General features: G+C 38.1%; 1 long non-coding RNA gene and 1 pseudogene across 1 annotated transcript; both read right to left on the minus strand.

The window, feature by feature from the left end:
- Positions 1–20,463: 20,463 nt before the first annotated feature.
- On the minus strand, positions 20,464–57,728 carry LOC140520593 (uncharacterized). Its single transcript, XR_011972587.1, has 3 exons — positions 57,561–57,728; positions 43,121–43,175; positions 20,464–20,811 (listed from the first exon to the last, which is right to left on the minus strand). It is a non-coding gene; the product is annotated as an uncharacterized lncRNA (long non-coding RNA).
- On the minus strand, positions 29,260–40,095 carry LOC140520591 (profilin-1 pseudogene; annotated as a pseudogene).
- Positions 57,729–72,089: the final 14,361 nt, after the last annotated feature.

Raw genomic sequence — 72,089 nt, forward strand, 5'->3', positions numbered from 1 at the left:
GTATGTCAAGCATTTTGCAAACGTTAAATTACCATATACATGCTAGCTCTTGTTACTGAAAAGAATTTGAAACAGCATAGTGGCTAGAGCCCTGGCCTTTGAATCAAGAAGACCTGAATTCAAACCCTGCCTCATTAGGTGTGTGGCCCCGGGCAATTCACCCCTCAGCCTTAGTTACCTCATCTCTAAAATGGGGATAATAATAACACCCACCTCCCAGGGTTGTTGTGAGTATCAAATGAGATCCTAGGTGTAACGAACTTTGCAAACCTTTAAGGTCTTTATAAATATTAGCCATGAGCTAGTGTCACTTGTGGAAGCAGCAAGTGTAGCCTAATGGACTTTATCTGTCCAGTTATAGACCAGAAGTTATTCCCTGGAAGTTGCTCTTCAACAACCACAGTTAGCATTTGTATAGTGCCTTAAGATTTACAATTCACTATGAAAATATTTTCTCACTTGATCTTCACAATAACTCTGAGAGTTAGGTGTTATTATTTTCCCCATTTTATAGATGAGAAAACTGAAGCAGAGGTTAAGTGACTTGCTCAGGGTTACTTATCTAGTAAAGGTATGAGGCAAGATTGAACTCAGGACTTGCTGAGTACAGGTCCAGCACTCCTCTATGTATCAAACTATAGCAATGATCAGAGCAGCAGCAGTAGCAAGAGCAAACAACAGGTGAATGCTGGCTTGTTTTCTTGTGTGTTCTTTCTCTGTAAGAAAGAGAAATTCATAAAAAAATCTGAGTTAATTGAAAATTCTGATTATTTGGGTACCAGACAATTTACGTTTTGCTGCTGTGTCCATTTCCACTTAGGCTTCATACAGATTTATTTAGTATCACACCAAGTTCAGAAAGTACGGCTGGTCTATATAACCTCTATTTCAGATTCAGTTCTTTTTGTTCAGTATCATGTTGGTTATAATTTCCTACTTTTTCCTTGCACAGAGAAGTCATACCACAAATTTTTGATTTGAATTCAACATTTTTGTGTCATCAGATTCCTAAGAGATGAGTGAGAGTGTCTGAATGGTGTGAAACAAGCTGTTATCCCATTATTGAGCTCCCACAAGATTTTTCTGGTCAATTCAATTCCATGAATATTCATTATGTGCCTATTATGTGAAAGGTACCATAGTAGGGGTAGAAGATGCACGGATGAAATCAGAAAAAAAAAAAAAACATGCCTTCAAGAGCCACCAAATTTAATATTTGGGGAAAGTTTGGCATAAGAAATAAACTCCTGGGGAAATTCATCTTCAATAGAAAAGAACAAAACCAGTACTTTTATAGAGCCAGTTAAAGTTATTAGCATGTGGAAGGGCAACTGGACTGTCATTTAATAGACATAGGCCCTATCCTCCTAGTCCAAGCTTTTCAACTGACTATGTGACCTTGAGCAAGAAGTTGAGATCTCTGAATCTCAGGAAACGTGACTGATGAACTAAATAATCTCTAAGAACCGTTTCTGTTCTAAAATTCTGTGAGCTATGATGCCTGCCCCCCATCGTAGCCCCATAGAGGCCTAAAGAGTGAGTTAGCTTTGTGCTATCAGCACACAAGTCAGAAGAAAGCAAATCTCAATTCAGGTCTTTGCTGTAATCATAAGGGGCAATTTGAGATCAATAGCAGGAGGTTTTGCAAGTCTGTCAGTACTCACAGCTGAGACATGTTCTTGGAACCAGTATGGACTAATCTAACTTCCTGAGGGAGTTTGCAGAAAATCTATGCACAACATCATGTGGATTGCAAATGTCATTTTTTAATCCCTAAGGAGAATTCATAAAGAGAACAGGCCAAATGAATGTCAAAATGCCACATGTCACAATGGTATGAGCTTAAAGTTGAACAATGCCAGTAGAATGTAAGGCAAAGGCTTAGCGCCTTCCTAACAAAACGGAATAAAGAATGAAAACACTTGGAAACTGGAAGGGAAAGGTGCAGAGTAGTGTAGAAAAGGAAGACAAATCATATATATGGATATGCATACACACATACACACACACGCACACACATATATATATATATATATACATACACCCGCACACACACAGAGCAAAAATAGAATGCAGATAGGTGGTACTATGAAACAGACATAAACTCTGGAAATTATCAAAAAAAACCATTTATTAAGGACTTTACTATGGCCATGTACTTTGCTAAGCATTTGACAAGTATTATCTCATTTTATCCCACTTTATCTCATTTTATCATCCTGACAAATCTGTTGCTGTGGTGGATAGTGTCCTGGGCCTGGAGTCAGGAAGATTCATGTTCGTGACTTCAAATCTGGTCTCAGATACTTACTAGCTGTGTGACCCTGGGCAAGTCACTTAATCCTGTTTGCCTCATTTTCCTCATCTGTCAAATAAGCTGGAGAAGGAAACGGCAAACCACCCCAAATGGGCTTGTGAAGAGCCAGAAATGACTAAACAACAATAACTCTGTGAGGTAGGAATTATTATCCACATTTTACACTGGAGGAAATTGAGGCAGACAGAAGTTAAATAACTTGCTCAGGATCAAACAGCAAGGCAGTGTCTGAGGCCATATTTGAACTCAGGTCTGTATGATTCCAGGTCGAGCACTCCATCCACTGTACTACCTCGCTAGAATTTAGAATTTAGAAATCAAAATCTGGAATCTGCGCAGATTGGGGATATGAAATTTACCCAAGCAATAAACTGATTCCATTCCATTAGTGAATGGCAACATTAAATCTTTCTGAAAAGGATTTGATTTCTTTCTATAGAGCTAGTTACCCCTTTCTTTAGCTACTATATTCACAGAACAGCATTATGCACAGTGTATACAGATACAGTCAGGAAGACCTATATTCAAATTCTATCTCTGATACATTATCTCTGGGGTCACAGGCAAATCATTTAACCTCTTTTTCTCCCCCAGGAAACATTCTAAAAACAAGCTAATTGCAGAGCTGCCCAACTTTACTAGTGAAGGGAATATTCACACCAGGAATTCCCCACATGGACATCAACTCTATACATACAAGTGAGTACTCAGGGTAATGCTATGAATAAGTCAACACAATTACCACCAATCCCTAGACCCACTAACCTAATTAGTAGATGTCATTCAAGTGAATCCTTGATTTCATTGATTTGGAGGTTCACTCCAGGAATATAGATCACAACCTATCTGTGCCTATCTATCTTGTGTGTCTCTTTTCTATGACCTCCCATAAGGGGTCCATCCAATGTGTCCTTAGCTTCTCCTAACATAAGGATAATATAATGGAATATTAAGCCTATCCAACTAGCCTACCTTGCCCTCATGGTATGAGCAATCCATCTTCCCTTCCCATCAAACATTTCTTTCATGATTTCTTTATTCACTTTCTTCTTCAAAGACAATACTAAGAAATAATGGAAGTTCATTTTCTGAAAAAAAAAAAAAACTCAGTCAAATTCCTATTTTTCCAAGATAGTGTTTCAAAGGTTTGCAAAATATGTCATATATATTCTCATTTAAGCTTAACAATAGCCGTATGAGATACGTTCTATAGTACTGTTCTCCTTATTTTAAAGACACTCAAAGTAGAGAAGCAACAAGCTATGGGAGGCAGGCTTTGAACTCAGGTGTTCCTGATTCAACCCTATATACTATCCACTAGGCTTTTTTGGAAATAGACTGGTTTCCAGTTGATCACTACAGTCTGACCACCAGCTTGTGGTGACAGGCTTATAGCTTACTCCGCTTCTAATCATCATACCAGTGAAATAGTTTATCTTCAGTGTTATGAGTTACTAATTTAAAAGACAAGAAGATGAAATTATAAAAAAAGTTGCTCATGTATAAAAAGCTATTTTTTCTGTGATCTTTTAGACATGTGAAAACATTCTCCAATCTTCCAAAATTGACAATTAAACTATTAAATCAGCATTGGCTCAATTTCTATCTCTCAATTCTCTCTCTCCTGCTTTTATCCAGATCTACAACCTACTGTTTACTATGATTGCTGTCCTTTTTCTCAAAGAAGACCAAAATGACATTACTATGTTGGGGTCAAGGTATGAGCCCAACAGTAACTGATCAGATCAATATGAGCTTGGAAGGTTCTACCACAGGTTGGGTACAAAGAGTCCATATGAAAATTTGGAGTGGAGATGTCTCTAAATATGTGCATCACATTTCCTTTTATCTACTACAATTCTCTTCTGCTGATAGAGCACAAGCCCTTCTTTGATGCAAGCAGGTCATGCTGGGCAGTCCTGTACTAGTGTCTCTCACATCCCACAAATGATTCCAAAGTTCTTCAGAGAGACTTTGAGAATGTCCCTGTATCACTTTTTATGATCTCCATGTAAGCACTTGCCTTCTGTGAGTTTTTAAGCAAATGTGTGTTTAACATTCAAACAACATGGTCAATCCATCACAGTGGTAGTTCCACTCAAAAGAGAACCTCAGTGTCCCATAGCTTATATTGCCAGGTGATGTTCAGAATCCTCCCAAGACATTTCAAATGGAATCAGTTCAGTTTCCTGGCATGCTGCTAGTATACTGTCCAGGTTTCATAGGCATACAGAAATGAGGTCATCACAGTAGTTCTACAGATCTTCAGTTTGGTAGACAGTCTAATACCTCTTGTCTCCCACGCTTTCCTTTGGAGTCTACCAAACCCTAAGCTAGCTCTGGCAATTCATGGATCAACCTCATCATCTATGTGTATATCCCTGGAAAATATACTGCCAAGATAAGTGAACTTATCCACAGCATTCAAAATTTCTCCATTTGCTGTAACCAATGGTTCCATACATGGATGGTGCTGGGTTGATATATTGATATATATTGATAACTTAGAATATAAATTATGAGACACCTAGGTGGAAAACCAAGTGGTGTGATGGATTGGCACCAATGCTATGTAGGAAACAGGGCAGCCCTTCTGCACCCTGCTTTCAGGGAAGCAACTCAAAGCAGTCCTCCCACTGAAAACTCATAAGGCATAGAGAAATAAGAATGGATCATCCCTTTTCTATGCTCACTGTTTCCTGGTTCAGCAACCCCTGAGTCATCAGTTATTTTGCTTTCAGAAGTTAATTGGACAATTCTTTGTTATCACATAGTACAAATACCTTCCGGAATCATCACGGCCTAAGTGGATTCACCCAAGGCTTCCACATGGGTGCTTAGACTCAAACTAGGTTTGAAATAATTGAATGTGCTCCAAGGACTGGCCCTCATAGGACAGTCTACCTCCATTACTCATGCCTTAGATAAGACATAGTTTCTATCTTCAATAAGGAGAAGAATCTTAAAATCTTAGGAAGACAAAGAATCAGTATTGAGGCAATGTGTTTTAATGAAAAAATAACACTGTATTTGGATTGAGAAGGCTTAGATTTGGAGTCTAACTCTGATATCTAATGTGTGACATTGGGTTAGTCACTTACTTTCTCAGAACTTCAGTCTCTTCAAGTGGAAAATAAGAGTTTGAATAGGTGATCCCTAATTCTCGTTTTAGTTATAAGTCTAAGAAACTAAATGATTCACCTAACTCTATGGTAAGTACATTACAGACTACAAATCAAAGTATTAGGTGAGGTCCAAAGAGAAAATTCACTACCAATTAGAAAGGAAGATGAATCAAAGGAGGTTTCCTTAAGTAGATGGCAAATGACTTGGATTTTTAAAGATGGCTAGAGATTCAATGCTTCCTCCTCCCCTGCCTCCCACCCCAAGATGAAGAAGATAAGATATTTGAAGCATGGAGAGCTGCTTGGGCAAAGATATAGAGTTAGAAAACAGGGTGACAGAGAATTATCAAGTCTGGCTATAGCATAGAGCATACTACAAACTATTTTGAAAAGGGGGAAAACACATTGTGCGGAGTCTTGAGCCGCAGGCAAAGACAAACTGCTAAACTACCGTTCAGATCATTACCTTCCACTATGAGGGAATGAATTCTGTTTAAAACAAACAAAACAAAACAAAAGAGAAATTTCACACCTACCAAAAATTAAAGGAAAAAAAAAGAAAGTGAATTAAATGGCAAAAGTAATTTAAGGTAATAAAAACTATTTTTTGGTAGATTTACTCATCTACTTCTGGTAAAATTGCAAATTTAAAGGTTTTTGTTTTGTTGTGTTTCATTTTTTCAGAGCCCTCTGGCAATATATTTTAAAAGATACAAATATACAAACTCAATAATTCTATGATACTTACATACACATATGTGTCTGTGTATATTTATACCTAAGAACCCTTTATCATATGTATGTATATGTGAATATATGCATGTATACATACACACGTTTCTATGAATGCAAACATACATGTATAAAGAGATACGTCTTCAAAGATGGTCATAATAATTATGTTTAAATGTAAAAAAATAAGTAAACTAAATGTCTGACAGATCAATGATTAAATGAATTATAGTGCATTAATGTAATGAAATATTTCAATGCAAATATGAGGACTATGAAGAAATCTTAAAAAAAATTTCTAATAAAATAATGCAAAATGAAAAATGAACAAAAATGGAATATACACCAGGAAAACAGAAGAGGAAAAGTGAATGAGAAAAAAATAAAAATCCTAATAGGAATTTAGAGGGATTGACTAAAAGTTATGACATTTTATCCACTGAAGTCAATTTGCCTAAATGTGAATAACTATAATGAAAGTTTAATTAGTTGTGTTGATGTTTAAAACTGAATTTCTAATAATTTTTTAATGATGGCAAGCCAAGTTTGATTGAGTTGAATTAGCTAACAATGAGCAGCTTCTGCTCCATCGCCTCCCTGGGACTGGCTGGTTTAAGGTGTTATTCCTAGCCTCCAGCTTTCCAGAGGATGAAACTGACACCCTTGTTTCTAAGGAAAGGGAGGGCATGTACAAAGGTCTCGACCATCACTTGGAATGTTTTTTCTTCTAAAATTTTTTAAAGTTGAATCATATTAATGAAATTATTTCTAAGTTATTTCAGTATTCCTTGTTGAGGATCTGGCCTTTTCGTAGCAGTTGCACATTCTTCTCTGATTACACCAAACAACAAGTAACACTCAGCTAAGCTCTTAGGCATACCATACTATAGAGATGTGCTTCTCCCAAGCAAAAAGAAAAGATATGAAAAGCAACAAAGCCCCTTCATTGTCTGTATCAACAGCCTGTTTTGCTAAATTTTACAATGGAGTTTATTACTACCCAGGGGCAAGATGAAGAGAAAAAAATGAAAGAAAGGAGCTGCTATTAAAGTATGTTTTCATCCAGACTGAGTGGTCTTGGAGAAAGCTCTGAAAAGAACCGAAGGAAAGTGAAATGCAAACAAAGATGCAGAAAGCTGCCAGCGCCTTGGAATGGTACCATATGTCTGAACCTGGATAGTTTCAGAAACATATTCTCCTGTGAGTTCCTATTTTTCTGTGTTCCCACTACGCAAAAGAGAATGTTTTCTTGGGAGAGAATATATAAAATTATACAGAGTTGAATATTGGCTGACCCAGGAAATTTTTCCCCTAAATGTGGATGTAGCCATTGGGATTCCCTAATATCTCTTTCAAACCAGAGCCCTATACCATGAGACGATGGAGTCGGTAGAGTTATTTCTCTATATTAAATAAATGAAATACCCTCTTCCGTCTTACCAAATGGAAAATATTTATAAAGAGCGCACAGTGTCTCCCTGGCACATAGTAGGAACTTCTGCTGTTGTTTAAATGTTTTCAGTCATGTCTGACTCTTGTGACCCTTTCTGGGGGTTTTCTTGGCAGAGATACTGGGTGTCATTCCTTCTTCAGCTCATTTTACAGATGAAGAAACTGAGGCAAACAGGGTTAAGTGACTTGCCCAGGGTCACACAGCTATGTCTAAGCCTGGATTTGTACTCAGGTCTTCCTGGCTCTGTGCTTGGCACTCTGTCCTCTGTGCCACCTAGGTGCCTAGTAAGCACTATGTAAATGCTTATTCCTTTTCCTTATCTCCCCACCTCTACCAGGAATAAGAAATACAAGTGAGGAGAAAATAAACAAACTTAAAAATGAAATCTCATTCTCTTTGACAAGTAGAAAAATGGAATAGTGTTGTATATTAAAGATATACGTGACCATATTTCACAACTAGAGTCATTTAAAAAAGTCCTGGATGACATCAACTTATCATATAAAATGACAATTTATTCAGATTATTTGAAAAGTTGCCTACAACTCCTCTTCACCACGTTAGTAAGACAAGGCTTTGAGTTAGTCATAGAAAACAAAGTAATGACAAAGCCAATCCATGTGGAGAAACTGAAAGCAACTTTGTGTGAAATACTGATCTTTCAACTGAGATTCCTTCACCCAAGAAGCATCACTAATGGGAAGATGACCTTCAACCTCCCAAAGAGAACTATAAAAACTAATGGAAGTAGTTGCGTGGTGGTAGAAAAGTGGCATGAAAGTGAAACATCAAATGATTTATCTCAACTTCAACTATGAAGTTACCCAGAGGCTCAGATCATAAGCTCATTCACTCAATTAGGGGGAGAAAATATATACACATATTCATTTAAATATTAATTTGAACTTTATTTCTTCTCCATGAGATTTTTAACCTTCCAGCTTTTGATTAAGAAACCAGATATCATTTTTCACATCTAGGCTCTAAAAAGAGCCCTAGTAGGTACTTTGAGACTCTGTCTCAGAAGATAAGTTCTTAGAAATTATTTCCCAGTTCAGAAATTATTATTGATCTTTGCCACTTATAATCATTAGGATGAGTTGATTTCTTATTTATGCAAAAATATAAGAAAAATCAATTAGTCCTTATAAATGGATTTATATCTCTTAACCATTACTGGTTAAAACTGAATGGTTTTATGTAGTATGTAATTACAGTGATTTTATTTTAATAACCTTAGATATGACAGCAAAATCCCAGTTAAATAATCTGAGTTTTAAAAGGCAGCTTTTTTCTTCTCTCCTAGAGGATCCATCTATTCCTCAGTTTTTTAATGAGTACTATACCTGTAATTATCAAAGTGTAAGCCAGGAGTTTCAAATGCAGTGCAAAACCTATGTAATTGACACTTTCAATCACATATGCATGTATGTCTCCTAATTTTCCCTAGTTTTTGGTGTTCTATGTTCCCTCACGAAGGAGTAATACCTAAATAGCCTACAGTCACTTCAAACTTAATATACCTAAGTATAAATTTCTTTTTTATTCCCAAGATGGATCTTCTTTGTGAATTGATTATTTTTTCTAAAGGCAACAACACATGCCCCATCATTCAGGCTTTTTGTTATCTTTGCCTTGACTCTTATGAACTTGAGCTAATTAGAAATCAAACCTCATTGATTCTTCTTTTGCAATATTTCCCATATTGATCCTTTCTTTGATACTATCCTCATCCCTGCCTCTACCACTTCTAACATGAGTTATTCCAATGGTTTCCTAACTAATCTTCCCACCTCTAAATTTCCCTGCTCCTCTCTATCCTACAAAAACTGCCATATTAACCTTCCTAATTTATGTTTACACTATAATGAGCTGTAATTTCATTAGTTTAGGCATTCCATTCACCTGTACAGATTGCATTCTTTCAACACTTTAGGTAACAGCTGTCATAACTTGATATGATGACCACAAAAAAATAAAATCACTTGTGACCAACATCTGGTTATGAGCCTCTCTCCAAACTTAACTACCCTAACTTTCAGAACATAAACAGATGGTCTGTCTCACTTTTGCATTTTATCCTTAGCTTTTAGCTCTTTTTTTTGGTGGCAAAGAATAAGTAATTGATGGGGTGTCCATCAACTGGGGAATGGCTGAACACATTATGATCTATGGTTGTGATGGAATACTATTATGCAGGGAATAGTTTCAAAAAAACCTAGGAAAATGTAGATAAACTGATACAAAGTGAAGTGAGAAGAACCAAGAGAATATTATACACAGTAATGACATTTTCATGAAGATCAGCTATGAAAATCTTAGCTACTTGAAGTAATACAGTAATCCAAGGCAATTCCAAAGGACTCATACTGAAAAATGCTATCCACCTCCAGAGGAAGAACTGATGAACTCTGTGTGTAGATTGAAGTATAACCTATTTCACTTTCATTATTTTTCTTGACTTTTTCCAACATGGATTATACAGAAATGTTTTGCATGACTTTACATGTACAGTGAGTATCCTACTACTTGCCTTTTCAATGCGTATGGGAGGGGCTGGAGGGAAGGAGAGAATTGGGAACTAAGAAGGAAAAAAAAATGAATGCTAAAAATAAACAAATAAATAAATGATTGTTTAGAAAAGTTTTTTAAAAAAGAGTTTTAGTTTGATGGTATAGAGACATTATCTTTTTCAATATCGTTGGTTGTATAGATTTAATTACTATTCCCAGAGCAAGAAGAGCAAGTGGCAGGGAAGATGGGGCACCCGAAGGGTGCAGAATGGCCTACTAGGTTATGAACAACTTTGCTCCAAGGGCCTAATCAACTCCAGCTTTGATTGCTAAAAGCCTCACATCCAGGAAATTGCAAGGAGTATCAATATCACAAGTGCTAGCCTTGATGAAGCTCTGTAATCTCTCCTTCCTCTATTTCTCTCTTCTCCAGCTCCCTAGCACCCTAGAGTACAGAAAAGCATTCATTGGGTGTCTTTGCCTTCATCTCCATAAAGAAGATTACTCTGCTTATATTTAGGACAGAGATAATTAATAATAATCAATAATCTTAGCTATGGCAGAAATAAAGCCAAGTCATACACCAATGTAGTCGCTGTTTAGTTCCCTTTATGCTTCACAAGAGTTGAGATTTTCAACATTCTTTCCCATGAAACTACTCATAGATGTTTACACGTCAATTATGAGCCCTACGTTAAAACTTTGTGAATACAGTTTTTGAATGAATTGCCAATCCTATTCAGATTTCTGTCTCAGTAATAATTCCATAACAATACCTACTTCCCATTTAGACTTGTACCAGTCTCTTGTCAGTTTTAGCAATTTATCCCTCCCACCAATCTACTCTATCAATTTCCATAGCCTCACATTTTTCCACTTTTATTTTCAATTTTTTTAACTTTGCTTTGCCACTATATATTTTTCTTGAGTCTTCCTCTTAAGTTTCTATTTCTAATCTTCCTTAGTCCTTTTATATCCTCCTTAATTATCGTTGATTCTTTTTTCTCTCAAAATCCAGAAGTAGAATCTGGACTAGTATTTTTGCTTGGGGATTATCCTTCAGATTATCATCAATTTATCCTAAATTTTGTCAGATTTCTTCTGCCCAAATTCAAGGTCTGATATGCTTTAGTAGTCCAAACCCTCAAGATCAACTGCATGATTTTTTCCCTCGTAATTTAACTCAAATCTTTTTTCTCTTTTCCTGCTCATCATCCCACAACCTGTGCCTATGGGAGCTGGAAGGAGAACCAACAACTAAGACTAATTATGAGGAATTCAAAGAAATACAGAATTATTTATGAAATTAAGCAGGAGGAATAGAGTCGTAAGAACACAATCCATGGTAATTCTAAGCATATGAGAAGAAAAGTGAACGAGACTGGACAAAGAAAGAATGGACATAGATTCAATCATTTGTGCAAGGACATTTTTAATCCTAGGTGTGGGGGGAATGACTAAAAAGTTATTTTGTGTTGAAATTATTTTAATCACATATAGTTATTAAGCAAGCTTAATTAGATACATTTATGTTCAATATTTAGTTTTTAATCAATCAATTTAATCATTAAATTATCTGGATTTTGATCTGTTTCCTTTTTCTCTTACTTCTCAAATTATCTTTTATTTTTCTGTATTTGGGATGCATTGCCCAAGGAGAATGTAATGCTCTCAAGAACAAAGACTATTATTACTATTTTCAATTTGTATCCTCAGTGCAGTGCCTTGCATTGCAATAGGCTTTAAAAAAATTCTTGCTTAATGGGGAACAAAATATCTGCAACAGGAAACATAATAATCAAAACAATGAAATAATTTAATGGGACTTGTGGAAGACATTGAGCTTTTGAAAACTAAGCTTTGATGAGTTAGAAAAGTATATACAGGCAATAGAATTGGTTTTCACTCAGAAGCAAGCTTGTTTGAGCTATTTACCTGAATTTGTAACTATACATCATGATGGTTTTTAAGGACCGTATATGTCATCTCTCAGTTTGCACAAGGTCCATTGGCTATTTTCAACCAGAAGCACTAATAACCACCATACCATGTTATCATTTTTCTTTATTTTTTAGTTCATTCATTCATTTATTTTTAGCATTCTTTTTAAAATTCTGAATTCCAAATTCTCTCTTTCCCTCCAGTCCCTCTCCCATGCATTGAGAAGGCAAGAAATATGATGCCCATTATACACGTGAAGTCATGCAAAACACATTTCTTCATTAGCCATGTTGGCAGAAAAACAAGAAATAAAAAAAACAGATAGTGAAAAATAATATGCTTCAATTTGCCCTCAAAATTCATCAGTTTTTTCTCCAGAGGCGAATAGCATTTTTCATCATGAGTCCTTTGGGATTGTTGCAGATCACTGTACTGATCACTGCAGCTAAGTGTTTCTCAGTTGCTGTTAATATGTGCAATGTTCTCCTGGTTTGTTCACTTCACTTTGTATCAGTTCATATAAGTGTGTCTTCCTAAGTTTCTTTTGAAAACATTTTCCTTGTCATTTCTTATAGCACAATAGTATTCCATCATGCTCATGTACTATATACAACTTGTTTAACCATTCCCTAATTGATTGGCAACCCCACAGTTTCTTATTCTTTGCTACCACAAAGAAAGCTGTTATGAATATTTTTGAACATATAGGTCCATTTTAATTTTCTTTAATTTCTTTGGGATATAGACTCAGTAATGGCATTTCTGGGTCAAAGAGTATGTGCCTTTTTATAGCCCTTTGGGCATACTTCAAAATTGTTGTCTAGAAGGGTTGGATCAGTTCCCAACTGTCCAATAAGGTAGTACACCTATTTCCCATATCTCTTCCACCATTTATCATTTTATTTTTCTGTCATATTGAACAATATAATAGATGTGAGTGGCACCTCATATTGGTTTTAATTTGCATTTTTCTAACTGTTAGTAATTCAGGGTATTATTATGTGACTATTGATAGCTTTGCTTTCTTCTTCTGAAAACTACCTGGTCACATCCTTTAATAATTTATCAGTTGGGGAATGACTCTTATTTTTAGAAATTTTACTGAGTTTCCTTTGGCCTTTTAAAGAGAAACTTGCTGAAATCCCCACCCTCCAATTTCCTGTTTTCCTTCTAATTTTATCTATACTGGTTTTGTTTGTGCAAAACCTTTTAACTCCATTTAATGAAAATTATCCATTTTACTTTCTGTGATCCTTTCTATCTCTTGTTTGGTCATAAAATCTTCCTTCATCTACAGATCTGACAGGTAAATTTTTCCATGCTCCCCTAATATGCCTATAAGATCAACCTTTGTATCTAAATCGTATGCTCATTTTGATCTCATCTTGACATTTGGTGTGAAAAATGGTCGATGTCTAATTTCTGCCAGACTGCTTTTCAGTTTTCTCAGCAGTTTTTGTCGAATAGTGAATTCTCATCCTCAAAGCTTGAATCTTTGGGCTGATCATGCCGTGATATTATTTCAGTTGCAATTACTAAAAATTTGCAGTGACCTGTGTGAAGCAATGACCATATGTTTCTCTGTCTAAATTCTATTTTGCTATGATTATTTCATAGGAGATTTAAAAGCATACTTCCTTGGGCTGAAATGAGAAACTGATCTCATTAGACAGAAAGCTCTTAGTGTACCTTAGAAATTGTTCAACTGTGATATCATAAATTGGCCATGAAAAAATAGAATTTCTGCAAATGTTTTGGAGAACTCTAAGACAGGACTGGTTTACTTTAAAGAGACGAGAGAGCAGATGAGTATTCCTAAAAAAAAGTTAAAGTTAAAAACAAAGTTAAAGTGAACTGAAGTAAAGGTTACTAATATATCACAGAGCAGAGAGTGTCGGACCTAGAGTTGAGAAAGATCTGGATTTAAATCTAGACAATGATGCTTACTAGTTATGTGAGCATGAGTCAGGTCATTTAATTTTTCCAAGCTCATTTTCCTCATTTATCTAAAAAAAAAAGTGAGGTAAGGAAAAAGGAGAGTTCACAGGGTTATTGTGAAGCTCAAATGAAAATGCAATCAAAGCAATTTTTAAACCTTACAGAACTATGTAAATGTCAACTTTTGTTAATTATTGGATCTTGGGTACCTGAAGGGACCTTATAGGTTATCTAGCCCAACTCCCTCATTTTATAGATGAGGAAATTTAGCCTCCCTCCCTTATTACCTTATATTTATTTATACTTATTCTGAATATGCTTACATAGGTACTTGTTTCTCCTGTTAGAATATGAGCACCTTGAGAGTAGGAATTATTTTATTTATTTTTGTTGCTGTTTTTGTGTCCCCGGCTCCTAGTCCAGTACCTGGCGCATGGTAAGCACTTAATAAATGCTTGTCAATTGATTGATTGGTTGAGTGAATTGCTTATCTTTTGGAAAAAGAATATAGGCAGCAAGAGCCAGGATTTGAACTCAGTTCCTTCTACTCTACTACCCTATTAATTTGGTCTAGTTTGAGGAGAGATAATGAAAGATAAAGGGCATGCTTTCATCAAGTGGAGCAAATTGTACCATTTTTTCTGTAGCCTCAGCAAAATAAACACTGCTTATCAATAAGCATGCTCCAAATCAACCTCATAGAGCCAGAGTTGGACAGTTCTGTCCATTGGTCATACCTCCTTTTCCCTATCTTTCCCACACTTAGCCCTCACCTTTGCATGACTTTTCATCTGATGGCAGAAATACTTGTTGCTGCCTTAGTGGAGTTAGCCCCCTACTATTGATATTATTTCTAGCTTTGTTTTTTTTAATCCCTAAACATTCTTACTGGTGGCCTTGGAACTTTAAATCCCACTTAAATTTGTGTCGATTAAGGCTACTTTTAAAGCTTCTCGGCACTCTACCAATTAAATATTTCAGAGAAGTTTATAGAAAGGCCTCAGAAGTTGGGAAATGTTTTCAGGATTTGTTTAGGCATGAGAACCATTGAAAATGAGCAAGAATAATAATGATAATAACATATATGTAATAGCAACTGGCAATTAGATAGCCCTGTAAAGACAAGTCGATCTATATACATTGTCTTACTTGACTCATGCAACAATCGTGTAGATAATTAAGAAAGTTATTATTACAGCCATTTTGTAGATGAGGAAATTGAGGTTCAAAGAAGTTAGATGACTTTGTCCATGGTCATGCAACTAGGGAACCATCAGAGTATTCAAGCACTTCTCAAGGTCCAGCATGCTATTCTCTAGACTGGGCTGCCTCTTTCCTACACCTTAAGGTAATGCATTAGTTATACATCTGTTATCTCAGGTGATTTTCACAACTAGCATGGGAGGAAGATAGTTTCAAGCATTAACCTTTCCACCCCACCCACAAAGTCCTAAGCCTGGCTGCCATAACTCTAAGGGAAAGAAATGTGGGTATTGGTTCCATTTCAACATATTTTTGAATCATTGCCATGGTGTTTTTGGCTAGAGCACCCCTGTGGCAGGAAGACTTTGGTGCAGCTGTAATAAGATCCCAGTCAATTTTGACCAGTGTCTACTTGGAGAAGAATGACTTGCCCCCTCTGTTCACTGGAGACTAAGCTGCCTCTGAAGGTCTTTGTAGGAAGAACCCACAGAGAGTTTCTGTCATTCCTGATCAATCTTTCACTTCCTCTCTGGAACAGTCCTGACTGAAGTTTACCCTTTCTTCCTCCTAGCTTTGAATTGGATTATCTTTTAGCTCACAGCACTTAGGCCAAAAAAATCTTTTAGCTTTTGGTCTCATATTAATTTCTTAGCAATCTTAAACTGCATAAACAATAAGAAAATGGTCAGTCTTGGAGAGGCAGTTCACAAGAAGTGAAATAATGTAAGGTAGCCTGGGTCCAGATTGTGAAAGGCTTTAAATGCCTAACAAAGGAATTTTTATTTGACCCTATAAACAATAGGGAGCTACTGAAGTTTATTGAGTAGGGGAGTCACGTGTTCTGAGCTTTAGGAAAATCACTTTGGTAGCAGTGTGGAGGATAGAGTGCTAGGCTGGGAGACTTAAAGCAGGAAGACCAAGTCAATGCAATGGTAACTAGAGATGAAAGAGCATTAAATCACAGCCCACTAAGCCATGGTTATTTTCTAAATTAAAATATTTTCTCTCGGACAAAACAATTTTTATGTAAGGGTAAATTCAATGGTTGGGAAGGTATGTTATTGTTTTTGGTGTCATTTGTTGAAATGTAAAAGGATTTTGGAATGCAACAGAATATAATGATCTTTCCCCTTGGGTTTATTTTTATTCTGATACCATTCTCTTTCCTACCCATTTTCATAGGAGGAAAAAGGAATTTTAGAATTGAGAACCTGGGGGGAGGGCTTAATCCCCAGATTTCTTGGGAGTTTGTCAGAAAAATAGAATCTGCCTGAATGTTGCCTAGATGTTACTTAGCTAACACAAATTAAACAGGGAACTTAAAAGACTTTTTAAGTCTTTTGCTAGAGAAAGGTCTCTGACTCAAGTGCAAACCTTAATTACCAATAAATAGCATTTAAAAAAACCATGTAACTTTGAGAATGCCATCTAACTTAAAGTCACTTTCTTAGTGTTTAAAAGAAGTTTGGTGCTTGGGATAAAGAATCTCCTTTTAAAGAGAAAAATATTTTCTAGCAAAGGATCTGGAAAAGTAGAAAGGCCAAAAAATTCACCTTATAAACACCAATAAAGACCTCCAGGATGGCATCTCCCTTTACCTCACCCCCAGTCCAATGGATGGGAATATTAAGGACTTATGTTTCCTAAAGAAGTTGTCTCAGGGAAAACTTCAGTGTTTTTCACTAGAAGAGCATGGCAGAGTTCAATCACCCCATGATCAGGAAGAGATGTCCCTTGCTTAAAGGCTGCAACTGTAGCCAAAGTCTGGAAACAGAGAGAAGCTTCACAACTTTATGTCCAACAGAGTGAGCATGGAACAATCCCTGATAGAGATTAGATGTCTTTTGGAGATTCAGTATCCATTGGACACTACATATTTGGCAGAAGCCACACTTAACATAAAACTATCAGGGAAGAGGCCCAGCAGGAAAATATGACCAGAAGATGTTGACAGATATTCAACAGCTGGAAAGTGTGAGTTGCTTCTCCATCCGTGTACCCTGCTTCTTCATACATTCATTCCCTATCTGTAACTCTTCTCCCTGTGTGTTTGTGGGAGAGACGTATTGCTACTTTTCTCTGTTTTTTTTTCTATTTTATTAATGCCTTATATTTTTATATCACATTCATTTCTGAACATAGGTTTCATTCTCATTGTGCTATTTCACTAAATGTATTTGCATCAAACTGCCACTTAAAAGTCGCTTAATCTCCCTAGATTTCAGGTGGTTCACCTTTAAAATAAGAGTTGAATTAAGTGACCTCTAAGACCCCTTCTTCTGATGGCCTTGGTGTTGGAAAAGATTGGAGGTAAAAGGAAAAGGGGATGACAGTAGATGAAATGGATAGATATTTTAATGGAAATAAACACATGGCTTGGGTGGACTTCAAGAAATAGTGGAGATCAGAAGGGTCTGCCTTGCTGTGGTTCAGGGGGTCACAAAGAGTTGAACATGACTGAATGACTAAACAATAATAACAAGATCTGTTCTCGCTCTAATTCTACTTTGAAATAACTTTCCTAAATTATGTACCTTAAGATACAATAATACCTGTGTAATAGCACTTTAAACTTTGTTTCACATTTAGTATCTCTAGACTCTTATAACCTCCCCCTTGCCCCGGAGCTCTGAGGATCAATTGAGAGAGCATGTGTAAGCACTTTGCAAATCTTAAAATGCTACATGAATGTGATTGTAGTGTAACGCCAAAGGAAAATACTACAGTATCTCTCTTATTTTACAGATGAAACAGCTGAGACTCAGTGATGTTAAAAAGCCTTTATAAAGTCACATAAGCTAGTATCAGAGATGAAATTGGAATGTACATCTCTGAACTTCAAGCCCCTAAGGTTATATAGCTACAGTACACGGACTACAAACTATGTGTCAGAACGCAATGTCTCAAAGTCACATGGCTAGTATTACATATCTCTCCCAACTCCAATGCCAAAACTCTCTCCACCTCAGGGGTTCTATCATATTTAATGTTGAATTTTCCTATGAATGATGAGTGATTTGCTAGATTTCCTACACAGAGGGCCTGCTAAAGTTTTGATGAAATTTCACTTTTGCTAGTACTTTTTGTCTGTTAACCTCAAACCTCATAAAACAAAAGACAGTGTGTCATCCCAGAAATACGTTTTCTCCTGGTCAGGAAAATAAAAGAAGAAAATATGGCAATGTATTCATTGCTCTTTTAATATTTCAAAGTGATCTTTTAATGAATGGAAGAAAATGTCATCACACTTAAGAAATCAGAGCTATAAAAGATTTCAGAGTTCTGCTTGCGGGTGCCCCTGTGCTTGGGAGATGATAAACTCATCCACAAAAACCCAACCTTTGAATTTCCTGTCTTAATGTTGGACAGTTATCACGCACATCTATTTTTCTTTAAAACAGTGATTATGATTTCTCCCTGGTGTCAACATTTTAAGTACCCTTTCTGAGTTACAGTTAGGTATTTTATTCATTTTTTTACCCATTGACATAGTTCCCTGACTGATTATTAAAGGTAAGTTCACCATGAAGATTTATGAACCATAATTCTAGAAATGTGGATCCATAGAATACTCTTAATCTGGAGTAGCTGTTATTCTGGGGACCCAAACCATTTATGTGAGTTTGGAGAAGAGTGGTATTTGAGTGTCTTACATTTTTTTAAAATTTGTTCATTTTTCACTTTGAATTTTTTCATCTCGTGTAGTTTTTATATTGTGGAAATAGAAGTTGCTTTATATCCTAATTGTACATTATGAGTGTCTTTGTGGAGGATACTCTTTTACATACAATTTTAGTGACCCTGGACTTGAACCCTATCCAGACTTCGTCCTTGAAATGGCCTTCAAAATTCTACTTTGGGGAATAGATGGGGTCACAGAAAGAACCTGGACCTCTTTTGAACTGGTTCCTTCCCCACTACCCCAGGATTGTACCTACCTCCAAATAAGCCCAAAACTAAGATAAGCCTCTTTCTTTCCTTACTTTCTCCATTCCTGATCTTGAAGGTGAACTTATTTTCTAAAGCTAGGAGATGGAATGATGTGTGATTAAATTAATTTAAAAAGGTTTTGTTTCTCTAGACAGTAGAGGAAAAAAACATAGAGTCGTACAGTGAGAGTTGAGAACTGAGGAACAGACTTTGGCTGAGGGAAGATGAAATATTTGCACAAGCAATCTGCATTCATTAATTACAAATTTATCCAGGACTATAAAAATAATTTCAAGTAGTTTTCTGATGCCAATGGTCCTTATTTGATGTCTCACTTTGAGATTTGGAGGAAGAATGAGAAGAAGGATACGTGTCACAATACACACTCCTACAGGCAATTGTCAGGTATGAAAAAGTGAGTGTTCAAGTTTAGACACAAAGAGCTAATTCTTAGTTAACAGTGGCTGATTCTTGAGTTATTGCTTGCAAGGGGAAAGTGGCTTTTAGGGTGGGGCATAAACAGATGTGTCCTGTCTATGAAAGTGACTAGAGAAGTTGTGTCTGATCAAGGACCATTCCCCTGCTAAAGCAATTATATCAGTGAGGAATAACGATGGCAGAAAACCTTCATATTTGTTAATATGCAGGAATTCCATAATTCTGAGCTCCTAGTAGTGTCTCCAATAGTTAAAAAAAGCATTCAGGAGAAGTCAGTAAACCATGAGATTGGGTATGAGCTTAAACAGTGTCAAGTAGTGGAATGGTTATGATTTTGTTACAGTATCCATAGTGCATAGAATTAAAGTTGGAAAGAATTTTCATAGTCATTTAGCCCAAGTCCCCATCTTATCCATGAATCGCCTGTACAACATCTCTGAGTCTGATGTCCTATAAAATTATATCACGATGTTTTCTGATGCTGGTGATCCTTGTTTATTGTCTTACTTTGAGATTCAGAGGAAAAATGTGAGGACGGATGAATTCCAACACAAACTCTCAGAGGTAATTGTCAGATGTGACAAAGTAAGAGCATCCAAATTTATATGTTTGTGTCTAATTCGGTGTTCAGATTTTATTCCTTTATTTTTATTTCTTCAGAGAGAGTTTGGATATTTGTAAGTGACAAGGAAATCACTGATCACCTCATCTTCTTTTGTCATAAGAAGGGAGAAAATTATTTTCAGTGAAAATATTCAAAACATTTCCTCCTGCCACACACATAGAACTAATTCTCCCATACTAGATCGAAAATTCTCTGCTGTCGGAGAATGTGTAAATGAGTTCTTGGACGCTCAATGAGGCCACAGCATATTTAATTCATTATTGTTTATTCATTTCTCTAAATATCAATGTGAAACCTTAATCATCTCTTTAGGAATGTAATATTTCCCTATATAACGCCCCACATTTACAAGTTCAGTAACATCAGCTTTGGGAAGCTGATCCAATTCATAATCACATATGTGATGGATTGGAAAAATCACTGGTTTGGAAAGGGAGGACCGGGGGTTCAAATGTCTATTCTACTGCTTTGTGATCTAGAGCATCTTCTTTCAAGATTAGCAATCTCAATTCTTCTCTTAGTCGTTCATGGCCTCTTCAAAAAGCTGCCTATTGAATGCAGTGTAAAGAATAATTTGAATCTCTTTCAGTCCAGTCCTTAAAGAGAAAAGAAAAAAAAAAACAAAGCGAAACAAAATATTACACACAGTAGTTTACTCTGATCTTTTGATGCATGGTCCAGATGGAAGAGGGTGTCATTATAGATCATGATGTTCCTATTTGCCACTATGCTGAAAGTATCAAGTCTCAGAATGTTGTAGGGCTTCCTAGATGGAGTAGCAGATTCCTAACTAGATTATATCATCCAGAATTAATCAAAAGCATTTAGTCTCATTATCAACACTGGGAAAAAAATAAGATGAGAATGCTAATTGTCTAGAATGTGAAACACAGGTGACTGAACAACCTGTAGAATGTTTCTATCAATGTGTGTGTGTATGTATGCATATATACATACATGTATATATGTGTATATACACACATATGTAGATGTGTGTGTATATACACATGTGTATGTGTGCATATATACATATGTGTATGTGTGTGCATATATATATTATATATATACATATATATAATTTGTAACCTAATTGGCTCAGAATTGAACAGAAGGAGAGTACAGTTGACTGGATTGTCTTTGGAAATATTAACAGTGATTTTTAATTACATCAAGGTTCTCCTAGTAACCAATGTCTATTTTTTAAGAATTGATGCATTTTGATTTTATATTAATTTTATTTCAAAATATACCATTTAGAGTTATATATAATTTAAATTATCTTCCATGTCCAGGGAACTCTTCCTTGTAACAAAATAAAATAGAAAAAAGACAGGAGAAAAATAAAAGAAAACCAAAGAACAGTTCAAGAAAACCAAATATTGCCAACCCAGACTGATAGTTTCTGCAATGTTTCTCACTCATAGTACTCCACTCTGAAAAGTAGAGGAGATACACTTTTTCACCTTTCTTAAATCATAATAGTGTTCATATAACATAATGTGTTTACTCATCCTTCAGTTGTGAGAAATCTATTTCCACTTCTTGGTTACCATAAAAAGTATCATGAGTTCCTTGAGAACAGGGAATTTCTTTTGACTTTCTTTTTATCTTCAGTGCTTAGCACAGTTTCTGGCAATTCAGATGCTTCATAAATGTGTGTTGGCTGACTTCTGGTCATATTTTGGTGTGTATAGGACCTTTTTACTTTGACTTCAACAAAGTTAGCCTGGGACACATGTCTGGCCATCACATCTCTGGGCAAATGTCTATGATCATTTTAGTTACTTTCTTATCCAACATTTAAATTTCTTTCCAAAAAATTTTAGACCAATATATAGATCCATAAATCATGTATTAGAATATCTGTGTTTCTATAAACACCTTAACAGTAACTTCCCATTTTATGTAATATTTGCCAGCTTTCTGAGTGTGTAGTGAAACTTTGGAGTGAAACAAATCGGATTTAAATCTCTGAAAATTATTTATTTTGAACAACAGCTCATATTTTTATTAGACCTATGTTCTCATTGATAATATATTTTTTGTTAAGGAAATTCCCTCTATCAATGCAGATCATAACTTATTCTACAAAGAACAGAGCCTTTAGAAATGTGCTATATAGTTGTTGATAGTTTGCAATTCTTCTTTTGAGAACTATTTGTTCATATCCTTCTAACACTCTTACATTAGGAAAGAGTTGTCTGTCTTATATTTTGTGTTTGTTTCCAACATAAGCATGAATGGAGTATTGCCAGGGAATGTTCCACTGAGAGAAAGTACAAAAGTCAATGGGAATGCTCCCACAGAATGTATCATTTCACCTGGCTAATGCGCTATGCATGCTCATGGGTTAACTATAAATCTTGGATATCAGGCCTTTATGAGGGGCTTTTGATGCAAATATTTTTTCTCCAAATGATGGTTTATGCTTTCTTATGAAGATTCATCTTTTAAAAAGAATTCTTTAGGTGAAGATATATGATTAAGAGTCATGGAAAATAACAGATATCAACAGATTTACATTGAGGATTACCTATAGTTTGGTGGAGAGGCATGTGGTCAGCATGAGAAGGTTACAAAACATTACCAACCAATAATTGGGGGTGGGTGGGGAATGTGTTAAAGAATAGCAGTAGAGAGATAGGTGTATGACCAGAAAAGGGGAGCCAGTCATTTGGCGACTGAGAGAGGTAACTAAGGCATAGTAATTCACTGTTAGTTATATAATGTTAAGAAATCTATAGGAAGGTTATCAACATATCCAGTGAATACCCTGTGGAATATTTATGGGAAGGCATGGGCACAAATTGCACAGGATGAAAAAGCATGGATGGGGTGTGCTCTGATTTACTGGAATAAGTATCTGCATTGGTGAGAACATCAACTCATAAAAACCATGAAGTAATGATCTGAAACTTAAAGTATAAGAGTTTCCAAGATTTTGGCCAAATGGTTAAAAAAAAGAAATGGAATAAGAAGGTTTGGTCATTGAAATTAAAATCTAAAAATGCTTTCAATATATTATTTTTTGAGAGTAAGGATGATGGAATTCCTTGTGTTTACCATTTGACAATGAATAAAGATTTGATAGACCCTTTTGGCAACATTTGTTTCACAGAATTTAATTGTTTTTTTTTAATATTAATTCCTCAGTTCAGGATCCTAAAGATTCTCTTCACTTCACAGCATAGACTCATACTCAGAGCCCTTTTGATAAAGAATCTCAGATTATAAACAAGGTTCTTCACCCTCTTTGAGAAATGCAGGGGGCTGAGTCAAGATGGTGGAGTAGAAAGACATATATTCTAGTACTTCCCCCGCAGCCCGCAAAATACCTGTAAAAAATGACTCTCAATAAATTCTAAAGCAGCAGAAGCCACAGAATTAGAGTGAAAGAGATTTTCAGCCAGAGGTAACCTGGAAGGCTGACAGGAAAGGTCTATCCCACAGAATGCTGAGTGGCCCAGCCCTGGACACACAGCACAGGGAGGAACAGGACCAGAACAGGCCTCCAGGGCAGAATCCCCAGTAGGGAGGGTCCCAGATCCCTCAACCCATAAAGGACAAAGAAAATTTCAAAGGTCAGTGTGGGAGGGCTTTCCCAGTTGGGTAAGAGGGGAGCAGGGTTCCCCCAGCACTGGCCCCAGGTGGAAGCAGTGGAGGTGGCAGAAGCAGGCAGCAGGTGGCTACAGTGGCCATGGAAGCAGCCTGGGTCCATTGTCCAGAGGCTCTGGGGGAATTGAACAGGGGATCTGAACCTTAGCTCTCAGTGGCAGACCTGCCCCTGCCTAAAGCCACTGGGGGAATTGAGCAGTTGATCTAAATCTCAGCCCTGAGCACAGTCCTGGGGGGAGGAAGAGCACTAGGACCCTCCTCTTGACAAAAGATTCAGAAGTCAAGTAACTGGCTAGGAAAATGTCCAAAAAAGCGGGAAAAATAAGAGCATAGAAGGTTACTTTCTTGGTGAACTTTCTGATGAGGAAGAACAATACTTACTGTCAGAGGAAGTCAAGGCTTCTGCCTCTGGTACCTCCAAAATGAATATGAAATGAGCTCAGGCCATAGAAGATCTTGAAAACTGAGTTAGCAGTTTGCTAAAGGACAACCAAAAAAAATGCTGAGGAAAATAACACCTTTAAAAAGAGGCTAACTCAATTGGAAACAGAAGTCCAAAAAGCCAATGAGGAGAAGAAGGCTTTATAAAGCAGAATTAACCAAATGGAAAAGAAGGTTCAAAAGCTCACTGAACAAAATAGTTCTTTCAAAATGAGAGTGGAGTTCAGGGAAGCCAATGGCTACATGATAAATCGAAAAGTTACAAAACAAAACCAAAAAATTGAAAAAATAGAAGATAAAGTGAAACATCTCACTGGAAAAACAACTGACCTGGAAAATAGATCCAGGAGAGACAATTTAAAAATTATGGGACTACCTAAAAGCCATGATAAAAAAAAGAGCCTAGACATTATCTTTCATGAAATTATCAAGGAAAACTGCCCTGATATTCTAGAACCAGAAGGCAAAATAAATATTGAAAGAATCCACTGATCACCTCCTGAAAGAAACCTGAAAAGAGAAACTTCTAGGAATATTGTGGCCAAATTTGAGAGTTACCAGGTCAAGGAGAAAATATTGCAAGCAGTTAGAAAGAAACAATTCAAGTATTGTGAAAATACAGTCAAGATAACACAGGATCTGGCAGCTTCTACATTAAGCGATCGAAGGGTTTGGAATAGGATATTCCAGAAGTCAAAGGAACTGGAATTAAAACCAAGAATCACCTACCCAGCAAAACTGAGTATAATACTTCAAGGAAATAAATGACCATTCAATGATATAGAGGACTTTCAAGCATTCATGATGAAAAGACCAGAACTGAATTGAAAATTTGACTTTCAAACACAAGAATCAAGAGAAGCATGAAAAGGTAAACAGGAAACAGAAATCATAAAGGACTTTCTAAAGCTGAACTATTTACATTCCTACATGTAAAGATGTTTGTAATTCTTGAGACTTTCCTCAGTATTTAGGTAGGTGGAGGGATTACACCCCCCCACAGAGAGAGAGAGAGAGAGAGAGAGAGAGAGAGAGAGAGAGAGAGAGAGACAGATAGATAGAGAATATAGGATGAGTTGAATCAGAAGAGATAATATCCATAAAAAAATAAAATTAAATTAAGGGGTGAGAGAAGAAAATATTGGGAGGAGAAAGGGAGAAATGGAATGGGGCAGACTATCACTCAAAAAAGAGACAGAAAAATCTTTTTCAATGGAGGAAGAAAAGGAGGAGGTGAGAAGGGAAAAGTGAAGCTTACTCTCTTCACATATGGCTTAAGGAGGGAATAACATGGTCACTAAATTTGGTATGAAAGTCTGTCTTACAATACAGGAAAGTAGGGGAGGAGGGGACAAGTTGGGTGAGGGGGATGATAGAAGGGAGGGCAAATGGGAGAAGGGAGTAACTAGAGGTAAATATTTTTGGGGAGGGTCAAGATCAAATGAGAGAATAGAAAAAAGGGGTGACAGGGTAGGATGGAGGGCAATATAGTTAGTCTTACAGAACATGACTATTATGGAAGTCTTTTGCAAAATGACACATATTTAGCCTGTATTGAATCACTTGCCTTCTCAGTGGGGATGGGTGGGGAGGGAGGGAGAAAAGTTGGAATTCAAAATATTAGAAACAAATGTTGAGAATTGTTATTGCGTATAGCTGGGAAATAAGAAATACAAGTATGGGGTATAGAAATTTATCTTGCCCTACAAGAAAAGAGAGAAGATGGGGATAAGGGAAGGGTGGGGTGTGATAGAATGGAGGGCACATTGAGGGAAGGGGTAATGCAAGGTGCTATGGGGTGGGGGAGGGGAGAGATGGGGAGAAAAATTGGAACTCAAAATTTTGTGGAACTGAATGTTGAAATCTAAAAATAAATAAATAAATAAAACTATTAATAAAAAAAATAAAGTGTTTACCTACTGTCTAAAGGGGAGAGTCAATGAGAAAGAAAGATTTTTAAATGTTGATAGGCAGACAATATGTTCTGTGTTAAAGATCATTTGGACACTGTCAAAACATTTGCTCATTACAAAGTCTGAAATAGGAAACCCTTTGTTACTCAATTTATGTAATTTCTGAGTGTGTTTATTTCTGTAGTTCATTTGTACTCAAAGATTTTGGACAAAAATACAAGAAAGAAGAAAGGAAAGAAAGAAAGACAAAAACCAAAAATCTCTTTTCTGGATTCTCCTCCATAGGAACAGAACTTTTTACTACAGCATGTGTGGGAGGCAAATAAGAACATTCAGGGTCTGGGACCAGTTGAAGATGTGGTTGATAAGCATTGTGTCTGCTAAAACATTTAGTCTGTAACTAGTATTTCTATAGCTCTTAAAAACCTATCACATTTATCTTTATAATTGTGTGATTAGGCTTTGTAAATGCTAAGATTACCAGATCACTTGTGATGGAGGCACTCATGGGAGATGGCAGAGATCAGCTTCTGGGAGAAAACATCTTGCATTCCCTTACCATGTAGGCAGAAGTAGCCTCTTTCTTTTGGCTCCATCTTTAGACATTCCAGACAGTCTTTTTGTTCTTCTTTCTGAAAGTGTTCAGGGGTGAAGGGGTTGTTTACCTGAAGCTTAGGCACTATTGACTGAGGTGGGCATGGGGGAAGAGTTACCTTTCCCTCTCTCCCTTTTAGGCCTTGTGGCCCTGAGAATTGGGTCTGAAGTTTTGGTCTATTTTGTTTGTCCTTTCCAGATCTAGGTGCAAGTGGTAGAATCTATGGACCTGGGAGCTTGAACCATGGTGATTTTGGAGGCAGGATTCAAAACTGGATATTGCTGCCAGCCCAGCAGGGATGCCTTAAGATACCAATGTGCTTGTACAAACACTCAGGAGTTCTTTTGATTTGGAATTTGTTGTGACCATATTACATAGAAACTGACCTAAACTGTTAATTTAATCCCTCTTCCTTCCCTAGAGGTTGAGAAAATATAAGGAGGGATTATACTTCCCAGGTGTTGGGGGGATGTTTATATGCTAGTTCTAGCTATATTATTGAAGCAAATATTCCTTTGTAAATATTAATCTGACTGTTAAATGGTCAAATGGAACTGGGGTGTTTGGACTTTCTAAAGTTGAAATTAAAAGAACACAGTTTGGTGGAGGAGGACTTGAGTCAGTGGCAGAGACTAGCCAATCCTTGTAAGGGTAGCAGAATACCCAGGGGTTGGGGATAAAAAGTATCATAGCTGGCAATTAGGAAATTGAGGCCAGGGTAATCATTATTATACTAAATGCCATTCTTTTTACTCCTTCCTTTACAGCTTAGGAACCTGAGAATCAAAGAATTAAAGGGCCAGCGGAGATGATTAAGGTCAACCTACACATTTCACAAGTGAGGAAATTGAGACAGTGAGAGGAGATATGACTTGCCTGTCATAACACAAAGGCAGAGATTGACTTTGAGCCCAGGACTTCTGATTTCTCATTTAATGCTCTCTGCTATCCATCAGAAACAATACTTACAAGGGGAATATTGCAAGCCCTATCAAAAAGAACCAAAAAACAAGCAATACCATCCTCAAAGTTAAATTAAAGGGAAGTGGAAATCTTTCATGCTTTTTAAATTAATTTATTTGTTTTCAGTTTTCAATAATCACTTCCCTAAGTCTTAAATTTTCTCTCTCCCTCCCCTTTTTTTGTCCCTGAGACAGCATGCAATCTTATATGAGTTCTATGTATACATTCTTATTAAACACATTTTCCATTCATGTTTACTGTAAATTTCACTTTGTGGTGCTGAGCCTCATCTGACTCTCTGGTCTTACACCCAATTTTCCTTTTCATTGCCAACATCCTAGAATTATACATAAACATTGGTCATCTTCACTTCCTTATCAGCCATTCCCTTCTGAACCTATTTAATCTGGCTTCCAAACTAGCAACTCTACTACAACTTCTCTCTCAAAAGTGAACAATTATATTAATTGCTAAATATAATGACTATTTCCCAGCATCCATTTGCCATGATCTCTCTGCACTTTTTGACGCTATTGACCATTCCATCTTTTTAGATACTATTTGCTCCCAAAATTTCAGAAACACTGTTCCTCTTTCCTCTTTGATAACTCCTCAGCCTTCTTAGCTGGAGCCGTATTCACCTCCTCCTCTCAAGAGTGGGGTGTCTCCATGACTCTCTCCTGAGTCTCTTATCTCTCTAATTTCTCCCTTGGTGACCTCATCGACTCCCAAGATTCGAACGATGACCTCTATAAAGATGATAATCAATTAAATTTAATTGAAGTAGTTTTTATAAAGTACCTACTATGTTCAAGGGAATATCTTGGGCATTGGGGTCACAATAATAAGAATCTGGTTGCTTAATAGCTTTGCAGAGAGAAAACAGCATGAGCACAAATTAGGACATACAAACGATACGTGGCCCCAGCTTCAACAATCCTCTCTATATAGACTAGGGATATCGTTATTGTTTCTATGTGTGTGAATTCGTCCTTCATTGCCGAAGAACACCATGCCATCAGAGAAATAATGACATGACTTGCACTTGACTTTGTTTTGAGTGAGGGAGGGCTGTGCAGGTCAGCAGCCTCCCTTCTCCTCCAGAGCCATCTGAATCCAGTGACCAGATATTTATCAGGATGACTGGAGATGATCCAGGATGAGGCAATTGGGGTTAAGTGACTTGCCCAAGGTCACAGAGCTAGTGAGTGTCAAGTGTCTGAGGTGAGATTTGAATTCAGGTCCTCCTGACTCCTGCACTGGTGCTCTATCCGCTGCACTACCTAGCTGCCCCTATTGTATCTATACAAGTGAACTGATTCCTAAGAAGAGGCAGGTTAACTATCATCTAATGATGTTAGTTGATTGTCAAAGCTGGTAAAAGACACAGATGTAAGAAATTAAACCTACTTATAATTATTCTTCTAGAATTAAAAGCAATGGTAAAAGTAATTTTTTAATTAGTAGAATCTTTTATTCATATTCCAATATGTTTCCAAAAAAAAAAAAAACCCAACAAAATTTAAAAAAAAAATCTTCCTAACTACATACAGGAAGAAGGTTCAAAAGGAAAGGGGGAGTCACCAGTCTGTTCAACTGCCCCCCTCCCAGGTGTAGTTTTGGAAGCAACAAGTGGATGGGGGAATGGCCCAAAAAAACAATGGTGAGGGAAAAGATGCAGAAGCCTGGGGAAGAAGGGGGGTGGCAGGGAGGGTTAGTATTGAGAGCCTCGAAGGTGGGAAGCCATTTCATAACACATCTTGTTGATCATTCCCTGTGGATACCTTCCTTCCCCATCAGCAGAATTAGCATCTTGCCAGTCATGGTAACAGTGAGGTTGTAGGTGGGAGCGCACACCCAGTGCTTTTTGTACGAAGGTCCATGGTGTACTCTCCATCTAGCAGCAGAGAATCCATGATCACCGAACATTTCTGGCCCCCAAGTGTCCGCCCATTTACGCAGAAAGTTGAACAGTCTTTGCTAACCAGTACAGCTACTTCATCTGGCATGATGTTGGCAAAAGTTTTCCTGGGATGGTGGCCCAGACCGAGGGAGAGTCCTTATAGCCAACTATGGCTGTATCCTGACATGTTCTATCTGCCATGAGGTTGTCGATGTAGGTGATCCAACTGGCCATAGTGCTGGTGGTCTGGCTCTGCTGCTACTGTGGGCAGGGGGTGGCTGAGAACTCGGAACATGAGCTGCTGGCCCAACTCACCACTCCGTTCGGTAAATAATTTTAAGAGGAAGAAAACAATGGTTTCCAAATTATATATTCAGTCCCATTCTCTGTCCTGGAGTCCACTTCATGTAGATTACATTCAAGCAATCAAAAAATATTGATTAATCTTCTTCTATGTGCCAGGAGTTAGGGAATCAAGTACAAGGAATGAAATAATCCCTAATCCCAGTGACTTAACATTTTAGTTACCTAAATATTTCTGGATGTCCAACCAGCATTGCAAATACAGCATAATGCAACTGATCCTCTGATTGCCTAAACCCATCTTTCATCTAAATTTCTTTTTAGTAACCCAGGTACAATCATCATTGATTCTTCCCTCTGCCTCAAATCTCATCCCTAATTACTTACCAAATTTTGGGGATTCATGTAATCTGTTTCAAATGTTCATTACTTCCTTCGTGGATTATGACAAAAAGTCCCTAATTGGTATCTCTCCTTCTAGTTTTTTTTTTTTCTTTTTCCAATCTGTCCTCAAACAATTGCCAAAATCAACTCTCTATTGCAAATTCTGACCTTGTCACTCTCCTACTCAAAAACCTTCAGTGGTTCCTTTATGACTCTAGGAACAAATGCAAACTCCTGTGTTTATCATTTAATGCATTTTCACAGTCTAAATTCAGACAGTCTTTATCAAATTACTACACGTTTCTTACTTGTACGTAATCCAAGAACCAACCAAATGGCCTCATTCGCTGTTGTTCACATACAATATTCTATCTCCCATACCTTTTCATTCAAGTTTAAGAATCATTATTATCATTTTCTTCACCTCTTTTGTAAGTCTAGACAATCAGCTGGATAATAAATCAAGCCCTGATTTGTAGCATTTAGTGATGTCTGAGGGGTAAATGCTCACACTGAACCTTTAACAACTGCTCTCCAGTATGATCTGTCTCCAGCAGCAACCTGGAGCCCCAATCAGTCATGCAGTATCTTCTCACCCCTGCCTGTTAGAATCCCTAGTTTCTTTCAAAGCTGAGCTTGTCACCCTCTATATGAGGCTTTTTCTTGTTCCAACTCATCCTCTACATGCTAGGACCTCTCCTCTACAAATGATTTAGTATTTTCTTTATAGATTTTATGTGTGGGGTTTTATACACACAAATACATATGAATACATGATATTTGTATAAGTACAATTCATATAAGTGTATGCATGCACACATACATTATGAATGTGCATTATGTATGTATATATAATACAAATATAGTTACCCCTTCCACATTGTTGGAGTTAGGGGTGCAACACCCATACAATTGAGAAAGGTCATGTAAAATTTTATGACTTTCCCGTCATACCAGAGAAGTCTGATTTTTTTTCCTTTTTCTTTTATGGGGTATTTACAGTACCTTACTGTAAACTTTGTGTTAATTATTTCAGCACAGGCTCTCTGACATCTACTGGCTTTCACTTGTTGTTTGTGGCTTCTGCAAAACTTCTATTTAATTTTTTATGCTTTCCCATGATATATAGAAATTATGATTGGGAAAGTTACTATGTGGAAGGGATAACTGTACATGTATAAAGATACTAGTGATGAAGCCTGGAGAGATAGAGATACAGGAACTCCAAGACTGGAGTTCCCTTTGTGGGCCATCTGGAAAAGAATTTCATGGACTCAAGCATTCTTGAGGTTAAAGTGGCAAAGATTTATTATGTTTTTCAGCAGGCAAGGGTTCTTAGGGAACCTGCAACCTTAGAGGGGTACAGTTAAAGTTTATATTGGATATTCTATAGTAAAACATGTGCCAAATGTGATAACTAGGTGATTCAGGGTAGGATTAAGGAGGTGTTAGGGAGTGGCTAGTTCTTGAAGGAACATGTACTTTTAGTACATTCTGCTCAGATATTTTACCCAGGGTTCATTGGGAAATAGCCCAAGGAGAGGCTACATGGAGTTGTGATTTTAGGCCTGAAATGTGACTAAATCAATTAATGGTTAGGACGGACTAGGGAATACCAGTCTGCTCTTGTCAATGTTTTGTTAGACTAGATAAATGTAAGGAAGTATACATATTTCTAAATAGAGGAAACATGTGACTGTACAGTGAGCAGTAAATGTGGTTATGACCCAGTACATAAGCAGTTCAACCAGCACATTGTTGGTTCAAACTAATAAACTCTGTAGGTGTAGCTGGCTAATGTAGCAGGAAGGGAGGTAGCAATTTTTGCTGTTCTTGGGCTAGGAAAAAACTGTCTGGGATAGGGTTTTGAGGCTAGGGAGAAATATGATTTTTAGAGAGAAATGTGATTTTAAAATTGGGATCCAAGAGCATGCACCCAAGCACCCAGTCTCTAGTGTGCATTTAGACAGAGCATGTGCATAAAACATACAATGCACAAGCACATTCACACGTACATTGCATACATATGTGCAATATAATACATATACCCATGTACACATACTTATACACATATACATATCCATATGCATATATATACATATACACATCCTCTCTCTCTCTATATGTGTGTATGTGTGTGTGTATATACCCATAAAATATCTCTAGAGAGGCATAGCTAGTAATGAAACCAAGAAGATCTGGGTTTATTTCCTTCTTCTGAAACATACCATACTCACTGGCTGTGTTACCTTGGACCTCTCAGTATTTTAGGAAAATACTATTAAGAGTGTACATTATAAGGAAGGTGCAAACTTGCGTAGGTATCCGGAGTTTCTTCATTTGGAAGTTCTCTATACCTGGAGGTTCAGTTTTTATATTGTGTACGTACTTAAATGTGTATATATTGTATCCTTCTCCTCTCCCCCACCCCTATGTAAGCTCCTAGAGGGCAGAACATTCTGTTCTTGTTCCCTGTTCCCAATGGGTGCCTGGCATAGAACTTGGCATGGAGAAAGAAGGTCCTAATTATGCAGGCATTATTTTAGATTGATTCATCCATCCTCTGTAATTTGGTTCTAATATTCTTTTAAGGAATTATTTCCCTTTGCTTCCCCTTCAAATGCTGGGCTCTCAATAAGCCTATTTGTTATTTCCTCCACTGCCTCCACACTTTTGCATAGTCTGTCTCCAGGGCCTGAAATGAACTTTATCCTAACATCCTCCTTTCAGACTGAGCTAGGTGCCACTTCATACCTTAATCCCTCCCCAAATTACTTAGTTTTAATTTAGCTGGATGCATGATTATTTCCTACCCTCATCCCCATCTTACACCCCCCTCCTGCTGCTATCTTCTTTGAGGATAGAGATAGCTTTCATTTTTGTCCTTGGACTTAAGACATTTTAGCAAACTGCCTTGTACATAGTAGGTACTTAATAGATGTTGAATTAAACTGACATTTGTGAATACTTAGGTCAAGTAATAATGCACAATAGACTGCATATATCTAAGGAAGATTGGAAGATTTAGAGTTGGTAGGGGTCTCACAGGTCTAATTCAAGCCACTCATTTTGAAGGTAATGACATTGCCAAGGTCAGAGCTAGCAACTTGAAGAGATAAGATTCAAAGATAATGGGTACTCTTTCCACCAGAGCAAAGCTTTAGTTCTTGCACTGGTAGGCCCAACACTTCAAAGAAACTCGGGGTGTAAAAATAAACACAAGACTAATAGATCTAAATAGAATAATTGATTTGAGTACAATTGATTTCAGTACAAATTGAATTTAGTACAACTAACATTTACTAAGTGCTTACTGAATGCAAGATTCAATGGTACTAAATTAAAATACTGAATACTCAATTTCACTGCATAATTGTTGCCACCACATAAATGTCACACCCTGTTTTTTTTTATTCAGTTCAAGAAATGGTATAATCCTGTTCATCCACACTGGTGTAAAAGCAAGCACCCTACATACACAGGAGAGTCTGCTATCACAGGTTTTTTGATCTGCTTTCCTAAAAGGAAAGGAAACTTTTGAGGAGTCAACAATCACTTCAATCAAGCACATATATCATTCACTTAGTTCAGGGGAAAAAGACAGCACCCTGAACTTCAGAGAAAATACAGAGATCAAAATCAACAGACATGGCTTCTAGTTGCCTGACATAAGTAATATCTACATCATAGATCAACAGACAGATCCAACTGTCTGACCATTACATACATACATACATACATACTCTTACCAGAGAAAGAAGCACCAACATCTGGGTTTTCAGAGCTTGGGGACTCCTTAGTGGTTGTCCAATCTCACCTGGCCAAACACTTCCAATGAGTGAGCCCCAAAGTAAAACCTCACCTCAGAGTATTGATACATTTTTTCAGGGTCAGAGGGCATCACAGCACTTGAGAACCAGTGCCTCATTAGAAAATTGGCAAAAGATATGGACTTCCTCTAATCAAACTTTCCTTAACGGGTAGACCCAAGATCTTTAAACTCTCTTAGTCACCATTACAACCTGTTAAGGTAAACAGAACAGCAATGTAATTCACCAGTAGCATGTGGATACCCATTTATCCCTGCCTAAAACTCTGAATGCTCACGCATTGTCAGTATTCTGTTCAATGTTCATCCTAATCTTGCACCAAAAACAATTTGGTAATAAATTATTTTTACACAATGCCAGCATAATTTTTAAAAAAGCTAAATGGTCATACTCCACTTTTTTTTTTTTTACAAAATATTTTGCATAAAATCTGTGACAATTATGTGGTGTACTTCCCAAATCTCTGTTCTCCATTTCAGCTGAATTGCCGTGGGGGCTTTTGCTGCTTATTCTCATAGGAAAAGGGGAAAAAATGGCTATAGATAGAAAGCAATAGAGAAGGAAATGGTTTAAAATTACAATAACCAACTTCATATCCTGACTTTTTCCTTTATAATCCATGTTACCTCTGGCAAGTTACTTTACTTCTCTGGGCCTCAGTTTCTTCTGTTGAATGTAGGATTTAGATTAGATGATTTCTATGGTCTCTTCCAATTCCAATTCGGTGATCCTGTGTTCATGAAGGTGATGCTGGTTTAATGGGACTGAAGATTTTACAAAATTATTAGGATAGTTGCCCTTGGAACTTCTTTATGACTAGAATCCTGACCTACATGTACTCTAGGATGCTTCCTGTCATCCCATTTGCTTAAAACACTTCGAAAGTGACCATCTATGTTCCAGAGCCCAGTCTGTGTCTTTGCTAATGCTAACCCCAATTTTAAGCATCAGACTTTTCACAATGGCAATGGGTGAATGAATGGGAAAAAAAGGATTTATTAGATTCTTTCCCCCTTCAAAGCACTATACTAAGTATTGAGGAGAAACAAAAGGCAAAATAGATCTTTCTCTTAAGTATCATCCATTCTAATAAAAGGAGAATAAATAGGAGGTTTTATCAACAAAGCAGAAGGAAAGCCCTTCCAATTGTTAGGGTGCAGTGGCAAAGCAGATGGCAATACATTTTCTTTAATACCATTTCCATTAATTTCTACTATTTCTGATTGATTTCCACTATCGCTGATGGTAAAGCATTTGACAGTGCCACGCACTAAACTTTGTATTTTGGATCTTCAGTATCTGTAGCTGCTGAGAGGGTAAGGCCAAATTGCCAGCTGCAAAGGCAGTTACCAGGTTTTGTCTCCACACAGATGGTTCCCAAGGAACAGAGCTACAAGGGGCTGAGCTGGAATGAGAGCTGATGGGTCAGAGGAATATTGTTATTCTTGGGGTTCTTGGCATAGGATTTCTAGGCTGTCTCTATCTAGGTCGAGGACATTCAGTGGGGTCTTATTGATATGAAACAGTTGACAAGTTTATAGTGGGTCAGTTTAGGGAGAAAATATACTAAATAGTAGAGCTATACAACGACAACAACAAATAGGACACTTCGGACTAGTCAAAGAAAATGATGATTCTTTTGCAGTTTCAATTAGAAAAGATTCACTGTGTTGGTACATTTTGATTTAATTCCCTAATCTACTATATGGCAGAAAAAGCAAAAGTGTAATGTAATGATCATTTCCATTTCCATATATTTCTATTCAGAACAGCAATATGAACCAAGAAGAGATGTGGGCTGGATCTTATAAACTGATACCGTGTAATTTGATGGATCTGTGATATCATGATGTTACCAGTTTGGGTACTCCCTTTACTTTTGTAGATTACAACCCATCCCACAGCTTCTCCTTCTGTGCCATTCTTCTCCATATTGTCTCTAAATCCTCTGAAATCATATTCAAAATTCTAAAGGCCTTCCTTTAACTGCTGAAAGAATGTAAGGTCCTTGGAAGACACTCATTTGAGAGACTCATTTTGTTTTGTCCTTGTGTCTTCAGTTCCTAACAATGTGTTCAGGTACATAGTAGGTGTTTAATAAATACTTGTTGATAGATGGGTTGAATTCTTTTAACATTTATTGCCTTGGTATAAATGCAACATTCAGCCTCTCAGTGATAATTCCTTGTCACTACATACTTCAACCATATCTTTTTTGTTGATCATGTCTTTGAGAATATACTTTATGCTACTTCTCATGCATGAATATATATCAGTAATAAATTTCAGCCTTCTTATACTCAACAGCAGTCTTTTCACTGTATTCTGAGTCACTGGACTTTTTAATTCTGCAATTATGTCATCTTAATCAGGGCATGGTGACTGGGGCTGTGTCCCATGGTACCAATATTTAGAGCAGGGGTTCTTAATGTGAAAAGTAATTTTTGTATAATTGTATTTAAATGGAATTGGCCTCTCTTGTAATTCTATGTTATTTATATATTTAATACCATTATTCTGAGAAGACATGTGTAGGCTGGAGCCTTTCCCTCTCCTCCAGACTACCAAGGAGTCCATGATACCAAAATGCTAAGAACTGATTGAAAGGATACTGACAACATGTCTACTCTTTCAGATGAGTTCAGCACCTAGAGAGTAACAAGTAGTTTGGGGGAGGGCAGAACTCTGATTTCACCAGTGAGAAAGCTGCTAGGGAGAAATTCCTTTATCAATGAAGATTAGCAACTTGACTTCCATTCAAAGCCTCGGAAAGTTGCAGAAAGTAAAAATAATTAGAAATCAAAATAGATAGTAGTTCTCCTCCAAGTCCACACACCTAGGTTAACTCCTCTAAGGTCTTGCCCTGCCCTCCTCCCTGACTTAGCCTTAAAGTCTGGGACAGAAGTGTAATGATGTCCCAAGGTTCCATTTGGGGTGGCTAGGTGGTGCAGTAGATAGTGGCACTCATCTTCCTGAGTTCATATTCAGCCTCAAGAACTTACTAGCTGTGTGACCCCGGGCAAGCCACCTAACCCTGTTTGCCACAGTTTCCTCATCTGTAAAATGAGCTGGAGAAGGAAATAGCAAAACCACTCTAATATTTTGGCCAAGACAATTCCAAATGAAGTCATAAATACTTAGACGTGACTGAACAACAACAACAAGAAATTTCCATTCACCCTGACAGGACATTGTCTCTGCCAATGAGGCCTCTTCGCAATGTCTAATTTCTGACTTAAATTTACCTTTAAAAATGTACTTCACGGAATCATAGAATTTCAGATCTGGAAAGAGTCTCTGAGGCCACATAGTTCAATGGATATGTACAGGAACCCCCAGTATAATACACTCAAATGTAATCAATGCTAAGTGAGCCACCTCTGACATTGCTGGCTCCAGGCACATTGTTTTGGTGCTTGATGTACGTGCCAAAATCACCAGGCATAGCTTGTCATGATACGTGGCCACACACAACCTAATATGTGGTGCCACAGTTTTCTAAATTAAATCTGGTATCTGTTGGGGTTGGGAACCCACCACACATTGTTTGAGTTGAAAGGAAAGTGTCCCAATGTTTCATTTTGTGAGATAACAACCCAACTCATCCATCTCTACATTGCCAAATAGATTAGTTATGGGAAAATTCTCTCTCTCTCTCTCTCTCTCTCTCTCTCTCTCTCTCTCTCTCTCTCTCTCTCTCTCTCTCTGTGTGTGTGTGTGTGTGTGTGTGTGTGTGTGTGTGTGTGTGTGTTGGGTGGGGTGTAGAGGGGACCAGCATGGGAGGAGAATTAGACTCCATGAACTTATCCTCACAAATTCTCCACTAAGTTGAGATTTCCACATCTTCTAGATGATTTTTGACTTGTGGACATGGTTCTGCTAAGCTTTCCAACTTAAAAGCCCTTGATAACGATTAACTTCATTATATAGTACAGAAAAGAAAATAAATAAGTAAAAATTGAAATAGCATTCCAGAACAAGAAAGGAATTAGGAGGAAAATGAGATTCAGGGAAATGGTATAGAAAAAAAAAAAAGAAAATCAAAGGCTAGTGGAATTTATAAGTGGCCAGACAGCTAAAGCTCATTTTTATGAGCCAAGGAAAGAATCCAAGAAATATAAACCCATTCGTTATCAGAGAAACACATGATATCAGTTGAAGTTTGAATTTTCCTCTACTGTTAGTTGCTTTTTATTCTTCCAAAGTGTACATTTCTCTGGAGCTCAGTTTCATCATAATAATAGCTAGCATTTGCATAGTGATTTAAGGCTTGCATAATGCTTTACACGGGGTGTAGGGTATGTTCAGGGAGGACCAGTACCTTTGGTGTGATGGCTGCCTAGTCCTTTTCAGGGCTCTTTCCACCTTTGGTGTCCACCTGTTTCACCTAACTCTCACTTGTGGCTCCAAGAAGCTGCAGCATGCACAGGGGCCACATCCCAGTAAACCGTTTTGGCAGATGGGCCAAACCAGGTTGAGGGTAACCAAGGGTTCTCAAATCCGTTGGTTAATTAGGAGGGTGTCTTGCCCCAGCATGTGAACACTTCCTCTGGTGGAATGGGCACATGAGAACAATTTGTTGAACAGACGATGTGGAGTGCTTGGTTAGACACTGAAGACGCCAAGGCTATTCACTTCATCTTGAGCCATCACCAGTCGTGTTGACTCTGTTCTGTCACTGGATTATCATAACTCTGGAGGAGAGAGTGGAACTGATGACTTCATGCAACTCTGCCTCACTTAAATCCAATTTATGCACAAATCAAAAGACATCATCCATACCATTTCACTATTATGCCTCAAAGTCCTGTGGTGACAGGCAAGTGATGAAGCAGCAGGTGTGGATACACTGGGAGCTGTAGTCACAACCCTGCATACAGGAGGCCCAGGCCATCTGGTCGCTTCTCACTGGAAGGGGCAGTGGGACTCGGCAGCTCCCTGGGTGTCTGAGCAGCCTTTTAAGGATCTCACTGCTTACCTCCTGGTGTGAGAAAGGAGGCTAGAAAAGGTGCCCTAAATATTGTCTGCTTACCCAACCCTGGCCTGATTATTACACCAGGCAGGGAATTCCACTATGCGGTTGAAACACAAAAAAATGTACAAAATGTACAAAAACATCTGCAAAGATGATTCCACTCACCATCAACACATGGAACATATGCACACTAATAGACAACGCAAAATCCAGTAGATCTGAAAGACCTGCTCTTGTTGCAAGAGAACTCAACAGGTATCGCATCCAAATAGCAACCCTGAGTGAAACAAGGTTGGCAAATGAAGGCCAGCTTACTGAAGCTGGAGCTGGATACACCTTTTTCTGAAGTTGGCACAGTGAAGTGGAGTGCTGTGAAACTGGTGTGGGTTTTGCAATCAAAACTAATCAGCAAGCTGGTATGCCTGTGAAAAGGAGTGAATGACAGGCTCATGATAATGAGATTGCCACTCGTAGGAAAATGCCAAGCCACCATCATTGGTGCCTGTGCTCCCACTATGAAAAACCCTGATGAAGTCAAAGAAAACTTTTATGAAGACCTGGAGACTCTTATTGTCAATGTGCCAAAAGAGGACAAGCTTATAATTCTGGGCAACCTTAATGCTAGGGTAGGCTCAGACTATCAGACTTGTCAGGCAGTCCTAGGGAGGAATGGAGATGGAAGCAGTAACAGCAATGGTCATTTACTGCTAAAGACTTGTGCATCGCATGACCTTCTTATTACCAACATTGTCTTCCATTTACCTAAATGCAATAAAACATGGATGCACCCTCACAGCAAACATTGACATCTAATAGACTATGTGATTGTAAGGCGAAAAGAGAGACAAGATGTGAGAGTGACAAAGGCAATGTGTGGTTCAGAGTGCTGGACTGATCATAGGCTTATCCTTTCCAATCTGAATGTTCATATTCATCAAAAGTGCCACCCCCAAGGCAAAATGACTAACAGAAGAATTAATGCCAACAAATTAGAGCTCTTTTCTGAGCTTGAACAGTTTGTTGCTGACTTGGAAGGAAAGTTTAATCAACACACAGTTGGCAACAATGCAGCAGAAAAGGAGTGGGCAGCTTTCAGAGATTTGGTGTACAGCACTGCATTTGCTCATCTGGGTCAGAACACTCACAAATACCAAGACTGGTTTGATGAAAATAATGGGGAAATTCAGAAACTGCTAAAGGAGAAACGAGAACTCCACAGGATGTACCAGCAAGATTATTCATTCATCTCTAAGAAGGCAACATTTAATTCCATCAAAAGCAAAGTACAAGAAAAGCTTAGAGAGATGCAGGATTCCTGGCTCAGTAAGGAGGCAGATGAAATTCAGTTTTATGCTGATAGTAACAATCCAAAGCCCTTTTATGATTCCCTGAAAGCTATTTATGGACCAAAAACCTACGGTGCATCACAACTGCTCAGTGCTGATGGAGCCACATTGATTAGTGATAAGTACATCATCCTAGAGAGATGGGTGAACACTTCCATATTGTTCTCAACAGACTATCATCAATCAATGATGAGGTCATTGACCATTTACCTCAGGTTGAAATCAGTCCATCCTTAGCTGAATTTCCAACTGAAGAAGAGGTTTTGAGGGCCATTAGGCTCCTTTCATGTGGCAAAGCATCTGGTGCTGATTCTATTCCAGCTGAGATTTACAAGGTAAGGGGAACATTGCTCATACAAAAGCTGACTGAAATTTTCCAGGTTATATGGCAAGAGGAGGTTATCCCCCAGGAGTTCAAAGCTGCATACATTGTCTATCTCTATAAGGATAAAGGGAATAGATTGTCCTGTGACAATCGTAGGGGATCTCTCTCCTAGTCATTGATGGCAAAATTCTTGCTAGAGTTCTTAATAGGCTGATCCTTCACCTGGAAGATAGTCATATACCTGAGAGCCATTGTGTCTTCAGAAAGGGTTGAGGAACAGTTGATATGGTATTTGCTGCCATACAACTCCAAGGGAAATGCCAGGAGCAGAACACAGGTCTGTACACAACATTTGTAGATCTGACCAAGGCCTTTGACACTACTAGTTGTGAGGACTTATGGAAAATTATGTCAAAATTTGGTTACCCGAAGAAGTTCATCAATATTGTACATCAATTTCATGATGGCATGTTTGCCCAGGTTCTGGATAATGGACAGTGCTCTCATGCTTTCTCAGTCACCAATGGAGTGAAGCAGGGCTATATGCTTACTCCCATTCTTTTTGGCATGATGTTTTCAGTCATGTTGTCAAATGATTTCAATAAGGATGAACACAGCATCGAGGTCAACTACCATAGTGATGGTAAGTTCTTCATTTGGAAAAGGCTACAAGCCAAGATGAAAGTGGAGGGAGTGTTGATGCATGATTTTCTGTTTGCAGATGATTGTGTACTCAATTTAGCCTTTGAAGCTGAGATGCAACAAAGTATGGATCAATTCACTGCTGCCTGTGCTAATTTTGGCCTAATAATCAACACCCAGAAAACATAGGTACTCCATCAACCACCACCACACCAAGTATACATGGAACCATCAGTTACAACAAATGGAGAAGTTTTGAATGCTATGGATAAGTTCACTTACCTTGGTAATGTACTTTCCAGGGATGTACACAGTGACAATGAGATTGATTCACATATTGTCAGAGGTGGCTCAGTGTTTGGGAGGCTCCAAAGAAAAGTTTGAGAGAGAAGAGGTATTAGACTGCCTACCAGACTGAAGGTCTGCAGAGCTGTTATGCTGACCTCATTGTTGTATGCATGTGAAAAATGGACAGTCTACCAGTGCCTTGCCAGGAAACTGATTTGCTTCCATTTGAAGTCTTAGGAAGATTCTGAGGATCACCTGTCAGGATAAGGTATCAAACGCTGCAGTCCTTGCTCAAATTAAACTGCCAAGCATTCAACCTATGCTTCAGAGAGTACAATTTCAATGGGGTGGCCATGTTGTTTGTGTGCAAAATGTATGCTTGCCAAAAAGACTATTTTACGGAGAGCTCACATGGGGCAGGCAATCACATAGTGAACAGAAGAAATGATACAAGGGCACTCTCAAGACCTCTATCAAGAACTTTGGATTTGATTGTGGGAAATGAGAGACACTGGCATAGGACCACTTAGCATGGTGTGCCCACATGAGAAAAGTTGCTGTGCTCTATAAGCAAAGCAGAATTGAAACAGCACAAAGGAATGTAGGATGCACAGATTTGGAGTAACCACCCCAAATGTTCACATGGACTATCTGTGCCCAATCTGTGGTAGAGCATTCCAATCTCATATTGGTCTGATCAGTCACAGTCATACACATTGAAACTTCACTTTATAACGTTGATGTCATTTTGGTCCTCTTTGAGAACAAAGGGCAACAACCAACCAACCATATGTGCAATTCAGTAAAACATATTTCCATATTTGTCTTAGTTGTGAAAGAAGATAGATTCTAAGGAATGAACCATGAAAATATATGCTTCAATCTGCATCAATGTCCATCAGTTCTTTATCTGGACATAGACAGCATTTTCTATCATGAGTCCTTTGTAACTATCTTGGATCATTGTGTTACTGAGAAAAGCTAATTCATTCATTGTTGATCTTCATACAGTGTTGCTCTTACTGTGTACAGTCTTTTCCTGGTTCTGCTCATTTCACTTTGCATAAGTTTGCACAAGTTTGGAAAGTCTTTAAGTGGAAGTCAGTGTTTGAGCTGTGTCTTAAAGGAAATTAAGAATCCCAACTTGAGGAGGGAAAGGATTTCTGAATTGAAAAAGCAGTACAAAGGTGTGGAGAAAGGAGATGCAATGTTGTGTTTGAAGAACAGCAGACAGACCAGGATGGTTGAATCACTTTGTGCATGGGGAATAACATGTAAGGAGACTGTCAGAGTAGGAAGGAGCCATGTCTGAGGCACCTAGGTGGCACAGTGGAGTCTGGAATCAGGAGGACCTGAATTCAAATCTGGTTTCAATCACTTACCAGCCATGTGATGTTGAGCAAGTCACTTAACTTCTCTTTGCCTCAGTTTCCTCACCTGTGAAATGGGGACAACAACAACACGTTTCATAGGGTTGTTGGAGGGTAAAATTAAATAATAGTTATAAAGCACTTAGCACAGTGGTGACATAGTAAATACTATATAATTGTTAGCTAATATTATTTTTATTTGCCTCAGTTTCCTCAACTGTAAAATGGGAATGATAATAATATTTACCTGCCAGGGTTGTTGCAAGGATGCAATGATATATTTGTAAGGCACTTAGCACCCTGCTTGGCACATAGTAGGAGCTTAATTCATGTTTATTTCTTTCTTTCCGTGTTGTAAAAGAACTTTAAATTCCAAAGAGAGGTAAGAAGGATACACTGGAATTTACTGAATAGGCTTTGGTAGCTACATGGGATATGGATTGGAGTGGAGAGACACCTGAATGAGCATTGGGAGCCTTTGGTTCCAGTTCCTGTCAATTCACTTTCTTAATCTATAAAATAAGGGAATCCACCTACATAATCACTAAAGTCATTAAACCTTCCATCCTACTCATCTCAGTCCTTAAGAGATGGGAATGGATATAGGATGGTCTAGAGTAGAAACTGCATAAGAAGGTATTTATCTGAGAGAGAAACTTTAGGAAGCCTTTGGGTTTGGTTAAGTCTATTTTAAAACTAAAAACCTCAAGTAAAAATAGACAAAAGTTTTTGTTGTTACTTTAAGATTTTTTAAAAATGTAGATATTTGAGGCAGGAATGCCTGGCTCAAAAATTGTTCTCCCATCTGCCTCTTTTATATTTCCCCCCTCTCCAGCAGGCATAAGTGGGAGCAAAGTAAGGAATAGTATTCAATTTCACTTTTCCACTTGGGCACTCAGTTTCCTCATCTCTAAAATTAGAGGTTATGATAAGATGACCCCTAAGTTCTCTTTTAGCTTGGTATTCTATGAATTACTGAGGGAAATTTGGCATTTGTTATAGTAAGAAACCCACAGAAAAAATGACTTTATTATTTACAGTATCAAATGTCCAGGCTTTGGCAACAGGCATGTGTAAGACAGAAGGCAACTCCAGGCATAAATGGTGCTTTCAAATTTTCAATAGTTCATGTTTTAGTCAAGAGGGTTGTTCAGGGGGATGAAGCCAACATGGTGGAGTAAAAGTGGGGACTTGCCTGAATTCTCCACCAAAACCCTCCAAATATCTGTAAAAAGTGACTCTAAACAAAAACTAGAGTTACAGAACCCACAAATGACAGAGTGAAACAAACCCCCATCCTAAGACAACCTGGAAAGATGACAGGAAGGGTCTTTCATACCAGGCAGGGAATAGAGCTCAGTCTGGAGTGGACCACACTAGCACATATGGGTTGGAGCAGGTCTCAGGGGACTGAATCATTGACAGTTGAATTTCCAGAATTCTCAACCCACAAACATCAAAAAAGGTCAGTGGGAAAACTCTGTGGAACCTGGGTGAAAAAGGAGCATGAACCAGTCAGTCTGGTTCTGGCCCAAGGACAGTGGGGATGGTGGCTGTGGCTGGTGGCAGAAGCAGAGCAGCGGCAGAGGCTGCTTCCAGAACTCTGGGCCCACAGATGGTAGGGGATTGAGTAGCTGATACAAAATCGCTGAAGCCTGGGACAGTACACTCTGCCCCCTCCCCCCATACCCACTGCAAGCAGAGTTATACCTTGACAAAGAATTAGAAAGTCAAGTTGGGAAGATGAGTAAACATTGTAAAAGAACTCAGACTATAGAATCTTACTTTGGTGACAAGGAAGATCAGAGCATATAATCAGAGGAGGACAGCAGAGTCAAAGCTCCTACATCAAAAGCCTCCAAGAGGAGTATGAATTGATCACAGGCCATGGAGGAGCTCAAAAAACATTTTGAAAATGAAGTAAGAGAAGTAGAGGAAAAAATGAGAAGAGAAATGAGAGTGATGCAAGAAAATCATGAAAATCGAGTCAACAGCTTGCTAAATTTAAGAGACCCCAAAGAATACTGAAGAAAATAATACCTTAAAAATGGACCAACCCAAATAGCAAAAGAAGTCTAAAAAGTCAATGAGGAAAAGAATGATCTAAAAAGCAATGGCCAAATGGAAAAGGAGGTCCAAAAGCTCACTGAAGAAAATAATTCCTTCAAAATTAGAATGAAGTAAATGGAAGCTAATGACTTTATTAGAAATCAAGAAATTGTAAATAGAAACAAAAGAATGAAAAAAAATAGAAGACAATGCGAAATATCTTATTTAAAAAACCACCGACCTGGAAAATAGATCCAGTAGAGATAATTTAAAACTTATTGGACTATCTGAAAGCCATGATCAAAAAAAGAGCCTAGACATCATCTTTCAAGAAATTATCAAGGAAAACTGCCCTGATGTGGTAGAACTAGAGGGTAAAATATATATTGAAAGAACCCACTGATCCCATACTGAAAGAGGAAGCTATCCAAAAGGAAAGCTCCTAGGAATATTGTAGCCAAATTCTAGAGCTCCAAGTTCAAGGAGAAAATATTGCAAGAAACCAGAAAGAAACAATTTGATTATTGTGGAAATACATTCAGTATAACATAAGATCTAGCAGCTTCTACATTAAGGAATTGAAAGGCTTGGAATATGATATTTCAGAGGTCGGAGGAGCTAGGATTAAAACCAAGAATCACCTATCTGGCAAAACTGAGTATAATCCTTCAGGGGAAAAATGGAATACCAATAGAATAGAGGACTTTCGAATATTCTTGATGAAAAGACCAGGGCTGAATAGAAAATTTGACTTTCAAATACAAGAATCAAGAGAAGTTTGAAAAGGTAAACAAGAAAGAGAAATCATAAGAGACATTAAAATTGAACTGTTTACATTCCTGCCTGGAAAGATGATATTTATAACTCATGAGATCTTTTTCAGTATAAGGGTAATTGAAGAAAATAGATAGCAGACAGACAGATAGACAGACAGACAGACAGACAGATAGATAGATAGATAGATAGATAGATAGATAGATAGATAGATGATAGATAGAAAGATAGATGGTAGAGGGCACAGGGTGAGTTGAATATGAAGGAATGATATCTAAAAAATAAAATTAACGGGTGAGAGAGGAATATATTGGGAGAAGGAGAAAGGGAGAAATAGAATGGTATAAACTATCTCACGTAAAAAGAGGCAAGAAAAAGGTTTTACAATGGAGGGGAAGAGGGGGAAGGTGAGAAAGAATGAGTGAACCTTACTCTCATTGGATTTGGCTTAAGGAGGGAATAATATACACACTCAATTGAGTATCTTATCCTACAGGAAAGTAGAGGTAAGGGGATAAGAAGGGGGGATGATAGAAGGAAGGGTAGATTAAGGGAGTAGGTATTCAGAAGCAAACATCTTTGAAAAGGGACAGGATCAAAGGAGGATAGGATGCAGGGAAATATAGCTAGTCTTTCACAACATGACTATTATGGAGGTGTTTTGAATGACTGTGCATGTATAACCTATATTGAATTGCTTGCCTTCTCAATAGGGGTGGGTGGGGAGGGAAGAATGGAGAGAATTTAGAACTCAAAGTTTTAAAAACAAATATTAAAAATTGTTTTTACATGCAACTGGGAAATAAGGTATATAGGCAATGGGATATAGAAATCTATCTTGCCCTTCAAGATAGTGAAGGAAAAGGGGATAAAGAGGGGGAAATGATAAAAGGGAGGGGAGAAGGGGTGATCACAATGCATGCCATCTGTGATGGAGGGAGGAGAAAGATGGGGAGAAATTTGGAACTCAAAGTCTTGTGGAAATGAATGTTGAAAACTAAAAATAAATAAATATAAATCTTTAAAAATTTTTAGAAAGGCAGTTGTTCATTTAAGAGTTTTATTCAATGTAATCATGACTCAATAGTTCTTGTTTTAATTGGACATTCTACACTGAGAATCATTCAGTCATTAAACCCTAGAAAGACAACTTAGAGATGGCTAATACAATGCAACAAGTGCTAAATTTGGATTCAGGGAAGCTCAGTTCAAATTGTTGTTTTGCTACTTAATATGTTTATGAGTCTAGATACAAGTCACTTAAGCTCTTTTGGTCTCAGTTTTCTATAAAATGAAGAAGTTAGACCAGGTAAGTGAGAGAGACCCTTCCAAAACTAAATTTATGAGCCCAAACATCATCTAAGATAATAATTTTATTTTATAGATTCTGCTAGAACACAACTGGGCAGCTAGGTGGCTCAATGGATAGAATACTGGTTAATAAACACTTCCAGGTTTTGTACTTGAACTGTGCCTTCTTTCCTCTGTTCAGGGGGATGCTCTTCCTAATCAATCAAATTGACAAAATCATTAATGGATCAAGAAAAATTCAAATAAACAAAAGTGTAGAATTTAAAGTCCAATTTCCCTTCTTTCAAATATGAAAAATGATGGGGGTGGTTGCTTCCTCCTGTAATCTGGTCTGTGATGGCAAATATTTAACAAAAGTCTCCAAAAATGAAAAGAAATATAGGCAACCCGCTTTTAAGTTTGATCTGTGTCATTAACATTTTCTCTATCACTTTCATAAGTCTAGCTGCTATTATGCTATTTTTCAATCATGTCTAACTCTCAGTGACCCTATTTGGGTTTTTCTTGGCAGAGATACCTGAATGGTTTGTCATTTTCTTCTCCAGTTCATTTTACAGATGAGGAAACTGAGGCAAACAGGGTTGTGACTTGCCCAGGGTCACACAGCTGGTAAGTGTATGACGCCTGATATGAATTCAGGAAAATGCAATCTTCCTTACTCTAAGCCTACCTCTCTATCCACTGAACCACTTATTAAGTCTAGATAGTCAAAGAAAGTAATAAGTCAAGCCTTCATTTGTAACAATTGCACATTCTTCTCTGTAATTCCTGTTGACAGGAAGGCTAAAGTTTGAAGATCTCTTGAGCTCAGAAGTTCTGAGTTGTAGTGGGGCAAGTCTGTTAGTGTATCTGAAATAAGCTCAGAGTTCATACAGTGAACCCCTGGAAAAGTGGCATCACCATGTTGCCTAAGAAGAGGCCAACTGGTCCAGTTTGTAAGTAGAACAGGAAAAAGCTTCTGTTCTAATCAGAATAGGACTAGGTCCTCAAAAGACTTCTTTGATTCTAGCCTGACTGTGAAAGGGCAAACTAGTCTTTAAAAAAAATGAATCCTCTTTTTTTGCAGAGTGGTATTACTCGAGGACATAAATAATTTTAGATTCAATATATTATTTTTCTACTACACTTTGGAAGTACCCATGAGAAATATGCTACTTTCTGGAACACACTTTGAGACTAACAAGTTCACATACATTCATAGGATTTGGAGCTCAGAGAAAATGATGAGATTACCATCTAGTCTAACCCTTTTATTTTCTAGATTTGGAAATGGAAGGCAAGAGATGTGAAGGGACTTACCTAGTGTCACACAAAAAGCAAAAAGCAGAGCTAGGATTTAACTTGTATGGGAGATTCCAAATATAGATTCTCCTGCCAAAAAGAAATGGATTTTTCCCATGCTAAAGGGTAAGCAGTTTGGTTGAAGCATAGATAGTCATTTGCTCCTACCCTTAGTTATTGGCTAATACTTTAGAAAATTACACCCAGTAGCTTTAGATTATGGCTTTCCCCTTGCTACCCACTTCTCCACCTTTAGTCATCTTATTCCTAGTTCACCAATAATATACTTTCTTGTAGATTTCATCATGATATTTCCTAACCATCCTTTATAGGACTAACTTCAATGTCACTTCCTCTATGGAGCCTTTCTTGATAGGCTAGGCCAGAAAAGCTCTCCCATGAACTCCAACATGTTAGACATTGAATTTTCTTATTATGCCATGCTCTTCCAACTACAGAGGCTAACAAAGCATAACTATCACACTGCATAGAGGGAGGCATGATAGTGGGGGCAGAGGGGTTGTTCACTTAAATAAAAGTGATTCATTAGATTAAAAATAATTTAAAATATTAAAATTAAAATATTAATTTACATAGAAAATAATGCCACTATCAAAACTTCCACCTATTGGTTATTATATTCTAACATCTACAATTATCTATATGATGTAATGGAAAAGGCAGTGAATGGAACTGAGTTTAAATCTTGGCTCTGACCCTTGCTAGATGACCTTTGACTGTGGCTAAGACCCTGAGTCAACTTTCATATCTGTAAAATAGGAAGAATAATAAATACACTACCTGCCTCATAAGGCTATTTTGATGATAGTGCTTTCTATATCTAAATGCTCTATTATTTGGAGTTAGAAGAGGAGAATAAACTAATAAGTCCTTATCTTCCTCGCTAATGTCTTTGGATTTATTGAACACTATGCTATTGTGCTCAATTGCAGTTGGGTACTTTGTGACTAATGTGTTCCACTGATCCACATTTATATTTTTTTAAATAGAATTATAATTCTATATAATTCTTTAATTATAATATAACTAATACCAATGAGTTTTGATGATTATTGCTTTGTAGTATCATTTGTATGCAGTACTTCTAGGTCCCCTTTTCCTCTCTAGTTTTCTCATTTTCCCTTGCAGTTTTGACTTTTTTTTCCTCCTAGTGAATTTTGTTATGATTTTTGTGTAGGTTTATAGAGTAACACTTCTGGTTGTTTGGTTGGTTTGACATCTAAGTCTGTAAATTAATATCAGCAATGCTGTGATCACAGCATTTTCCCTGTATGATTCCTTTGCATTTATCTCAATCTTCCTTGTGTCCTAGTTATCTGTATTATTGCTTTGTCTATGAATTGGCAGAGTTGCACAAAATCATCAGCTTCACTCTATCTTCCTAAGTTATCCAAGTCCAATGGCAAGACAAAGTCAAGCCAACTGGTGATGGCCTGGGATTCAGTGGATGGCTGAAGTCTTCAATGTCTGACTAAGCTCTAAGTGTAGCACATGCTTCAGCTGCCTTCATGGTCACCAGAAAAATTAGTCCCAACCACCTATTCCACTAGGGAAATCTTCACATGCTTGGGGTAGACATCCCCCCCCCCAACTCACCAACTGGCTTGAAGCCTTTTAGTTACCCTCAATCTGGTTTAGACCATCTGTCAAGATATATACTGGCTTCTGAGCATGCTACAGCTTCTAGGAGCTACAGGTGAGAGTTGGATGACAGGTGGAACATCAAAGGTCGATGAGCAGCCTGGAAACAGGTTTGACAAGTCCTCACACCAGAGGTGCTAGTCCTCCCTGATCACCCTATACATCTGTCCTTGGGCAAATACCCTTTCTCCTTCATTTGTAAACTCCTTAAGAGAAGGGCCCTGGGTAATACCTTGTTATTTCCAATGTGGAGCATCCGTGCTCAGGGAAAGAAGTTAATACATTTTATAGCTGAACTGAATATCTCACCATATTTTATGTGTGCATCTGTGTGCATGTGATTTTTTATAGAAGAATCCTTAAGCTAGCATGCCATTTAATTACAAGAGGTATCCTTTACATAGTTCTTTAATGTTTACAAAGTGCTTTCTATGTCATCCTAACGTCACCAAACACCTGTGTAATAGGTATCATAATTTTTCCAGCTTTGGAGATTAGGAAATTGAATTTAACAGAAGGTAAGTGACAAGTGACTTGTTCAGGGTCACACAGAAAGAGAGAAAGAGAAAGAGAGAGAGAGAGAGAGAGAGAGACAGACAGACAGACAGACAGACAGACAGACAGACAGACAGACAGACAGAGACAGAGACAGAGAGAACCAACCAAAACTTGGCCTGCTGGCTTTATATAGTGTAGAGGTGGCAGTAGGTTTTGGTTTTTTGTTTTTTCCCCCAGGAATTCTTTACCTTAGGGAAAAGAATTACTGATGATAAACAGGAGTGGTTTCCACCACAATTCTAAAGCTGTCAATAAATACACATAGATAAGTTGAGCAGGGATTGAAAATCAATTGTTAAAACCCAGTATTTTGTTTTCCATATGGGTGTGGAATAAAGAGGTGCTTCTAATCAGGAAGAGCAGTTTTCAGATTTTCTGAAAATGGGGTTGCGTGTTAGGGAAATTTCTCAGTGAATTCATATTTCCTCACATCTGCTTGGAAGAAAACAAGCCAACCAGATCTTGTGATATATGCGGTGGGAGGTTGAATGCAATGATCCCTTGAGTCTGGTATTTTCCCCTGCAGCATGAGTAGACCCAAACACTCAATCTCCCACAGCCCAGCTAACTAGCCAGCCAGCTTTGCAATCCTCGGCATGGGAGAACGCTTTCCTGAACCCCAGAGGCAGTGGTTTAGTATCAGAAAGTCAGTTTCTTGTCAAGTGTGATATTTAATTTTTCTTATCTGAGTTTGGATAACCATGGCTATTCAATTTGAGCTACATGTGCAAAAGACTCTCCATGCCATCTGGTGACTTCCTATACTCCTTGGTATGGAATTCTCGGTTGTTAAGCTGACATCTCCCAAGGAGATAGAAAACACAGGTGTTTGGGGTCCATCTTAGGGATACAACTATACTTCAAAAACTAAGACTAGAGGGAAAGGAAATCAAATGCCCAGAACATTGCAGATCTCCATAATTCCAATATAGGGAAATGACTCAACTATGTAGCATCAGGAGAAGGAACTTCCTCTTAATAAATAAATAAATAAATACGTAAATAAGAAAATAGCAAATAGGGGAATTGGTAGCATAGATAGAGAGGGAACACATATGGGAATCAAGAATCTTTAAAGAGAAAGGGCAAAATGCAGAAACAAAGCTTGACAGAAACAAGATTTCTTGTACTAAGGAAAACTAAAATAGATGAAGAATGAGAAATAATGATGGATTGCTGTGTCAAATACTATTAGCAAGAGGCTGACATTTTCCTGGCAGAAACAAAGTGCTGTGGAGGGACTGGTAGCTATGAGCTACTATGGTAGCTATGAGCAGAATGCTTGTGGGCTATATGATGCCCGTATTGATTGGAGAAATTGTTTGCTATTAATTATAACATGTCACTCTAAAAAACTACAATAGTTACAGTTTCTCAGAAGATGTCATCAAAGATATAGAGCAGATGATATGCCTTATAGTCACCATAACGCTATATTTGAAGACAGAAGACTTGAGTCCACATCCTATCTGCTATATATTACCCAATGTTCTTAGGAAAGTCTCTAAATCACTGATTTATATCTTAGCATGAGTAAATCTTGCTGGGCTTATTCCTGGAGTTTTTGTATTTTAACAGTTATCCATATGGTCCTCTTATTAGAGCATTTTCAGTCAGCAGTAAGCAGGAAACTAGCCAATCCTCAATCTCCATACTAAGCCACCATGGCAGGGAGTCTGAGAAAACAGACATTTGATAGGAAGCACACTAAGTGGACTTGACTAGGGGTAGAAGGGAAAGAGTGGCTATGATGGAAAGAAGCAAAAGACCTTGATGGAGTTCTGGGAAGGAATCATGTAGACCTGGCCTTTGGAGAGGAAGGAGTCCAGAAACCAGTCTTGAGCAATGTGATAGAGAATCCAAATAACACCACCACACAGTACTCTTTTGCTTATCTGTCTATCTATCAATGTATCTATCTATAATGCGTTTTATTTTGAGGTTGGCAATACATTAACAATTCATATAAACCTTTATTCACTAAAGTCCCCAAGTATATTCAATGGCCATATTTCTATTCTACTTGGAGCAGGGGCAGTGTACACACACATTCACACATACAAATACGCACATACACACACACACACATACACACACACAGATTTTATGTTAACTTCATTTCCAAATGTATCTTTTCCTCCTCCCCTACCTAGAAAGCCATCACTTATAACAAAGCATTTAAAAAAACATAAAACTTCGGCAAAACTTAGGAATATCAGTTGAGGCTGACATTATATGTGATGTTATGCACCCCTGTTGTTATCCCCATCCCCTATCTCTTCAAAGAAGACAGGGGCTACATTTTTATGTTTCTTCTTTGGGGCCAAACTCCTCCTCATCATTGTGAGTGATAATGCCAGAACTTTTAAAAAAAACATTACGTTGTTTTTTGTTTTTGAGAAGGAAGAGGAGAAAGAAAGGGATGAGGATCAGGAGGAGAAGAAAAAGGAAAAGCAAATTTAATGAGAACGGTCAAGTACATTGTTGTGAAAATGTTTAACAAACATATGAACCCAGGAGAAATTGTGAATATGCCTGCAAACAAACAAGCAAAAAAACCAAACAAAAACCAAACAAACCTGTGAGGCACACATATCCATTCCTGAAAAGAAGATGGAAAAGAAAAAATGATTCAATGCCGTCCTAGGCCTTCCTATAATTATATTTACTTGTGTACTTATAGTAATTATCACCAGCTTTGCTTCTAGGCAAGCAGCAAGATAAACTTTTCATCATTAAAGCTCTACTTTGTTCTTTGGTTATTATTTGAGGGGGAAAATGAGAAAATAAGATGTCACTTTAAGGAGTCACTGTAAAAACAAAATTTGTCAAAACTTTTCAAATCATCAAAATGCAAATACATTATTTTTAAAATTATAATTGACTATCCATTATTATATATCCAGAGGCCTATTCACTAAATGGGTATAACCTCACTCAAAATGAGAACCTGAAAAGACCTTTGCCTAAAAGGCCCAGGGTCTCCCGTTGCATCTTGGGCCATCTCCAGTCGTTCTGATGAATATCTGGCCACTGGACCCAGATCAGTCAATTGCAAGTCATGTCATCATCTCCCTGATGTCATGGTCCTCTTCAAGAACGAAAGACAAGCACATCACAATTTTCCCATTTGAAAACCAAAAACAGTAATGTGCCTTCAATTCCCCAAGCTCTGTAAGGTATTTCTGAAAGTCAATAGGAATCTCTTTTCAAGGGACAGGATAGTTTTGAATTAAGGGGTTACTGCACTTTTAACAGAACATCACCTTTTTCAATCCGCTTTATATAATTCAGGGGGTCCCCTATTGGTAGGCTTTAGCTGAAGCTATGTGAGGGTCAAGTTATTCTACCCCCATTCTGGAAACAAACCCAGAAACTAACTGCATGCTCTCTATAACTATAATATTTCCAAGGATGACTAAATGTAGGTAGCTAGGCTAACCTGCATTAGCCAGCAAATTTGCTTCCACAAACAAGCCAGGGAATAGATAATTTCTATGTTTATGTCACTAACTAGGCACCAGTACAAGAGGAGCGGTACCTTGGAAAGGGCTGGAAAAGTTATAAAGTAATGCTTTATGGAAAAGAAGGTTGGGAGAGATCAAGAGTGATATCGTTAAGGAGAAGCTACTAGGTCAGGTTAGTCAATATATTGTGGACATTTAAAAATTATATTGTATGCAAATTATCTTTCATTGCCCCTCTAAGAGAGAGCTAATTCCTTTTGTCCATCTTTCTAAAACCCAAGAGAGCTGCTCCTTCAGTCACTGGAGAATTAAGAGGTAGGGGTGGGGGTAGGAATGGTTTCGGCAAACATGTGACTAATTTCACCTCAGAATAGAAAAGGCAGACTCAGTTTTCCTCTTTCCTTTACTGTAGGTGAAGTATTGTCTTGTCTCCCCTGTGGGTCTTCAGCAAGGCAGGATGGGTGTGTTGACTAATGTCATCAGCAACAAAGAAACCTCCCAGGCTCCCTGTCCCAGAGTCAGGGAGAGTCACTTACTATATTTAGGTAAGGATTTTCAATAGACCTGAATGAACACTTTTCCTTATAACAAGAAGGCAACTTAACAAGACCTACATGGGAGCCGTATCTAATATTCAACCCTGTGGTCAGAGGAATAAAGCAAATCTCTGAAACCCAAAGAAAAGATATAAACTGTGAATTTCCCCCCCCAATTTGTTGTGTGTGTCTATGTGGGTGTACGTGTGTATTGTGTGTTTGGAAGGAAGGGATTAAAGGTAGATTGATTTATCAAAAAAAAAAATACTAGGCTGAGTCATTTTTCTTTTGGAGGCATGAAAATTTAGAGAAGAGAAAACTTTGGGGAGAGACAAAAAAAGTATACAGTATATAGTTAAGAATTGGAAATTGAGGTGATTCCCAGCCATTGAGGGATGGTTAAATAAAATGTGGTATATGATTGTAATAGAATATTATTGTGCTATGAAAAATGACAAAACAGGGTGATTTCAGGGGAAATAAAAATGGAAAGACTTAAATGAACTATTACAAAGTGAAGTGAGCAGAACCAGGAGGATAGTGTTCATAGTTATAGAAATTTTGTACAATGAAGAAGTGTGAATGGCCTCTTAGCTATACATTAAAGACAATCCCAGAGGACTCATGGTGAAATATGCTATCTGCTGCTAGAGAAAGAATTGATGTCTGAATACAGACCAAAGCATACTATTTTTCTTCCTTCCTTCCTTCCTTCCTTCCTTAATTCCTTCCTTCCTTCCTTCCTTCCTTCCTTCCTTCCTTCCTTCCTTCCTTCCTTCCTTCCTTCCTTCCTCCCTCCTTCCCTCTCTCTTTCTCTCTCATTTTCTTGCACAAAATGACTAATATGCAAATATTCCACTTGATTGTATGTGTATAGTCTATATCAGATTGCTTGCAGTCTCAGGGAAGGGAGAGAGGAGGGAAGGAGAGATAGAATTTGGAATGCAAACTTAAAAAGAAACAACAAATGTTAAAAATTGTTTTTACATGTAATTGGGGAAAAATAAAATATTATTTTTAAAAAATGAGCTGGAGAAAAATTGTCTAACCACTCCAGTATCTTTGCCAAGAAAACTCCAACTGGGGTTATGATGAATTGGATAAAACTAAAAAAATAACTCAGAAAAAAACAACCAAAGACACCCTAACTCTAGTTATACTAAATTCCACACCCATAGTCTCCCACCTCTGCAGTGAGGGGAGGGAGGGGCATTTTCTACATTGTTCTCTGGGTCATAGCTAGTAATTTAACCTGTGAACATCACTCAAGGACTAAGTCATTCTCTGATTTTTATAGTGGCTTGTTTGCAGATCAGCAATACCTATTTACCTAAGGAAATTCATGGGGAAAAAGACATTCATACCTTTCTCCTACAGTTGTCATTGACTAAATGTATTGTAGATAACAGACCTTTTTGTTTTCTTTTTTTCTGAATTACAGTTACATTAACTTGGACTGAAAAATATGGATGTCTATGTCTTAATTTACCATCGTTCTGGTCATTAAATTTCATTCCGAGCCTTCCCATCTCTCTCTCCATTTAGATTATTATGTTGACTTTATGAACTGAATTGGTGCCCAGAAAGTCATGGTGCCCCTACTTGGTGGCATGCTAACACCAGAGAGAGTCCTAATTTCCCTAAGTAGCAAAACAAAGGAACCAAAACATCATTTAGTGAATAGACAATTTCCTCTGAGTCTTCCAGTGAGATGGAGAGAACCTAACTTCAAGAACTGAAGTGTTTTCAGCAGTTTCCATTTGTAAATCTTCTCCATTTATTTCCCAGACTACCAAACACCTAAAGCTGACGTAATAGGTATTTAGTTCTTAGATCTATCTAGGGGAAAAGACTTTTCTTCTACTTTTAAATTATCAATGACCTATTTGCATTTCAAATTCTGTGTCTGATAAACATCTCAAACTTAATCATGTCCAAAACAGAACTTATTATCTTTTCCTACAAACCCACCTCCCTCTCGTGTATGTGCGTGTGTGTGTGTGTGTGTGTGTGTGTGTGTGTAGGGTACCAGCATACTTTTAGTTTTCCAGATTTGCAGTTTCAGCATTGTCTTTGTCCTCTCACTCTCACTCCACCCATGTATTAAGTTGCTTGATCTTGCACATTGTAACTCTCCAACAACTCTCATTTTTAACACCTTCTCTCTGTTCACCTGGCCACCACTCTAGTTCTGAACTTCAGTCATCTTTTACCTGGACTATTGCAAAGGCATAATTGATCTACCTGCTCTGTCTCTCCTCCTTTACTTCTCCTTCCAGTTCCTAGTGCCCTGCTTCCAAATGACCTTGCATTTATTTTGTATGTATTCTGCATATATTTATGTAATGGAATTAATTAGTAGAACTTCCCTCCTATTCCCAAGTTATCTCTGCCTAGCGTATATCCCATGCAGCATGCTTGGAAATGGCTCCATGCCAGTGTCAACTGCACTGTTCTTGGAGCTAGTGACACATTTGTTCAGGTTCTTTCCAGAGAGTTACATATGCTGGCTTAGTGTTGAAAGGCTTGACTCCATGATAGTAGAAGAGAATGGGGCTGCTAAGACAAGAATAGCCTACTCACTTTAGCAGCAAGCACCCTGACACATCCAGGATGGCCTGCTAGCACAGATTCTTAGATTTGCTTTTCTAAAAGGAAAGCAAGTTTTGAGGGATCAACAATCTACTTTAATTACTTTCACCAACAGAGAAAATGCAAGCAGAGAAATAAAGACCAACAGATAAGGCTTCTAATGTACATCACGGATCAACAGACAGATCCAACAGTCTGACCATTACATACATACATAGTTACCAGAGAAAGAGAAGCACCAGCATCTAGGTTTTCAAAGGTGAGTTGGGAGGGACTCCTTAATGGCTACCCAGAGTCTCATCAGGCACACAAACCTTCCTCCAAAGAGTAGGCCTTCAAAACAACACTTCACCTCAGAGTATATCCATACTTTTCAGATCCTGAGGTCATCACTACCTTCATTAACAAAAGGTGTGGGGTTCCTACAACACAAGCCTCCCTTAATCAAGCTTCCCTTAATAGGCTCCACCTGAGGCCTTTAACTTTAAGGGAAGACCTTTAACTCTAATTAACATTACACTCACCCAGTAGACCTTAAAATAAATATTTTCTCTTCCTTCTTTGCCCAGCTCCTGTGGAAGTTTATATTTCTATCAACATATTTTGATGGAGTGGAAGGGTAGCTCTTCTTCTCACCCTCAATGACTGCTGATGATAAATGGTAGCAGGGACATATACTTTTAAATAACCCTGAGCCCAGGCTCTAGGCCCCTGGCTGCCATTTTTTGCTTGTTCTTCTTTCCATGAACATAGGGAATGAAATGGTGATCAGAAAATGTTGGGGTTTTTTTTTTTGTTTGTTTGGTTGGTTTTTTGGTAGGGGCTACTTTGGGAAATGGAGACTTTCTGAGGCTACACATCAAGAGGAGCCTACTGCAGCTTCTTGGAGAAGATGACCACAAATAGGCAACCTCTGGTTTCAATTTATGGGGGGTATTTACTTTGAAAGAGCTATTTGTAAAAAAGAAAACTATTTGTACAGTATAGCACCAAATGGAAAGTAAAATATCAATTCAGCAGTGTATGTAAGGTGTTTGTTATTCAGTTATTTCAGTTTTGTCCAGTTCTTCATGACCCTGTTTTATGAGATTTTCTTGGGAATGCTATTGGAATGCTCTGTCATTTGTTTCTCCAGGGTCTTCATTTTATGCATGAGGAAACCAAGGCAAACAGAAGTTAGGTGACTTGCCCAGGGTCACAAAGCTAGTAAATGCCTAAGGTTGGGTTTGAACTCAGGTTCTCTTGACTCCAGAACTAACAATCTAACCAGGAGTGGAGAATCTATGGCCTCAAGGCCACATATGATGCTCTAGGTCCTCAAGTTTGGCCTTTTGACTGAATCCAAACCTCACAGAACAAATGTTCTTCACATTTGATTCCACTATGCCATGTGGTTGCCCTGTTATGTAAGGTACTGCCCCTTCTATATGTGAACAACTTGGTTGAGGGAAAGATAGAGAAAGAACACTGTGTAATAAAAACTGATAAAATCCATTTGTGAAAAAAACACAGTTTTTATGATAAAATATTGAAGAGAGACAGTGTTTTTCTTTTGAAAGCCAGATAGAGAATTGCCATTTAGATTAATGAATGTACTGAGGGGATTTGCTTAAAGTCAGAACAGTTACTAAAGTACTGACAGTTTGAGGACCCTCTAGTCTACAAGCTCATTTTCATTTGACTGAACTGTTTTAGATTTTTGAAATATATAAATGACAAAATTATAATTCACATAACTGTTTGGGGTCTTCTTGAAAGATTACATAAAAAACTTTCAGACTGAAAGTCCTTAAGTTTTACTTCCAAAGAAAATATGAGTCCCTGACTACTAAAGAGTTCTATTCTGAGACATTAGAAACTATTAAGAAGCCAGCAAGAGAAGCTTTAGTGAGAAGAAGAAGGAGAAGAAGAAGAAGGAAGAGGAGGAGGAGGAGAATGAGGAGGAGGAGGGGAAGAAGATTACAGGAGGAGGAGATTACAGGAGGAGGACTCAACAAGCTGGGGACAGGAGACAGAAAACTTCTAGGTGGGAACCGTGAATCTCAGCTGCTTTTCTAGGAACCTGCTGATTGGAAGAGAAACAACTCTTCATGGATGGTTTGGGGCAGGGTTTGGACACCTGTGGCCTTAAGGCCTGCTCTGGAGAAAGCCTAAAGGAGCTTCTAGAAGGTCACCAGGCACAAGCTGAATCCTGCTGATATGTAGAGAACTATTGGGTTATTTGCTCTCAAATTCATTATCACCTGAGTTGTCCTCTACTGTCCTTTCAGAAGTAGCTAGTGGAGTACTTGGTCTGGAGTTAGCAAGACCTGAGTTCAAGACCTGACTTCAGACACTTAATAGCTGTGTGACCCCTGGAAAGAATTTAATCTCGGTTTGCCTCAGTTTCATAAGCGGCAAAATGGGAGTAACAATAGCAGATACCTCTCAGAGTGGTTGTGAGGGTCAAATGAGATAATAATGGGAAAGCCTGGTGTGTAGTAGGCACCATATAAAAAGTTTATTCCCTTTCTTTTCTTATTAAAGAGCGAGGAAAGATAAACTTTGGATCTGTTTTGCTGTGAATTGTTGTGAGAAAAGTTTTGGGACTGATAGGAAAATGTAGAACCTCATATTATTTGCAGCTCTAAGGAATCTGGCCATTCTCCATCTTAAGGGAACTGTTTGTCCACGAGAAGGTGTGGCTCTTATCACTTGCTACCTTCTCTCAGCAACCTGTTAAGGGTAGGCGTAAGTAAAAAGAGCTCACCATTGCTTCACTGGCTTAAAAACAATTAGAGGAGTCGCTAACTATCCAGTGTCTTCAAAAATTCAAATTCTTTGTCTAATATCTTGAGATTTCCAGCTTATGGTGATCATTCCCTAATGGTCAACATATTTTGGTCCTAATCTCAAGGCAAGACTACATAATGTCAACTTCCAAGTACGGGCTATTTGCTCAATTACTGCCTTAAAGTTCTGGGATTTGGAGGTCCCCACAGTTTCTCAAAGCTGCTCTTCCATATAGATGAGTAAGTGGGGGATGGACATAGATATAAACCTAAAACCAGGGGTAAGATCTTTGTTTCTTCCACCTTCTTAGCCACATTCTTGGCCTTTCACCTAAATATTCAACTAACAGTTCCTGGAGAGCCTTTAGGCCCACCCTTATAAGAACATAGCATCTCAGTCCAATCTATTCTATTGTTCATAGGATGTTACTGTCAAACTAACAGTGCACTGCCAAACTCAAAATTATGTCAGAAAGTCACTAAGTTAATTTTGTCTTCCAAAAAATTTTATTTTTAACAATTTTTTTTGCCAACTACTTATTGAAGGAACCGTATTGAGATATAAGGGGTAAGAGACAGTATTATGGGATATTAAAGCCCAATAAATTTGGAGCCACAGGACCTGGGTTCATATCCCTACTCTTCATGTCCTTGCTTACTACATGTCCAAGAAGTATAAGCCATTTAAACTTCCTGAGCCAGTCAACAAGCATCTATTAATTACCTGCCATATACATAATTCCTTCATCTGTTGCGGGAATAACCTAAATGAAATGATTTCCAAGCCTCTTCCCACTACTCAATCTCATTATCCTGTGGTACATAGTTATGAACATATTACAGTTAAAGCTATACTTAAGAAAAATTAAAAAAAAGTTACCTTATTATTCCACAACTGCTCCCTCTTGAGCCCAAATTCCTTTCTCTGCCTGACATTTAAAGATGTTCATAATTTGTCCCAGCCTCCCCATCCAACTTTGCTTCTCTTGCCTCTTAATATTTACATAGATACATGCACTCATATAAAAATGCACGCATACATATATGTATCCTCCACTCCACTGTCCTCTATAGAGCATGTTGATTCTTATGTCTGTGACTTTGCTTCTTTTTTTCCCCCTTTTCCTGGAATATTCAATTTTGCCTCCAAATATTTTCATTTATTTAGCCATACTGTCCTCATATCACCTTGTGCTTCTGGTACGTAGGATAATAGAATTAAGCCTTGCAGAAACTTTTCTGCATTTCTGTATTCTGGATATCTGTAATGCAATCTCCTGCATCCTCCTTTTTTGTTTCTAATGAACCAGGAAGAGGTTGTAGAGATGAAATTACCTTGCCCAGTGTCACACAAATAGTAAGTACTAACTGAAATGATTCGGTTTAGAACCTACATGCTCTGGCTCCAAATCCAGTATCTTTCAACTACTCTATGTTGCTTTCATTGTTAGTTCCCTCACTACTGTTTTTATGATTCTATAAAACTTAGTATTCAAATAATTAAGAACAATAAAATCAATCAATTAAAGAACTATTTAAAAAATTTAAAAAACATACATAATTTTTCAGTTTTCAATGTTCACTTCCACAAGAATTTAAATTCCAAATTTTCTCCCTATTCCTCCCCACCCCTACCCCAGGACACCCCATCCACCTCCTCCTCCAGTCTGTCCTCCCTTCTATCACTTACCTCTTCTTCCATCCCCCTTCCCTCTATTTTCCTATATGATAATATAGATTTCTACACCCAATTGCCTGTACATCTTATTTCCCAGTTGCATGCTAAAACAATTTTTAATATTTATTTTTAAAGCTTTGAATTCTGTATTCTGTCCCTTCTTCCCTCCCCACCCACCTTCATTGCAAAATCCAGCAATTCAATATAGATCATACGTGTGTAGCCGTGCAAAACACTTCCATAGTAGTTATTTTGTGAAAGACTAACCACATGCCCTGCCCCCATCCTGTCCTGCCCTCTATTTATTCCATTCTCTCCCTTGATCTCTCCCTCTACAATAGTGTTTGCTTCTGATTATCCCTTTCCCCAATTTGCTGTTCCTTCTATTATCTTCCCTCCCCTATCCCTTTCCCCCCCTGCCTTCTTGCAGGGTAAAATAGATTTCCGTACTCAATTGAATGTGTGTTATTGCCAAGCCTAGAGGCCTGTATTGGGCTACCCGAGTCTTTCTTACCTGTCCAGGTCTTCGGCTGGCCACGCCGGATGCACGTATGAGAGAAAGGACGTTCCAGAGTCAAACAGGGGTTGAGCTTTATTACAGGGTTTCGGTTACAAATGCAGGGAGTCTTCTTTCTTAGGACGAAGAGGGGGAGATTTCCTAAGAAGGCTAAGCTTAAGGGAATGGAAGTAGAAGTACAAGCGGGGGAGAGAGGGGGAGGGGAGAGAGGAAAGAAAAGAAGCGGAGCCCTACTTTTCTCTTTGGCTCCACACGTGCTAAGAGCTTTTAGGCTTCCTCAATCCTACTTAATCTTCAGCCACACAGTTTGCATCTCAATACCGTGCTGTTAGGTAACTAGGTGTGCTCCAATCCGGGACGACCTCGAGGGCAGGGAGACTCCACCCATCAGGTATCTCCGGGGGAGAGGCGGAAATACCCGAGCTAGCCGAGCTAGCTCGGTCTGACCTTCTCGAACCCCCGCTGTTCATGGAGGGCCTCGTAAGACTCTAAGATTTAGAAGTCCCACTTTTACCTGCCCGAGACTGTCCACACGGAATTGAGCTTCCAGTCCCAACATGTTATTCCTCCCTTAGGTCAATTCCCATGAGAGTAAGGCTCACTTATTCCCTTTCATCTCCCCACTTTTTCCTTCCACCACAGAAGCTCTTTCTTGCCTCTTTTATGTGAAATGATTTGCTACATTCCACCTCTCCCTTTCTCTTACTCCTAGTAAATTCCACTAAACAGTAAATTTTATTTTTTTAGGGCTCACCCTGTGCCCTCTGTCTATATAGGTGTATACACACAGACACACACACACACATACATATAGCTATATAGATATCTATATCTATCTATCCACCTACATACACATATACATACATACACACACACATATGTATATGTGTGTGTGTATGTGTGTGTATGTATGTATTCTCTCTAACTACCCTAATACTGAGAAAAGTCTCATGAGTTACAAATATCATCTTTCCGCATAGGAATGTAAACAGTTCAACTTCTGAGTTCTTTATGTCTTCTCTTTCCTGTTTACCTTTTCATGTTTCTCTTGATTCTTGTATTTGAAAGTCATGTCTTCTATTCAACAAGTCTAGTCTTTTCAACAAGAATACTTGGAAGTCCTATACTTCATTGAAATTCCATTTTTCTCCCTGAAGTATTATACTCCGTTTTCCTGGGTAGGTGATTCTTGGTTTTAATTCTATCTCTTTTGACTTCTGTAATATCATATTCCAAGCCCTTCAGTCCTTTAGTGTAGAAGCTGCTAAATCCTGTGTTATCCTGATTATAGTTCCACAATACTTGAATTGTTTCTTTCTGGCTGCTTATAATATTTTCTCCTTGATTTGGGAACTTTGGAACTTGGCTACAGTATTCCTAGGAGTTTTCCTTTTGGGGTCTCTTTCAGGAGGTGATCAGTGAATTCTTTTCATTTCTATTTTGCTCTCTGGTTCTAGAGTATCAGGGAAGTTTTAATGGAAGATGATATATAGGCTCTTTTTTATGATCATGGTTTTCAGGTAGACCAATAATTTTAAAATTATCTCTCCTGGATCTATTTTCCAGGTCAGTTATCTTTCCAATGGGATATTTCACATTGTCTTCTACTTTTCCATTCTTTTGATTTTGTTTTATAATTTCATGATTTCTCATAAAGTCTTTAGCTTCCATCTGCTCAATTCTAATTTTTAAAGAACTATTTTCTTTAGTGAGCTTTTGGACCTCTTTTTCCACTTGGCCAATTTTGCTTTTGAAGGCATTCTTCTCCTCATTGGTTTTTATATCTCTTTTGCCTTTTGAATTAGTCTATTTTTAAAGGTGTTATTATCTTCAGCATTTTTGGGGGTCTCCTTTAGCAAGCTGTTGACTCATTTTTCATGATTTGCTTGCATTGCTCTCATTTCACTTCCCAATTTTTCCTTCACTTCTCTTACCTGATTATCAAAATCCTTTTCAAGTTCTTCCCTTTTTCCCTTTTGGGGGCATTTCCCCAGCCAATTACTTGACTTCTGAGTCTTTTGTCAACTGGAGGTTATTTTACCCCAAACTTCAGAGGTTTTGTGCAGCTGTTCTCCAAGATATTTCTAGGGACCTATGCATTTTCAATTCCTCCAAAGTGGCATAGTCAAGGCAGAACTACTGCCTTAACTACTCTGCTGCCCCTTGCTCTTGTCTGTGAGCAACCACAAGCATTATTTTTTGCCCTGGAACTTCGAGTAGGATTCTTTCTCCACAGCTGCCACCAGCTCTGCCATGCCAGTGCTCTTCCTTACCCCAGGATCACCACTCAGGACTGAGAACCAGATTAGCTGCTCTATTCCTCCATAGTCTGTAGGCTGAGAACTCCAGAAGTGGCTTTAGTTCCAATAGTAGCTGTAGTCACCCTAGAGCTGGGGCTGGGGCAAGATCACGCTCCCCTCTCACCCAGGTGAAAGAGATTTCTCACTGACCTTTGAAGCTGTCTTTGGAGTTTGTGGGTTGAGAAATCAGAAAACCACAGTAGTTGCTCATGGTTCAGTACCCTGAAGACTGCTCCAGTCCTGTCTGTGCTGGCAAGGCCCACAGTGGGCTCCACTCTGCTCTGATTCTGGAGTGATAAACTCTTCTTGTCAGCCTTCCAGGTTGTTTTGGGCTGGAAATCTGTTTTACTCTGTCATTTTCAGGCTTCTGCTGCTTTAGAATTTGTTTAGAGTCATTTTTAAAGATACTTTAAGTAATTTTGGGGGAAAACTCAAGCAAGTCTGTGCTTCTACTCTACCATCTTGACTCTGCCACCCCAAAAACTATTTAAAAAATAATAAAAAAGATGTAAGTCTTCTCCCCTAAGAATGAAATATACAAGTGAGGACCAGGATACTAATCTAACAACTTAAAGAATAATTTATTTTACTATGTTGTTGCAAATAACACCATGACTAACCCTCTCTACCAGGGGAGTTACATTTCAAAATCACCTTGTTTTATTCTACTATATTATGGAAATGCTTGTGTTATTGCATAAATTTAAAAAAAAGAACCAGAAAAAATTCAAAAAGGGAATCTACGAATATTATAATATTGAACCCAAAAAAATAAACCCCTGTGATACTTGCTACAACCTCTGAAGTAGGGACTTCTTAATGGATGAGTTGCCTTGCTAGAAAGAATCAAATAGTTTAGTCATTAGGTATTTGTTTTATCTTCGATTGTTGACTATACCACTATACTTTACTTTTGTTAGAAAACATGGAGTATAATGTTCATTTCAGGGCACCACATTTCATGAAGCATGTTTGTTGTTCACAAACATGGTCACATGAGAGAAATGTGATCACAATGTTGGGGACTACCCTATGAAACAACTGAATGAGTATCCTAGGGATATGTAGCTTGTAGCAGAGTAGACTTGGACTGAATAGCAATCTTTGAGTAATTGAAGATTTGTCATGAAGGAGAAAGATTAAAGTAATTCTTCTGGGTTTCAGAGAATAAAGCAAGAAGTGATGATAGAAGTTGCAAAGAAACAGATTTTGGCTCAATATAAAGGTATTTTGTTGTACTTTGAGAACCTTTCACTTACCTGGCATGTTTTCTCACTTAACCAGAATCTGGGACCCTCAGTATCTGGTACTTCATCAAGGGTAACCAACAACTCCCTTTTCAAACACATTGGCTCCGGACTTCAAGGTAGAGAACAGCTTAATTTGCATAAGAAAAAGACTCAAGTCCAAATTCATAGAAAGTCAGAAGACCTCCCTCTCTAAGGTAACTACCCTTCTTCCAGAAAACTGTGCTATCCATGTGACTTACAGTAATACCTTGGATGGGGCCTCAGTAAAGGAGAAGGCTAGGGTTTATGCTTCCACACTGGAGTTCTGTTTTTCAGTATTGTTTTACCTGTAGTTCTCTAGTCATTTGGTGCTCTGTTTTCTACTTTTGCCTTCACTATCTTCCACTTTTGGTGAGTGAAAGAGGTTCTTTTTACAACTTTTATTTTCCTAATGTCTTCTATACAGAGCCATGTTTCCTTATTCCAGCAGATGGTGCTAGTTACCTCTTCTCTTTTTTAAGTCCTTTAGCAACGACCCTCTCTTTGTGAACCATCAACTCTGGCAGGCAAACACTATCCATGGGGTTTTCTTGGAAAGGATACTGGAATGTTTTGCCATTTTTTTCTCTAGTGGCTTAAGGCAAGCAGAAGTTAAGTGACTTACCCAGGATCACACAGCTCGAAAGTATCTGAGATTGGATTTGAACTCAAGACTTCCTGACTCCAGGCCCAGTGTTCTATCCACTGAGCTACCTACCTGCCTTCTCCTTAGTTTACATTAGAGCCTTAGCTCGCTTTCAAGGTAGTAAGTGTCTGCAGCCTATCTAAACATTCTGTTGCTTTGCATATGTTTTATAGTTCTACCAGATACACAAAGTTCTGTTGTGTTTTGTTTTATTTTTTAGTTGACTATGGGGATATCTTTTTTTCTTGGATCATTGAAAACTGTTTTCTACTCTTGGTCTGCTCCTAGTGAATCCGTAGCTGTTCACTTTATCCACCTTCCAATACATGAAGATTATGTCTCCTACTCAATATTAATAATTCCCATGGAGCCTTTTAGAATCTGGACAATCATTGCTGCTTACTTTGATTTTCCTTCTCTCCTCTTAACTCTGGGGCATCTAGATTGGGCTATGCGAATGATCCTAGGATGCTCTTCAGAGATCTCTGAAAGGGAGGGAGATGGCTCCCAGGTCAGACTCCTATGATTCAGGAGTGACAGCTCCTCACTACTAAATAATTAGAGATGTCCCAAAGTGGCATGGATCGCCTTAGGGGGTTAGCATATTCCCAATGACTGCCAACATATCAAAGGACTAGCTAATAACAATAGATAACACTTACAAAGTATTTTCAGATTTTTAAATTATGTATATTTTCTCATTTGACCTTCGCAACACCCTTATGAGATAGGTGCTACTTAGGAGTGTGTGGGGTATTCCAGGAGAACTAGCGTAAGGACTTGCCAAGCCCTTTTCAGGGTGGCTCATCCACTTCTGGTGTCCACCTTCTCACCTGTTGCTTCAAGAAACTCTTACTTGCACAGAGGCCACACCTCAGCAAACTATCTGGGCAGATGGGCTAAACTAGTTTGAAGGTCACTGACTAGCCTCAAATCCATTGGTGAATTAAGGGGGTATCTATGTCGAGCACGTAAGGTATGGGGGAGATGGGTTAATGAGAACAATTTGTTCCAACAACTCTGAAATTACTGTGGAATACTTAGAGCCTGGTCAGACATTGAAGCCACCAAAATCATCCAGGGTATCTGGGGCCATTGCCAGCTGTACTGACTTTTGTCTTACTATTGTATATCATTGACTCTGGGAGAGAAAGTGAAGCTGGCAATTTGTGCAGCTTTGCATCATTTAAATCCAATTCCTTTGCAGTTGAGACTTCACCCCATGATGTCATTGTTCTTCTTTGAAAATGAAGGACAGAAATGAGCAGAACCAGGAGAACATTATATGCAGTAATAGGCACAGACTATTTCTTATAGACTTAGCCCTTCACAGCAATGCAAGGACCTAAAACATTCCCAAAGGACTCCATGTAAAATGCCATCCACATCCAGAGAAAAAACTATGGGATTCAAAATACAGAATTAAGCAGATTATTTTCTCTTGTGTTATGTTTTGGTTGGTTTGGTTTTTCTCATAGTTTGTCCCATTCATTTTAATACTTCTATGCAATGTGACTAATGTGAAAATGTGTTTAATAAGAATGTATGTGTAGAACCCATTTAAGATTGCATGCCATCTCGGGGAGAGAGGGGGAGAAAATTTAAAACTTATGAGAGTGACTGTTGAAAACTGAAAACAATTAATTAAAAAAAGAACATAAAAAAGATAAAAAAAAGAAAATGAGGAATGAACAACAAAAATGAGGTAGATGTTATTACTACCTCCATTTTTACAGATGAGGAATCTGAGGCTGAGAGAGGTTAAAAGACTTTTCCAGGCTCACACAGATGTATGTGTAAGAGGTAGGATTTGCATTCACTGAGGTATCACCTCCTCTCTCTGCCTGCATTTTTCTCCTTAAACATGGCAAAGCACCAGTTCAAAGAATGTGGGGGTTGAAATTACAACTTTTTATTCCTGGGATGTTGGAAGGAGATGAGACAGTTGACCTGGTCTAGTCACTTGGTCAATCAGTTCACAATCACTTATTATGTACCAGGCACTGTTCTAAACACAATGGATATAAAGATATACAAAGACAGTCCCTGATCTCAAGGACCTCACAGTTTAATGAGGGAGATAATGTGAAATCAGCTATGTGCAAACAAGATGTACACAGGATAATTTGGGGGTAGACTCAAAAGGAAGGCACTAAGATGAATGAACACTGAAAAGGGCTTCCTGAAGAAGTGGGATTTTAGTAGAGATCTGAAGGAGGCCAGGAAAGATAGGCAGCAGAGATGATGAGGCAAAGCATTCAGACATGGAGGACAGCAAGAGAAAATGCTCAGAGTCAGGAGATGAATTGTTTTGCATACAGAGTAGCAAGAAGGTCAGTGTCGCTGAATCAGATTAAGTGGAGAAAGACATAGGGAGACTGAAAAGGTAGGAGAGGGGATAGACTATGAAGGTTTTAAAAAGTCAAACAGAGGATGTGATATTTGACACTGGAAGTAACAGGGAGCCATTGGAACTTATTGAAAAAGAGGATGATAGGGTCAGACCTATGCTTTAAGAAGATAAATTTGACCTGAGTGGAGGATGGATTGGAGAGGGAGAGACTTGAGGCATGGAGACCAACCAGGAGGTCATTGCAATAGTTCAGACCTATGGTGTTGAAATCCTGCACCCCAATGGCAGTGATATTAGAAAAGAGAAGGGAGCCTTTATAAGATACTATGAATGCATAACACTTAGCAACTGAGGATGATGCAAGTGAGGAGTCAAGGATGATGATTAGTTTGAAGACTGGGTGATTAGAAGGATGATGTATCCTCCACAATAATAGGAAAATTCAGAAGAGGAGAGGTTTTTAAGGGGAAAGATAATGACTTCAGCTTTGGACAAGTTTAAGATGTCTATGGCATATCCTCCCAATGACCCAGGCCCACAACCTAGGTATAATCCTCAATTCCTTTCTCTTACCCCTTCCCATAACCAACAGTTGCTAAATCCTGTCCATTCATATGTCTTTTATGTAGGTCCTGATATAGGTCTCTTTGACTTTACTCCCATTGTGGCGCCAGCTCTCATCACCTCATGCCTGGACTATTGCAACAGCCTGCTGGATGGTCTCCTTGCCTCAAGGCTCTCCTCACTCTATTTCATCTTCCACTCAGTTGTCAGACTGAACTTTCTAAAACATAGATACAACTATATCTTACCCCTCCCGCCCCGCTCATCCACTAAAAGCAAGATTGTTACCTCCAGGATCTAATAGAAAATCATGTTCGGTTTTTAAGGCCCCTCATAGCCTAGGCCCTTACTACTTTCCCAGTCTTTTTATATTTTACTCCCCTCTATGTACTCTGTGATGACTCGGTGACATGGATGGCTTGGTTGTTCTTTAAACTCTTGAATTTGTTATTTTCCCATGCCTGGGATTCTCTCCCTCTTCATCTCTGCCTCCTAGTTTCCTTTAAGTTGTAGCTAATGTTTCACCTTCTAAAGCAAGCCTTTGCCGGTCCTCAACCCAATGCCTTCGCTCCAAGTCTATGCTCAATTTATCTTGCATATATCTTATTTGTATGTAATTCTTTGCATGTTGTCTCCCCTATTAGAGCCATGCTCTTAGGTAGCAGGAACAGATTTTTGCCTCCTTTCTTCTTATCCTTTGTGCTTAGTACAGTTCCTGGTTCATAGAAAGCACTTAGTAAATGACTTATATTTGGAGATATAAATCTGGAGGTTAGGGTTGATTAAGTAGACTTGAGATTCATCATCAGATGAGCAATTAGTGTACATGTGTTGTTGTTTGGTTGTGTACAGTTGTGTCTGACTCTTTGTGACCCCATTTGGGGTTTTCTTGGCAAAGATACTGGAGTGACTTGCTGTTTCCTTCTCAGCTCATTTTACAGATGTGGAAATTGAAGCCAACAGGTTTAAGTGACTTGCTCAGGGTCACACAGGTAGTAAACATCTGAGGCTGGATTTGAACTTAGAAAGAGAAGTCCTTCTGATTCCAAGGCCAGTGTCCTATCCATTGCTCCACCTAACTCCTACTATTTGCCAGGCACTGTGCTTAGTATTGGATCAGCCTGGAGATGATAATTGAATTCATGAGATCTGAAGAATTCACCCAAAAAACAGTAGGCAGAGAAGAGGGCCCAGGAGTGTTTGCTGATGATGTCTTACATGTTAGCACTTGCAATTTATGTAGATTATTCATCTACATCAATATGATTTGTTAGCAGTGGCTGGATGCCCTATCCTTAAAAAAAAGTTAAGGAGATGGAAGTGAATGCAGGCAAAAAAAAAAAAAAGCTGATGAACATATCTATCACCTGGGAGTAGAAGAAAAGCCAAGTTTTTTATCTTTGTTTTCTTTTGTTGGGGAATGGGGTGCAGCACATATTCCTGTTACACTATCAAAAACTTTACTTCAGTGAATCTACAGACCTCTTTGAGGGCACAGATGTTGCCTTTCAATTTATTCTCCCATTGGATTCAGTGCACTGTAATATGCATGCAGATCGCTTAATAAAATAAAAAATGCAATGAAATTCTCCATTGTTTCACCACCTAAATGGAATTGTTTGCTTAGTGATGATACTGTAAGGAACAGGAAGGTCAATACCCTCTTCCAATCTGTTTATTATGTGTCAAGCTATAAAGAGAGAAATATCATGCTGTTAGTCACGAAGAGCCAGAAATCTTTTTTAAGAGCATCACTATAAGTGGCCACATCTGGGGCATGCTATATTTTTTCATAATGGGAATATATATCTATATAGATATATATTAGAGTAGCACCTCATGATAGATCCTATTATGATATCCAGTGGAATAGCCTTTATGACCTCTTAACAATTACTCAGGAAGTGCCTGATGAAGGAGAATGTTGACTGTACTGACTTTTGAAAACCAGAAAAATCGCTGACCTCGTAACATAGAGCTCTCCACGTCACAATAGCTTGGTCTGACAAGTGAGCCTGGGGCTTTGATGGGCACCCCACTACTAGAATCAGGGATTTCTGCTAGTTCAATACAAATCCTCAGAGAATTGGAATCTTCGACTTATGGTGAAAGCACAAAGGAATATATAACCTGGAGAGGAGCAGGCCAAGGGGCATTGTAATAACCTACTCTGAGCAGAGGGTTATTATCCAGATGGTGACCAGCTGTGCCCTTTGGACTGATGGTAGATAAGCAAAGGGATTCGGGTTAGCAAAAACCAAACCAAACCAAACAAAAGCCTTCTGCATAGTGAGAGTAGCTAGACTTTGGAATGGATGCCTGAGGGAGGCTATGTAATCATCTTCTCCAGAGATTTTGTTTTATTTCATTTCATAAACTGGATGCATTTGTCTAAAATAGATCAAGTTCAATCATGACTGGTACTAGAATAGATCAAGCTGGGGCTTTTCCACTTTTTGTGGAAATTTTCTAGGGTTCCATGGAGTGGGCACCCAGTGAAATTAGTCCTTAAAAACCTTTGTAATAATACCATTTTTCTATAATTTAAGTAGGTCTTTTCTGATGATATTTTTCCTAAATCTAGTTCTGTTTTCTGCTTTTATCTTCAAAGTAAACATTGGTGTGTTCTTCACTCTCCAGTGGTACATTGGTTC

Source organism: Notamacropus eugenii, chromosome 1 (genome assembly GCF_028372415.1).
Source record: "Notamacropus eugenii isolate mMacEug1 chromosome 1, mMacEug1.pri_v2, whole genome shotgun sequence".
Taxonomy (NCBI): domain Eukaryota; kingdom Metazoa; phylum Chordata; class Mammalia; order Diprotodontia; family Macropodidae; genus Notamacropus; species Notamacropus eugenii.